This window comes from Zingiber officinale, chromosome 9A (assembly GCF_018446385.1).
Source record: "Zingiber officinale cultivar Zhangliang chromosome 9A, Zo_v1.1, whole genome shotgun sequence".
Lineage (NCBI taxonomy): Eukaryota > Viridiplantae > Streptophyta > Magnoliopsida > Zingiberales > Zingiberaceae > Zingiber > Zingiber officinale.
Window position 1 is genome coordinate 136,745,160 of NC_056002.1, and position 72,089 is coordinate 136,817,248.

The 72,089-nt window shown below is 40.9% G+C and overlaps 3 protein-coding genes across 5 annotated transcripts; 2 read left to right on the forward strand and 1 right to left on the reverse strand.

Moving 5' to 3' along the window:
- Positions 1-11,619: 11,619 nt before the first annotated feature.
- LOC122021255 (NAC domain-containing protein 76-like) lies at positions 11,620-13,586 on the reverse strand. The gene is made up of 4 exons (XM_042579351.1): positions 13,464-13,586; positions 13,224-13,404; positions 12,869-13,155; positions 11,620-12,265 (listed from the first exon to the last, which is right to left on the reverse strand). The coding sequence occupies exons 2-4, from the start codon at positions 13,393-13,395 to the stop codon at positions 11,744-11,746; spliced, it is 981 nt and encodes a 326-aa protein (XP_042435285.1). The 5' UTR covers positions 13,396-13,404; positions 13,464-13,586; the 3' UTR covers positions 11,620-11,743.
- Positions 13,587-33,991: 20,405 nt separating this feature from the next.
- LOC122021499 (transcription factor bHLH30-like) lies at positions 33,992-35,430 on the forward strand. 2 transcript variants are annotated; one of them, XM_042579621.1, is made up of 3 exons: positions 33,992-34,376; positions 34,534-34,789; positions 34,902-35,430. In XM_042579621.1, the coding sequence occupies exons 2-3, from the start codon at positions 34,697-34,699 to the stop codon at positions 35,355-35,357; spliced, it is 549 nt and encodes a 182-aa protein (XP_042435555.1). In that variant the 5' UTR covers positions 33,992-34,376; positions 34,534-34,696; the 3' UTR covers positions 35,358-35,430. The 2 variants fall into 2 exon arrangements, with proteins under 2 accessions (XP_042435555.1, XP_042435554.1); XM_042579620.1 differs by having other exon boundaries at positions 33,992-34,789.
- A 25,668-nt stretch (positions 35,431-61,098) lies between these two features.
- LOC122020409 lies at positions 61,099-69,497 on the forward strand. 2 transcript variants are annotated; one of them, XR_006122221.1, is made up of 4 exons: positions 61,099-61,547; positions 68,645-68,877; positions 68,977-69,024; positions 69,332-69,497. XR_006122221.1 is itself a non-coding variant. In XM_042578332.1 (2 exons), exons 1-2 carry the CDS (start codon positions 61,228-61,230, stop codon positions 68,703-68,705), a joined length of 381 nt encoding a protein of 126 aa, XP_042434266.1. In that variant the 5' UTR covers positions 61,101-61,227; the 3' UTR covers positions 68,706-68,939. The 2 variants fall into 2 exon arrangements, 1 of the variants encoding a protein (XP_042434266.1); XM_042578332.1 differs by lacking the exons at positions 68,977-69,024; positions 69,332-69,497 and having other exon boundaries at positions 61,101-61,547; positions 68,645-68,939.
- The last annotated feature ends 2,592 nt before the right edge of the window (positions 69,498-72,089 follow it).

Below are 72,089 nucleotides of genomic sequence, written 5' to 3' on the forward strand. Positions count from 1 at the left end.
TGCTTTATATCAGTAAAATAAGAAAAATGCAGTTGATTTTTTTTTCATAGTCGTATTCTTTATTTTTCTCTTTTACCAGAAATGATAACAAATTTTTTAGTAATTGTTTGATGGGTGATAAATCACAAGTGCATGATTTTATTATCAAATAATAAAATATTAATTTACAGGCATGGTTCACCTTTTTCTCTTTGTAAAATATTCTAGTGGTAGGAGGTGGTTCAGCTGAGCATACATTCCGAGAGCTCGATTGTTACAGTGGATGTTAGGGTCTTGGGGTCTTGTTATGTAGAAATAGAGGCTTTGGTAGTAATAAGAGTGCCCGACCTCGAAGTCTCCAACTATCTATTACTTCACACTCTAAGGGTTGCATAATAATATCATCGTCCAAATCTGACATGGTAGCAACTTCACCAAAAGTTCCACATGCAATATCATCCACAAAATTATCGAGATCAATATCTACCCCATCTATATTTTTATTAGCATCCAAGTGTGTATTATGAAAAATATTATCAAGAGCTGCAACAAGAACATCAACAAGGTGGTTGGGAATGCATCAATAGTCCATTCAATGTCTGAAATTTCATCAACTATATTATCGTTATGAAAAACAATAGATCAGAGCCCTATAGAATTATAGAATCAGAGATCAAATCATTATTGGCTTCACAATCCATCCCCTCTAGCATATGATCTAACTATATCTATAAATTAGGACTTGATGTCTCAATTTTCTATTAGGACTGGAGAAACCTGATCACTCATTGCACCATGAGCTCTTCTAATTCTTATAATGTGGTCTTCATGTGACTAAGAACAGAAGTTTCTAAGTCTTGGAATTCTCCCAAGTCAGTTTGCTCAACATGTTGAGCTTGAAGTGGTCCATTTACCATTGAATTATCTTGAAATTCTGATGGACTTTGATATGCTTGAAAAGATTATTCAACACATTGCTCGCTTCTATAATCAAAATGTTGACAACCCATCCAATCTTGATTGTATCGCTGAGGTGGGTTAGGAATATATTGTTGTGTATTTTAATACTCGAACCTTGAATGATCCATCCAACCATAATTAGATGCATTTGAAAATATTTTGTGCATAACTTGTCATTGTCCAAATTTCTCATTCGCTTTAGATTGGACTTGTAAAATACCGGAAAAATGACGAATATTAATAAGGGAATTTTTCGAAATTTTTGGACATTTTTCAAGAATTTTTCGGAGCTCGTACGGACGAGTTAACGGGGATAAAAATGGGATCCGGGAAAGCCTGTTTAGGCTATCCAATTTTAATAAGGAAAAGTTTTATTTTTCTTTTCCTTTTCCCTTTTCTTTTTCCTTATATTTTTTTTCTCTCCTCGTTACTGTGCCGAGCCCGAGCCCTCATCCACTCCACTCTTCTTCTCTCGCGCCCGACGCCGGCCCTAACCGCTGGCCGGCGGTTTCTTCCTTCCGAGCCGCACACCCGAAGACCTTTTCTTCATCTTCTTCTCCACCCGAGCCGAAGCTTTCCCCTGCCCTAAAATCGCCGAAAGCTTGCTCTATGCCCACTGGTGCCGACGCCGAGCACTGCCGCTCTTCCTCAGCCCTAGCCGGCGCACGGGACATTGCCGGCCACCAGGACCGACCCAGGCCGCTGTCGCCGTGGGGATCCCAGCGTCGCCGACGCCCTTCTCCCGTTTCTCTCTGCCCTAGTTTTGCACAGTGTCACCGCTACCACAACCGGCAACCGGCTGTCCTCCCTCTGCCGACGCCGACTCCTCCACTGTGCAGTGCCTAGCCGACTCCTTCCTTTGTCCTAGGTTCCCTCTTGTTGCTGGATCCGAACCCTAACTCCTCTGGGTTGGGTTGTGGTCAGCCTACCCGACTGGTAATTTTTGCTACTGCGCCACCAGCTGCCTTCTTCCTGCTTCGCCACCAGCTGCCGGCAGAGAGAAAAACAAGGGCTATCGAGTTGGGTAAGGCAAATAAAGAGGTATTTCAATTGTTGATTTGGGATCTTATGTTGGATTTGTTGGCTGATAACAGTGGTATTTGTCACTGATTTCTCACAGCAGCTTCTCCGGATCTTGGCAGTAAGTTCTATAGGATTTGAGCAGTGTTGAGGCATCAGGGAATTTGGGTAAGGTTGGTGTTAAGTTAATTACTGTTGAGGTGAGTATGGGAAGATGAACTTGATGATTTCGATGGTTTGAGCTATTGGTATTACTTTTGTTATGTAAGCATAGGGTTAATTATATTAAATCCTGTGTAGACCTTATATGGTGATTTCCTTTGCAGACATTGTTGGAGAAAGCCCTAATCGCTGTGATCTTCCTTTTGTGTGATCCAGAGGTAAGGCTTAATGAATACAATCAAATATGTTGGTTGATTTTTGGTGTAATTAGGGTTAATAAAACTAACCTTAGATGGTCGATGGATTAGAAATTTATTTAGCTATTTGTTTATACTTAGCTAAATTATACTATTTATCACAGGACCTTGACGCGAGACAAGTTTCTTAACGTCCGGATTTGGACTGATTGGATCTTTCCTATTGGAGGCGGGTACCTCTTGACTTATCTTTTATGATAATGTCTTTGGATATGCATAGTATTTTATAACTACATGCAATGAACATGTTTGTCGTTGGTATGTCACTGTTTGATATCCTTAGCATGTTAGGTTTGTCACCTGTGATGTATCCGTGCTTATATCTCGTGATTTGTTGCCATGATTATCTTGTTACCATGAGTATCTTTGTTTCTAGAGTGACATACCATACTTACTGAGGTTAGGACTAGGATTTGGATTGTTGTTTCTGGCCTATATATCTAGATTATCTGATACTTAGGTTTTTGTGTCATTACAGATTTGTGTACCTCTATTTGTATATCATATATGATTCGGGTGTTTAGACCCTGATTCTTTGATCTGTGTATATTGTTGGTACATATGCTATAGAAGAGGGATACGATTTGGGTCTAGGTTGTTATACCTTAGAGGATTTGTATACCCTAGATCCGTGGATTTGGCTTACTGATACTGTGGTACCCATATTATGTATATATGGATTTTTCTATGATCGGGATATTCCATACTTATTATGTTCGGGACATAGATTTTTATTCTATCGACCTGTGTACTTTAGATTTTGGTATGTGACCATCACTTTTACAGTACCCATTTTGTATATATGGATATGGTTATGTTGATCGGTTTTTGCTATGCATAGTGACATGCATCATGATTGCATGTCGATTATCGGCTCCACTATGGTTGAGCCCATCGCCAGTTTGTATCTGCACACACCTCCACTCATGGTTTAGTGGTATTATGACAGGTGTGTGGCGGTTCTGCTTTGGCTCCGTTGGTCCGAGGACTCGGCGTGGTAGCCGTGATGGCCTGCTTTGGCTCACCGGCATTTAGTGTAGCGTATAGCTGCAAGCGGTGGACCTGTTTACCGTTGGTATGTGACTGTTTGATATCCTAGCATGAGATTTCTCGCCTATGTTGTATCCGAGCTTAGATCTCGTGATTTGTTGCCATGAGTATCTCATTGTCCACGTGGAGTAGTGACGACAGAGTGCACGGTTGTCACAGCCCTACCCACTCGGTCTCACCATTTGTGTGTGAGATGACTGACTGGCGTCAGGGGTGACCAGGACGCATCATTAGCATCATATGCATTGATGCATTTATATTTTTATGATTGTGTTTGCTGCATTTGGTTGCTGCATTTTGGTTGGATACATACTTTTGACCTGCATACAGGATTATTGACACTTTCGGTTTGACGACCCTTTTGTCTGGATAGGAGTTCCTGGTGAGTACATCTTCCTCAGTTATCTTTTAGTTTTGCGTATTCCCTATTTATGATTAGGAAGCTGTATTCCATGTTAGTTGCTGTTAGATATATCTTACTACTCATGTCCATTGGTATTCGCTGAGTTGTTGAACTTACCCCCGTTGATACTATCTTTTTCAGGTACCAGGTTGGTTTTGGTGTCGCTTGGAATATCCTGTCTGCTGGTCCTCACGTCACATCAGAAGACTTATCGGTTCACGTATGTTTTGTTTGTTTTATGTATCAGTTTGTTTAGCTCTGTACTCTGGTTTTATTTTTGGAGAGTTGATATTGTTATGTGGTGTTTTGTATTTGTTATTGGTTGTGTAAGCCTAGCCGGCTAGCAGTTTTGTGTTTTGGTTTTGGTACAGCCGAGTGGGCTGCTTTGATATTAACTGCGTGGTGTTTGTTTTCTTTTATTGTTATTATTCCAGCCGCATGTGGCTGAGGTATATAGTGCTTGTAGAAAAGTTTCAGATTGTCCGCCGTACAGGGGAGATGCTGCCGAAATTTCTTCGGACAGAGACTCCCTCGGGGCGTGACAGGACTGCTATAAATTGCTCCGTCATCTTCTTCAAATTAGACTTTTATAGTTGTTGAGGTGGTGAATACTGGAGTTCCATAGGTACAATGTTAACTTGTTGAAAGATGTGGTGCAAACAAGACAGATGAGATGAGTTGCCACAAACTCTACATGCGTACTCACTTGATTAATTCTAGAATTATAAGTTTCATTGAAACCTCCAAATTATCGAGAATACAGATCCATGGTTGAACAGAAATAAATTTCCTGGTCTCACTTGAAGCAATAGCAACAAAATCACAAGACATAGGGAGTAATTATGGCAAAACACACGGATATAGAAGATACAAATCAATCAGGACACCCAACAATTTTTGGATTAAATTTTCTCCTAAAAATAAAGGAGTGCTATAAAAAGAAAAACAAAGAAAAAACTGGAAAAGAAAAAAGTCAAGAGTAACTAAATTGCGAATTAACTAATGTTAATTAAAAATAGTCCCTGAAAACGACATCAAAAACTTGATGTGTGATAAATCACAAGCGCACGATTTCTTCATCGTAATAAAATATCGATCCATAGGGATTGTTGATTGAGCACTAGCTGAGTTCGCAAAGCAAGTCATCTAGACGATCAAGATTGTGTGTGGTCACGAGAACAAGAGAGAGAGAGAGAGAGAGAGAGAGAGATCACTGAGAGAGCAAGAAGGAAAGGTTTGAGAGAAGCCTAAAGTACAAGTGGTCAAGGGAAGATAAGTGGACGAAGGTAGATGTCAGAATTGGAGAGAACGATTCTGGGATTTATATTTCATCACAATGATTGTAAATACCTAATCTATGTTTAGTTTCCTATTCTCAATGGTTATTTATGTAGGTAGACTATCCTATGTATCCGGTATGAACTTTTGGAACTATACCGGTGTATTTGTTCTAATTCGTCGTTTACTTTCATAGCGACAAAGCTTAGGGATTGGTTTCTTAAAAAGATATCTGTCAGATGATCTCACAATCCTTGAGTTGCCTTCTCTTATTGTGTGGCGATGAATTGGAACTAGTCAATTAAGATCTATGATAAGCTATTGCTCCTCGTGACATACCGATCTACTTTCGTAGTTAATTCTCCACGTTTCGAGTTTCTATAAGTCGAAGGATTGGGTTCTCCTTTCAATTCATCCCCAAATCCTCATGAGATACGAATCTTATACTTATTGACATCGAGATCGTGTGTACATAGTAGGCACAGACCATAAACATACATTTCATTGAACAAGAAACATGCAAACTCAATAGATTAAATAAAATAGTATTTACATATCAAAGGGCTAATCCATAATCCTATTATTTAGAAATCTACTCCATGGAGAAGGAAATACAACCAAGAGATAAAGAAAATAACAATCTACAACTCAATACACAATATAAAGAGAAAAGAATGTTTATCAATGCGTTGTCAGTATTCTTGGATGAGATCCTTGCTTCGAAGGTGGACGGATCGTCGAAATATAGGAAGATAGTTGTTTTAGGGCTTCCCCTAAAGGAAAAAAAATCTCTCCCAACAAAGGGGACAGGGCCCCCTAGTTGGAGATGATCCAAAGAAGGGGTTCCTTGAGCCTTTTATATCCTCCCTAAATTGTCCTTAGCGGCTAGATTTATATGATTTTAGAAAAATGAGTTTTTTGCCCCTTAGCCCTAGTTTTTTTAGGTTCGACCAACTTGTAGATCTTGAGATCATCTACATTTTGATAGATCGCTCAACCCATAACTCCAATCGAATTGAAAGTTTTGAATGTTTGAAGTTTAGTTTGCAATTTGGGCTAGAAGCTGGCACAGGCGCCCACGTTACGCTCGAGAAAATGGCTAAAATTGACACTGACTGTGCATGTCGACACGACCAGGTTGTGATGGAAGTTGTTGGCTCAATTTTAGCACTATTTTATGCTCGATTTCTTCTGTACGAACACGCTCGTGTCATGCGACATGGCCAGAGTGTGTTCCTTGAGTAAAACTTCATTTTGAAAGTCTTTTTCTTTATGTATGCTTCGTGTGTTCAGCTCGATGATGAAGTTCGATGATAAGACATGTTTGTCCCGTGTTGAGTCTTTTTTTTACTCCATTTTTCATCTTTCTTGATCATAAGAGTACACCCGTGTCATGAGATAGGACTAGAGAGTGCTCCTTGCTCCAATTTCATATTTCAAGAGATTTATGCTCCATTTATTACTCTAAAAACACTTCTTATCAATCAAAACAAGTAAATAGTAGTTTTCAGTGTAACGACCCGCCTTCTACTAACTAAGCTGTAAGGCTTATCGTCACATTATGCTGTGCTAAACTATTCCCTGACCATCACTAAAACTAGACGCGGAAGCTGTACTAATTAAAATTTTACTAAGCTGTTAACATTTCTTGGTGCTACATGTACTAAGGAGTGTAATCTAAGTATACTTAACATATACTACATCCCCTATGGTCAAGGAACTGAAATATATGTTTCCCAGCTGTTATCAGACCTCCCAATCGATCCACGGATCGATTGGAATAGTCGGATCGATCCAGGGATCGATCCAGACGGCTACTGTATGCGGGACATAAGTTGGATCGATCCAGTGATCGATCAGCACGCTACTGTGCTCGGGGCAATAATTTGGATCGATCGGCTGATCGATCCAGGCTGGCCAATCGATCCAGTGATCGATCCCAGAGCTCTCTGTTCGCGACGGAAATGGCTGGATCGATCGGCTGATCGATCCAGAGGCCTACTGTTCGCAGAACAGATTGCCCAATCGATCAGCTGATCGATTGGGAACCCTCGAATCGATCAGCTGATCGATTCGAGTTACTGATTTCGTGCCAAATGTCTGATTTCAGCACTGTTTCGTGCCTCAACCACATTTCCAGTTCTAAGATGGCTAGAAAACACTCTAACGATGACAATTAACATTCTAACATCATGTATTTAACATTCTAAGCACAATCTAAAGCATGGTTCGTTAGCTCATGGCGTTTAACATACTAAAACAAAGAATAATAGAAATACTAAAGTTCATATGCTTAATTGAAATTGCTGGATCCCTAGGATCTTTATTCCATGTTCCATCCACACACATCCTCATCAGTGCATTGACCTCCAGCCTCTGCTAGTCCATCTTTCCTTTACCTTTATCTGCAGTATAAGGAAAATAGAATCTATAAGCTTAAAGCTTAGTAAGAAACCATCTACCTCACAAAAACATGCATACGATGCATTCATGCTTTTAAAACATGCTGTTTGAAAGGATATGCTAAGTATACTGAATGAACTAAACATGGCATGACATATAAGCATACAATCATGACATATCTAAAGCTGAACATGATATCAATGAAGAACTAAGCTGATACTAAGAACTGAGTTAAGCTAATACTGAGCTACTGCTAGGACTGTACTAAATTCACGAACTAATTTGTGAAAGGTTGAAAACCATATACATATAGTAAGTGAAAATACTAAACATGCTGCTGATGGGCCCTGGCAACTGTACTTGCTGTGCGCGCATCCCTGACTAGACCCGGGATTGCAAGTTCCGAATCTAGTAGGGTTTACTAGGTTAGCTAAACCTAGGGACGACTATGGGAGCCCAACCCAATGGATATCTAATCCAGTACAGCGCCACTGAAAAGTAAAATACTGAAATAGCTAATACTATTTTGCTGAATCTAGGTTATTTGAACCTAGAACTAGGTTGTCTGAACCTAGAGGCGACTGTGGGAGCCCACCCATTTGGACATCTAGTCTCATAAAAGCTGAAATAAAAACTGATTATGCTAATTAACATGTTTTATGGCATTTAACTAAATGCCCACTGTATCATAAAGCTGTGCTAGGAATTTTGTCGAGCATTTGGCGCTCTCTAACTCTCCTCTCGATCGGGGAGACCACCTCTAGACACCCAGCAGCGTCTAAACCCCTATCTACAGAGGATACACGTGCTCGGCCCATCTAGAGATGCTCACTAATCCCTAAATCTGTGAGAAGAGTTAAAACACACACTATATGCTGACAAAATTCAATAAAACTAATCTAATGTATGAAAGAAAACACGCGAGAGCTACTTATACTGCAGGTGAGGGGTTCCTTACCTTGTGTGCTAGATTTCTTACAAATCTAATCGCTAGAAATTCCGGTGGAAACGACCTCTCGACGATTCGCTCGCGTCCACGTGTTCTACTCTCGGAGGGGAACGTCCTGGTGCTGAAATCGTCGCCGGAAAGTGCTCCTATGGCCCTAGGGATGAAACCCTAGGCTTGCTTGGGTGTTGGCGCCGAGAGAAAGAGAGGAAGAAGGAGTTGGCGTCGGTGAGGGTTTGGAGAGGGAGAAGTTTCCGAACCAAACTAAAAATAACCCGAACCAACTTAAGTTCTTAATTTATCTTAAGTGGGTAACTAGGCCCAACTCAAATATAAATATAAATGTTTCCCTTCTCTTTCAGCACGGCCCTGCTGGGTTCACTGGTTACTAAGGCTAACTAAAGGTTTAGCGGACCCGAGAGGTCCCGGGTTCGATTCCCGCTTAAACCATTTTACTTTTCTATTTATTTTTGCTACTTCCGATACTCCAAAAATTCCAGAAAAATATCTAATAATTCCAGAAAAAAAAAATCATAGAATATTCCTAAAATAATTTTGAGAATTTTCGGGTGTTACATTCAGAATTAAAAAAATAAAAATAACAAAATCATATATGGAAATAAATGAGATAATGTAAAACATGTTCATGAAATATAAATAAATATAAGACAATCAATACTAATACCTAAAAACATGCATAATCTAAAATTAGTATTCTATACAAGAATTCATTTATAATTGATCAAATTAATAGCATGTTTTATAGCTTCCCCCAGTAGAAAGCACAATATGCATGCCACCTATGCCTACATCTCTGTAGGGTTGATACTGTTATTTTAATAAACAGAAAGTATAAATATATTATTTGTTTTTTTAAATAGAAAGTATAAATATATAAATGATGCAAAATGCATAATTATTCATGTCTTACAAAATATATATCATATTCTAAGAATCATCTCTATATTAATACAAACACTTTGAAAGTCTGAACATCCGATAATAGATAGATATCTCCTGATTTATGTGTAGTCAGTTCTTCTTGATCCTCTATAGCTCTCCCACCTATTGACATTTGAAGAACGAGTGCTTTTATGTCTCCTGTTCCAAATATAAATCATTTTAGATAGTTTCATCCAGCTTTTATGTGCCCCACTGGTAGGTGTAACTTCAAATATCTTATTGGAGTCCCAAGGACGTAGCACAGACGATGAGTGCATGACATTTTTGACATAATTATAATAGTTAGGGATCGATTCTCAGGAATTGACGATCTGATATTTATCCCACTATGCACCTAACGCATGTGTACTTGCATGTACTTTCCTCCATATCCGTGGGACTGACACTAGGGAGACCGTTAATATAACATATCTACATTTTTTTTTAAAAATATCTTATTGGAGAACAAAACTAAAAATATATGATTTATTTGAATGGCAAAAAATAAAAGTTCATCGAACTAAATAGCTTTGTTTTGGTAATTAAAATCTTAATGATATTTTCAATACATGCTTAAAAAATCCATATTAAATTTTACACTTTTAATTAGTCCGCAAAAATTAATTGACAACTTATATATATACTTTTTAAATTAAAAAATGTCATATTAATCAATTATAAAAAATAAATCTGAAAATTTAATATGAGCAAGTACATACTTAATTATTTTTTTTACATTTAAATTGTCATTTGAAAATGATGTTGCTAATAATGTGACACTTACAGAATATGTGAATGTCATATTATGTTGTTAATGTAGAGTTTTAAATTTTATTTTCAGTGGACATTAACAATAAAATGATACTAGAAAATGACATTGGATATTGACCTTTATAAAGATGATATTTATAATTATTACTTTCAAATGAAGTTTATTAAAATACCATCATTAATAATATTGATATTGCATGAGATTATTTTATCACTTTATTGACGTAGTAAAATATAATTTTTGATACCTAAAGCTCTTTGTTGCGTGGATTCTGTAAATGCACAAATTGACCAAAATGAATAATATTTGTTTGAATTCATATTGATCCTGTCCGAGTTCTGAGTTGATGGATGCTGGGGATGTGGTGTTCTCCGTTGTCCTTTGGTGTTGACGTAGATCTCAGGTGAACCTGCAAAGAAGCCGAGCCGGGAGGGGTTTCCCCTCTGACGCTCAAGTCAGACAACGAAGAAGAGAAGCAGAGTAATGCTACTGTGGCTACAGTGATCAGGATTGCATACCTCCGTCGAAGTTTGGGGGTCCTTATATAGGATCCTGGGGAGACGCGGGCACACTTCTCAATGCGTGCACGCTTCCCTAAACATACATCCATAGGATTGTGTCATAGAAGTATGTCTGACGCCATTCCGCAATCGTCCAAACATATCCCGGATGTGACGGTGGAAGCTTCCACCGTACGATATTCTATCCGCTCCGACCGTCGACCATGCTGTTTGTCGGCGGCAGATATCTCGAGGACGAAATTACCAGTTGTCCTTTTTGTCTCCTAGCGTTCTTATCTGTTCCCGAGCCGATCGGACCAGCCGCTCGGCACTCATGGCCTCCGGGAAGCCCTGTTCACGTGCTCGGCTGAGATTACACCTTATTATCCTGTGGCTCGGCCGAGCGGCCTATCCGCCCGGCCCATAGACCTTTTTACCTTGAGCATCGGAAACCCGACCCCTGGTCGAGCTGTCTTTCGTCCGGTCTGGAGACCCTTGGCTAGATGTCCGATCAGTCGGATGCTTAGTCGACCCCGTCACTCTACTCGGCACGACCTCTGGCTTGACCCTCTTGACCATTGACTTCCACGTGTCGTTGACCTCCCGCCAACAAATGATCCCCGTCCTTACTACCGGATCACATATCATAAAGGATAAAGGAAAACGAAAAAACTCATAGATAATTAAATGTGATAAACCCTAAATATCTGGACGACTACTAAGTCTATATACACTCCTCACCGGGTGTCTAATTTGTTAGCGGATGATAGCTTTATTATAATAGGATAAGAATCAATTTTCAACTAGCATGTGTTCTTGGGAAAAAATTCCTCTCATCCCTTAGTCATTTGACGATCGATTATAAGCTGACCCCATTATTTATCTCCTTTCGCATAATCTTGGGCAGACTATGAAGAGTATTTGGGATGAATGCAATTATCTTTCACTCCAATATACTAAGTGTATGTACCCAGCTAATTAAAAGCATCGTTAAGCTTCAGATTCAGGCACAAGCACAAAGAAATTAATGAATTCATCTCCATAAGTTTGTGGTTAGCTAAGCTAGCTAGCTCAGTTTGAGTAGTATTTCATGAGAGCAGCAGCATCACCTCCGAGATGCTGCAGTGGGCTCCTATGAACTGTGGAACCCGCCATGTCGATTAGCTGAGAAGCAGAATTGCTGCACTGGAAGATCTGGTTCAGGTTTCTGTGAGAAGCCAGAAGCTTGTCCAGGATGGACCAGTCCCCGGCCGCGAACCGATCGAAGCAGCTGCGCGAGCAGCCGGGGTCGAGGGCGGGAGGAGGAAGGACGAGAGGAGGATTAATGTGACTGGATTCGGCCACCGACTCGGTGCTCAGGAGCTGAGGGAGGTGAATGGAGGAAGCATTAATGAATGGGGAGCGATGAGTAGTAGTGCGATCTGGGACTTGTTGGAACATTGAAATATTGTTGTTGTTTTGGGAGTCACTTATCATCATCACCGAGTTGAAGTTGCGACGATGATCATCTTGGTGTTTTTCAGGGAGATTAGCTTCAGGTGCTGGGATTAAGTTCCTCTTCTTGAATACCCTGCACACCACCCATCCATCTTCCTGAAAATTACACAATTAAGTACATGATGGAATTAATAATTAAGTTAAACTTGCATGATTCATGCATGCACTTCTATACAACAGATGGGAAAGGTTTGGATGGTTTCTTAAAATATATAGGCTTTAAGATTTAGGTCTAATATATCATCAGATAAACATCAAAGATCATAAAATAGCTAGGGAAAACAAACTTGATCGAAAATATGACGTCGAATAGAATAACAATTATTACGTAGGCTAGTTTAATAGAGATTTTTGAAAGAAGACATAAGAAATTGACAAACACATAGAATTATTTGTCTCTAGATTTAATTTAATAATATTAACTCCAAAAATAATACCCAATAGTTTCAAAATTTTAATGATGTAAAAGATGAAAATAATCTTAATAAAAAGACAATTTATTTGAAACCTTCAAATAAAAAAACTTTAAACGATATTTTTAGGTCTAAGATTAAGTCATTATGTGTTATACTCAGTAATAAATATAGATCTTTGAACACGCTTTTGATCTGATATATATATATATATGTCCCGTGAACAAGTTTCGATCTGATATATATAATCTTTTAAAACTTAATTAATTGATCCCTATATAAATACCTGAACATGATTGTTCATTAAGGTAGTTTCATCGTCAAGACGATACTCATGCATGATCCAATCAGTCTTTTGGCCTTGAGGGGCTCTACCGGTGTAGAACACTAGGGTTTTCCTCATTCCTATCCTCTTGGAGCAGTTACTGAGGTGGATGGTCTTGTCCCTCCCGGTGGCCTTCCAAAACCCGACTGCGGTCGCTCGGTTCGTCCGCGTGCCGGTCGGATACTTCTTGTCCTTGTGGCTGAAGAAGTACCACTCAGTCTGAGGCCCAGACCCAACCCTACACTTATCTGCAATACTCATGCCATTCATCAGTAAATTAAATAATTAATGAAGGAATTAATGAAAGATTAGTTACCTTTAAGATCCCATGGCTCGAGTTTGTTGATGTCCACCTCTCTTATAACATCGAGATCAATGGCTTCATAGGCCAGCTTCTTTCTCAGGTAATAATGGAGCAACTCTTCATCGGTGGGGTGAAACCGGAATCCCGGCGGCACCGTCACCTGCCCACTGCCTTGCTGCATCATTCTAGCTAGCTAAAGCAAACAATTTGAGTTAGAAAGAAACACTGAATAGCAAAATTGAACGCACGCACAACTGAGCTTGATTTCCTCACAAGAGCTTCATGGGCAGCAAAGGACAAGAGGAAAAGCCAAGATATAGATGAGGAAGAGGGTAAAGAACGCTGAAGGAGATGAGCTCTAATCTAGGAATTGAAGAAGAGAGAGCATATTGAGCTGTGGTCGCAACCAGCCATGCATGAATTAAGTAAGCTAAATAAAAAAATGGCAAGTAGCGCAGTAGTAAATTAACAGCATATATAGGGAGATAGCTAGCTGGCTAGGTAGGGTGACAGTCAAAGGCCATGGGTTTGGGGTTGTTTTGGAGGGGTGTGATGAGAAGAAGGGGGGTTGTCTGTTGAACAGGAGACCTCCCCTGAAAATCGCCTCATTAGATGTGATTGTGTATTTGTGTGAAGATTTAGAATTTAGTGGAGTACTAATGATCGATCTAGTGATCAGTAGTCAAAGGGAATGAGGGGATGGCAACCTGCCTCCTCTCATGCCATATTCTTCTTCTTATTCTTGTATTCTGCATTATATTGATTGATAATTAACCTTCCATTCTATTAATGCACCATAGTTTTAGTGTTATATAAACTTATTCCTGGGTCCAAGGGAGCAATATAATAGGTTCTCATGCCAAATTTTCCCTTATGCTTAATTCTTATGCACTAATCAACCAATTACTTAGTGATTGTAATTGATCCGGTCTAAAATCAGGGAAAATGAGCAATAGGTAGGTGGCTATGGTACTGACCGTGCGAAGACTCTGAGCTAGAAAAAGATGACATCGAGCGATTCTTTCTACACACATCACAAAAAAAGCAAACAAGAACGTTAGAGCGAAAACCAGGGAGGAGGACTTTGGTGCAGATACTTCAATGCTCAAGTTAGAATCGTGGAGATATGGAAAAGAAGATGAACAGTAGAATAGTAATATAGATACGTGGGTAGCCTAGAGTAGTTGGCCAAAAGAGAGGACTCCTTTTATACCAACCCTCATAATCTCTGTAATAATATGGTGTTAAAGAATGTCTGATGTCAGAATGTGTCGAGAAAAGGAGGAGGTTTGACCACCCTCAAAGGAAGATTCCATTGTGTGTATATGTCAAGGTAGTGTAATATTTCATGACGAGTAATCGTTATTATCTGACAAGTTGTTATGATTCTCTAAGACCGTTGTTTCCTAGAGGAAATCCAACCGGCTCTGGGGCTGACCAACTATATGCCAGGAGACATGCACATGGGAAGTGGGGAGCTGAGTCACATAGGTCTGACCGGCTCTGGGGCTGACCAACTATATGCTAAAAGACTTACATATGAAAAGTGGGGAGTTGAGGCATATAGATTCGATCGACTGTAGGGCCGACAGGCTCTAGTGTTGTTGGCTCTGAAAGGGTTTATTATCAAAGAAGAAGGAAACAGGTACAAGGAAAAAGAGGTTGATGACTTGAAAGGAGTTATCCCAAGAGGAGGCAGTTAACTGAAAGTTCTATGAAAGGTCAAATCCGCCCAAGAGTTTCCCAGTACCGTATTTATTTTAATTTCCAATATTAAAGAAAAAAAATTGAATTATTACTTTTTGTCCGCTTAATTATATGAAAGGAGTATTGCTTGGGTTAGTTGTTTTTAGGTTAGTTATTCAGTTTTTTGAAGGATCATCAATTTAGTTTCATGAATATTTTCTATTAATCATCTGTATAAATCTAAAAGTACTGAAGAAAACCATCTAGAATATAAGTCCAGAGAAAAAAATCTCTTATAATATACTATAATTAAAATTTAAATCTTAAATCTCTTTATTATATATGGGAGATCTAACCATTGCATAATTCTTTTGCGAAAAGAAAGGCATGCACGTGCGAGGGGTGGTGGAGGATCCCGCAGCAGCACTCCACCGCCACCCTCACTTCGAGGTCGAGGCCGAGGCCGCCTCGAATCTAACGATCGATCGACGATAATCCCTTAATTTATTTTCTCAGTACTGTTGATTTCTGATCATTAATTATGGTAATCTTAATTCATTCCGAGACGTACGCACACAACTGCGTAGATTCTTACGCTATCTATCTTTCATCCACGCAGGTGCAGCTTCGATCCAATTAACAAACTGCGTGCCATTAATTGCTTTCTTACTTGCTCGACGAGCAGTGTTCGACCTGTTTACAAACTAAACGAAACTAAAATTAAGGTTTCATGGATTGCTTGCGTGTGTTTCGGTCTGAGAGAACGCGAGATAGTCAATTCTTTGACAATTGGATTCTGATTGACTTCGGAATAAATCATCAACAGCTTTCCCGTCAGATCAGTAATCAGTTTTTACCTAGCTAGTCGGATTTTTAATGGATTATATCGATCATCGGCGGGAAGTCGGTCGCTAGGAAGTTGACAAATAATATTTTTGAGTAACAAGAATCAGATCATGTTCGAAGGGAGCTTGTTTCCTCTAAGAAGAATCAGACATCAAGATGTGTCTTGGTGTGATTAGAGTTGTCAGGCGGATCAATCCGTGACGGGATGAGTTGACCCATGGCGAGTTGATCATTTGGTAGATTGGAGTGGACCAACCCGTCATCTTGACAAATTAGAAAATCTTTAACTCAACTCAAGGCGGATTACAGATTAGGCAGGTCAATCGATGGATTCACCCAAAAAATAAACTAAAATAAAATAATCAGCGATGGCTTTGATGGGCTCGCAGGTTGCTTATTCAGTTAAAAGAAAATGTTCATGAAGCAAAACGAATTTAACACTTATTACTTAAAAAACACAAGTTAAGAAAATTTACCATAAAAGATGATTATCAACTAATCTAGTAACTCTAATTGCATCAATGCAGTGTAAAAGAGTAGCAAGTGTGCTCTTAGTTCCGATGAACATGAGAAAAAAGCAAAGGGACCTCAACGACTGTTCAAGATGCATAAGCGATCGCTTCAGCATTTCCTCAATCAGCTGGGCAACCCAAGTTTGTCGCAAGTCAATCCGCACAAGTTGAGGGCCCAAGTGGATTGACTCACCTTAATTTACTTTTAAATGGGTTGATAAAATTTCAATCCAACTCGTTTAAATTATTTGCCGGGATAAGTCAATTTGACATAATCCCTCCACTCAAGTGAGAGTTGAAGTAATTGGCAGAGAAATGGAGAAACAGTGCTTGCTTAATTGATAACGAACTGTCGTACTATCTCTATTTCCAACTGCTATTTCTTCTTGCATTTATAACCAGCCCTCCCTTTCCTAACACTTCATATTTGTTTTTAGTAATATCTCGGGCTATAGTGTAATAGTAAAATATTTAAGTTGTCATATAAATATCTATAATTTAATCTCCAACTATAATAAATTTATAGAAAATTTTCTTTTAAATAAGACGTGCAATAAAAAAAGAGTTAAATTTCTTGACCGCCCATCACAATCGTTTCCTGATTTATCATAGTCACTAGTAGAAAATTTGATTGAATAGATTTATTATATTTATTTTTAAAAATAAACTACGCCATTCCCAGTTCATATAAAACAAATCCGACTTGTTGTGGTGTTTTCCCAAATAAAGCCGACTTTTTTATTTTCCAAATTTACAAAATGCCACATATGATTTTTTTTACTAATTCAAGGAATATCCACGAATCAATATTGACCGAGTCAATATCTCTAAACCTCCGTGTGAAAGGTAGTTACTTACTCTGTGGTTCATTATTTGTTCTTGTAAATATTTCTTTCTTTTTCAAATTAAAAATTTTCGAAAAGAGGATATTAGTTAATTGTCCATTCGAAAACGATTAAAAGATTATGGGTCTTGAAATAAGAGTCACTGGACTATAAACTAAGTAACCGTCCGAGTCCTTCTCTCATATTTGTTTTTCCATTGCTTATCCGTTTTGTTTTTAAAAAGAAAAGAAGAATTTTCCATGAGTGATATTCACACACCCTTATCACACGATCGAGTCCTACACAATGCTCTCCTCTTTAAAAGATATTTCCTTGAGTTTAGCATTCCCATTATCTTCAATAAACTTGTCATTTCCCGTCTCGAAAATGATCTACTTGAAGGGACATAAAACTTAAAGCTCTTGCAAATAAGAAAGTAACATCTTACCCCTTACCATATTCTTTAGGGACTAGTTTGTATGCCTAGCTATACTAATCTGATGATGAGTGTCAGACATGATGTACGAAGCTACTATTCAACACTCAAAAAGGTAATTTGAAAAAGATCTTAGATGTTGCTCACTTGATCCATCATATCGACTATAATATTCACTTCCACAGTCGGATCTGATAGCTTTAATCTTCTTATTTAGTTGATTTTCAACTTTAGCTTTAAATATCTTGAACACTTCCAAAGATTATGACTTCTCATGCAAAAGGTGCAAATAAACATATCATGAGTAGTCAATGAAACTGATAAAGCATGTATGATAATTGTAAGTGCAAAAATTGACGAGAAAAAAAGTAAGCATCTTGATAAATCCAAAAAGTGTTTGAGAAATAAAGAGTACAAAGCTTTATATATCTAGATTAAAAAAAATCCTAAACCCTAAATTGAAAAGTAAAAGACTAAATTATTCTAAAGACTATAAACAAATAATTCTAATAAATATATATAATCTAACACTAAGATGTTGTAGGGAATAACCTGCATATATCCCCATATGGATCAGTTCTAAGACGCTACTATATCAATTTGCACCTTTATTCTTATTGTTAATAGTCTTTCCTTTGACACATACATTCTATGCGGACATCAAAGTCTGAAATGTTAAGGGAATTTGAATATATGTCCTAAACATGTATACTATAACATTGATGAATTCTCATCGTATTTTGTACCTATACTATGTCTTATGAAATTTTTTGCAAGAGCTATGGTGTTTAACTTGTACAACTTTTCAATCAAAGTTGAATTTTGAAAAAACACTAAATGTTCTATTTCCAAATGAACAAAAGTACCCGAACTTATCCAAACAAGAAATGGAAATTAAATTCTGTCTAAATAATGATACTATTAAATATATTTTCTAAATCCAAAAATACATTGATTCCTAGACAAAGTCAAAAAAACCTTATAGTTGTTACTTTAGTCATGTATCTTTCACCATTACTTGGCAATCGACTACTTATACAACTTTGCATAGTGACATTTATATGAGTAGTTGTTATAGTATCTATCCACCAAATGTCATCGAGTGTAATAGTTAAATTAACTTCAGAACTAACAAAGTTGAATGAGATTACAATTGTATCACTTTTACTCATATTCTTAGTCATTTTATATGTGGTATGTCTAGTGTCTAAACAAACTAGGATGTTATTATCATCGGCATCAAACTTTAGATTAAATTGTAACTTGTTAACGACACTCTTTAACCCAAGCTCAAGACAACTATAGTCAGTCACAAAATGCATCTTCCTATGGGCCAAAACATTATGCGCATGATTTATAAATGTTACCGAATATGAGCTAGGTTTAGTTATTTGAATTATAACCGCAGCTCACTATTCCTTTAATAAGCCACATAATATGTCTTCCTTTGAGCCGATATATTATGCGCATGATTCACATAATAATATCATGTGTTTATAGTGAGCTACATTAAACATATATCTGGTCTAAGAAAGATTTTCTTTTAGGCCAATAACTCTTAGTATAGATATACGCCTATCGACACAAAATACAATAAATATATCTAAAGTGTCTTCCTTTAGGCTCACATTAGTTCATTTTAATAATATGTGTAGATAAAATTAAGAAAACACAAGTAGATTTGATCAAATAGAAATTAATCCTCCGCAACTAGTGGTTTCCGAGTACTCTCAAGTGGAAAACCAAATAGCGGAGCAATAACAGGGTTTCCAAGACATAACATGGGTTGACCATGTTGTCTAACATTTTATGCTCGTCCAGACTGTAACACAGTTTGGTCGTGTGCTACCGCACAATCGTCGCTATAATGCATCCATAGTGTGCGCTGAACACGATCGTGTTCGACTGACACAACATGCCTGCAACTTATCCATGTTGTCCAACACGACAGTGGCCACTATCATCCCACATTGCCGAACATGGCCATGGCCAGCACGGTGGGTTGGACGAAACCCACTCAGCACACAACACGACCTAACTAATGGGTTCTACATATATAAGTTCACATCCAATATCATAAACCTGTGATTCAACACACAAATTAGATCACTTTAATAAGTTCATCTACCATGACAATCTGTGAGTCATTAATTAACATGTTAGCACATCCTATGTATGAAGACTAAATCCAACACTTTTAACTAATTAATTATTTTAAAAGTTTATAAGATTTTCAATCTTTTAAAAATTTACAACTCTTATAAAAATATTTTTCAAAATAAATTTTATAACTCTTACAACTAATACACTTTCAGTATTAAAATTTAAATTTAATTACTTTTAATTTGATTAATCAAATTGAGCTATTAGTTTTATAGTTATTATCTTTTAAATCTAATTGAATAAATTAATACTTAATTTATTCTAATTAAATTATCTATTAATAAGAATAATTAATTAATTAAGATAACGAACTATTAGTTATGTATTAACCTCCTTCAAGCTATATGCATCACATGCCAAGAGAATGAATCTTATGCATATGACTTAGTAGGCTCTCAAACATAGTGCTACTTAAGTGATCAAACCTTTTAATCCTCGTGAAGAGCTCTCTTCATTGGTTTAGGTATATGAGTCTTGATTAACTTCTAGCATGATGTCAAGGTTATCTAGTAATCTAAAAGTGGTTGTTTTCACAAAAGTTCTTCCACAGTGCGGTTAACATGCATATAGTTTCTTTATCATCATATCACATTGTCGTTCTTGCATAACTTGAATTTGATTAGTGCATGTCTAAGTATTTATTTGATATGGCCATGGCTCACTAAAAGGAACACCAACTTGAAAATTCCTTCTCAACTAGTTTTCTTGATACATAGATTTAATTTAAGTGAACATCAATTATATCTTTTACTGAGAGTGATAAGTCCACTATCAATTACCATTCACCTTCATAAGGCTAGCAACATGTCAAAAAATAGGAGCGTATACAACATTTACAATGGTCTAACACATAAGTACTAAAGAATGTTGATTCTCTTATCAAATAATTCTAGTAATCTCTATTGGTGTGATTGACCTTTTGATTATATCAAAGGTTTTGATATTTGAACAAATAGTTTAAGTCATAATGTATGATCAATTTAGGATGACCTAATCTTTCGGTAGATATTACTTTTGACTCGAGACTCAAAATCAAGCTCTGCCAGTGATCACATGTACAAAATTTAAAAATCTGCATTTGTTATTTGGAAACTCATAACTATCAATTTTCGAACCCAAATTCCTCCATTTAAATCCTTTTTAGCCTTTTACTATTTTTAGTAATTTCTATTTTATTGTATATAAAGTATTTTTGGTATTTAGGGGTTATGTATTATATATATCAACATTCTATTTTACTAATTTTTATCTATTACAAATTTTCTTTTCTAGTAAGGTTTCTTTCTTTTATTTACCAGATTAAAATTGAGGTCTAAAATTTAGGATTTCTTTTCTTTTTAAGTCTTAGAATCCAAGGTTCCATGGTCTATATCATACATATTAGATGTATGAGAAATCATGCTACAGTATTAACAAAGTTTTTTGTGGTACCGTGTGAGTTTTCTCTTTGTTTTCTTTAGGTTCTCTTCTTGCCATCTCCAATCTCCCTTTTCATTAGCCCGCAGGATAATCATTACCTTATCTAATGTCACCTGTATATTTGATGTGTATTTGAGTCATGTAAGACTTAAAGAAATGCACATGGAGACGACTGACATGATCAAGGTCGGGGGATACAAATGGCTGAAGGTATGTGGAGATTGAAAACAAATGACATGGTACATCAAAAGAACAATAGGATAGGAGCAATAGAGTGCAATGGTTCTTGGGAGGTAAATTACAGAGGAGAAGCATGAAAGATGATACATGGAGTGAGCCAAGGGCTTGGATGCATCCGTAGGATGAGAAACTTGATTGGAGACGACAACATAACAAGGAAGCTACATAGTGCCCTATACCCAGGAGGAGAGGATATAGCTCAATATAGGCAGATATGATCTTAAAATTTATCGTAATTAAGAATTTAGTTGCTGGTATTGGATTCGATCAACTAGTGGATGAAAATCCTAATTCCTTAAAGTTTATTTGAGGTGGTGAGGTTTATGATTTTATTGTGTTTATTTGTAAAGTATACTTAACCCTTTTGATTATCAGGATTGTTCATAGATTTTAAATGTTTGGACAAATAATTTAAGTTAGGGTTACTTCTACGTTTGATGCATATTTGAATCATGCAAGACTTCAGTAAATACATATAAAGATGACTTGACATGGTTAAGGTCAATGGATACTGATGGCTCAAGATCTATGGAGATCAAAGAAGGATGGCGTGAGACATTAGAAGGAAATAGGATGGGAGTCTTGGAATGAAGTTGTTCTTGGGAGGCAAATTACATAGGAGATGCATGAAAGACAGACACATGGAGCCAGCCAAGAGATTTGATGCATCTATGGGACCAGAAGCCTGATTGGAGATAGTCGCAAAATAAAAAAGTTATATAATGACTTGTGTTGGTACAATCGATTTCCAATTTAGGATTTTGATATTTGATCAATATGTTTGATTATAGAAGTATGAGAGGGAGATTTGAGATACAATCGATCTCTAATAAAGATTAATCAAAAATTAATCCAAGCCAAGTTAAAGGTGACATGATTCTTGACAATTGATAGAAATCCTGACAGATGGTAGGAAATTGAATGTTAGGCAAGAGTGGAAACATAAGTGGAAATTCTAGAGGACTGAATTTTAAATAGTTGTAATGTTTAAGTATGTCAAAGGGGATCGGACGTTGAATCCGGATGGAATAACAATTCTTCTGTGAGTTATATTAATTCCGTTGTTTCTACTGTGAATGCCATAAATAATCTTATAAAATTTGTTGATTTGAAAGAATACTAAGAAATAGGAAAATAAACTTCATTGCCGAAAAATATTATTAATCCAAAAATTTCACCCTAAACATTAACTAACAAGATACTTATATAGATCTAAAATTTTAACTTGTAAAGAAAGGAAAGAAATCTTAATAAAAAGGAAATTTTTTAACAGACTTACAATCCAAAAATCCCTAACGAACTCAAAATTCAAAAATATAAAAGATAAAAATGATCAAAAATACCCTAAATATCAAAAATACCTTAAATACAAAAAAGCTTAAAAATTACTAAAAATATTATGACAGATATTTGGATCCTCCTTCATCAGTCGTCTTGGGTTGAAAAAAAACTCATCCTCAAGTTTAGAGTAGTGCTTCTACCAAGAGTTCCTTGAGAATCAATAAGTTTTCCTCGAAGATCAATAAATTTTTCAGTAACAAATGTTGGTGGATAATCATGAAACTTTGAGTACTCGTCTAGTATCTAAATTGTTATCTGTGAATTAGTCCTCATATTAGGTGTTGGAACATCTGTGTGAATGTCAATTAGATCATGTATCTCTTGAATAAAAACTCTAGTTAGTCTCTCAAGTTCATATTTACTAAGTTCTTCAATATAGTAATCAAATATAATAGGATCATCTTGTTTGTCTAAATAATCAATTCTCATGGAGTATACATAATCAAAACCAAGCTCGGCTTCCAGCAAGTTAGCAGGTACAGCAGAATGACCAAAAAGATTTACTTGCCAGCTAACATTAGGAACCTTCGTAAACTATTTTTTGATCACATGAAGGCCTAGAGTTGTTTGGTTAATTGTATTAATGTAACACACTGTGGCTTGATCATGCATATAACAACCACCATCTATAAACTCTAACGGTCTAAAATCTACGCGGGTCGGGTGAGAAAAATCCCCTGATTTGTACTTAGGAAATAGCAGTCTCTTGTGAACGGCTAAAATCTCAGGGCCAACATCATAAAGTAGCTCATCATATACTGTCTCATTAGTTGACTCAGTCTCATCTTCATCGTAAATTGGATCACTAATTATTTCAATCTCATCGTCTATATTTTTCTCAAGAAAATTTTATCCAAATTAAAATAAAAGAACTTACAACCTTTAAGATCTCGAGCACTATGATTACAAAGTGAGGCTTCCTTATCCAGAACAGGCTTGTCACGACCTCAATCATTTGCCTCATGATTTTCAAGATCTTGCGCAGCTAGACACTGGGATAACTCTGTGACTTGTCTTTATAGGTCTTCAAGTATCTTGTCTTGGGTGCTACGATCAATGTGTGAGGCTTTCTTAGCCAGAACTTGCCTGTCATGACCATGATCATGACAACCATCCATGGGATCTAGAGCTCTGATACCAACTGATGCTGAGCGAGATAGTGATTATCTTGTAGGTTATATTGATTCTGTTGATTGACTGAGAACACCAGAAATAATCTTCTAAAACCTGTTCATTTGGAAGAATACCAAGAAATAGGAAAATAAACGGTACTACTGAAAAATATTATTAATCCAAAAACTTCACCCTAAACCTTGACTAACAAGACGTTTATATAGACCGAAAATTCTAGCTTGTAAAGAAAACAAAGAAATCCTAGCAAACTCATAATCTAAAATATCTAAACGGACTCAAAATTCAAAAATATAAAAGATAAAAATTACCAAAAATATTAAAAAATTCTAAAATTATTAAAAATAGTATGAAAGATATTCGGATCCTCCTGCATCGAATGTTAGGTAAGTGGGAAGTTCATATATGTCGTAGAAAATCAAATGTTAGGTAAAAGTGAAAACTCTAGAGAAGTGAACTCTAGGTAGGTAAAAATTCTAAGTAGATAAAAGGGGATCGAACATTTGGCAAGTGATGAGAAATCCTAGCAAGTTGTAAGCAACTGAATGTTAAGTAACCGTCAAAATTTTAGAGGAGTGAATTCTAGATAGATATAAAATTCAGATAAGTTAAAGGGGATGGAGTGAATTTTAGATATGTGTTTTAAGAGAAAAACTCATTGGCAGAGAGAGAGATACACTTCAAAACTATTTTAATTTCTAAAAGCAATAAGATATTTCTTTTTAGGCCCAATTGTGAAGTCCATGATATATACCTTATCATCTTCTAAGGCTCATGGAGAAATTTCGGGTGAAATTGCAGTGTCACAAGACTTCTGCCACTTATTCTTTTAGCTCAACAAAAACATTGCCACTAGTACTGTATTTAATCATTTGTTTTCATAACGTCATTGCTCCTTCATATTAATTTATACTTATCTGTTAGTTGATTCGCTTCAATCCTTGACTTCCTTGGCATCTAAACTTGCACATACAGGTGAACCATATTTGACTTCTTCATATCCCTCTCAGGTACCAAACAAAATGAGCATCTTGTGAGGACAGATTTCCATTAAATAAGAGAACTAACAAAAGGAAGATGTGATTATCTACTAGAACTGGCATGGCATGAAAGGGACCTCTCGCCTAATCACATGAAGCCAGGCACTTCTAAAGCCATTGGATTCTACTTCTTATAGTAAAGGACTACGATTAAATTAATTAAGTCTTTACATTCTAATTGTTTTTTTTTTCCTGCTCTATTCGTCACTCTGCTCTGCAGTTTGGTTGGACAAAGTAGATAGCATATATATTTAACAAAAGAGCTGATGCTTATCAAGAAGGAACAAATAAGAGGACAAGGAGTGTTGATAATTAATTATAGGAACGAGTGCTTATTGACATAATGTTTGTCTGCTTATATAAGTTGGGAGAGCTTCTCTCTTCCACCTTTCGCTTGTATTTTACAAGAGAATTACTTTTCTTAATGAAACATGAACGGGTTATATATGTTGGGTTCCTTATCTTTGATCGTCACTCTTGAACCAAACGCTAACTAGCCATTGATTCATTTGCATATAAGAGTGTTAATTCCAGTAGATCGGTCAGGTTGAATTTTTTTTTTTTAACCTAATCTGAATCCGAATTCAACTCGAAACCTCTAAATCCGAACTTGAACCCGACCAATCTGACCAATTTGAGATGATGTAAAAACATACGAGGATAGAATCTTAACTTTAATAAATTAATTGATAAGGTTGATATAAGAACGCTGGACTGATGGATCACTCATTGTGATTGCTTTCGGATTTATTGCAGTGGTTGGTGAAAATTTTTTGTATGCCTGAATCGGTCATCCTCAAAATTAATCAACTTAAATTGAATATATGATACCAACTTAAAAATAATATGAAAGCATGATTTATTCTTAAGTACCTTGGATTTGACCAGATAGAACTATTGGAGCCAAGGTATAGAACTAATGAATATGCATTGTGAAGATCACACTATACCTATAGTACAAATAATCAACTATTTATTGAGTATACAAAACACGTTGAATTTGATTGCATTTCATTCGTTATCTAAAATGATCAGCATGTTGCCTGGGCTACGGTGCAGTAGCTAGGGTACTTATGCAGTCTCTTAAGTATCCACGATTTAATTTCTAAGTACAATGTATTGCATGGTATTTTATTCTAATAGAATAAAAAATCTAGGATGTTGGGTTGTTGGGCCGTCTGTCACTTATATTTTCGGATTTACTTTGATGACCGATTAACAAAAAGGAGGATCAACGTTAATCAACTTATGATATCTTCTCATGTGAGCATAAGCAACCACCTTGCGTGCCACGGGCGGCTAGTAGCGTCGTCACAATGATGCAAGCTCAACAAAGGAGGGTCAAATTTTTCGAAATACATAACTTTGACTCGGGACTCAAAATTAAGATCCGTCAGCCCCCACACGTATAGAATTCAAAAATCTATATTTGTTATTAGATAACTAATAACTGTCAATTTTCGAGCCTAAATTTCACAGTTTAGATATATTCGGAGCTTTTTTACTATTTTAGTAATTTTTTTTATAATATTTAATTTTTTTTTTTTTTGATATTTTTGGTATTTAGGAGTTAGAGATTATCTATATAATCATTTTGCTTTGTTATTTTTTTTTGTCTATTATGAAAATTTCTTTTTATATAAGATTTATTTTCTTTCTTTACAAAATTGAAATTTAAAATTTAAAATTTCTTTCATTTTTGACTAAGGACAGTCGAACGATGCTAGGGGCCTCTAGAGTGGGCAAGGGCACCCAAAAGGTGGCATGATTATCATCGCAAAGCGGCCAAGATCGGCCACCTTCACTAAGCAACTAGGGGCATCCACGTCATGTGGACACGACTGCCAACACTAAGGGGCCAGGGTTAGCTGTCGCACGCATGCAGCAAGGGTTGGCTACCTCTTGCAGCCATGACTGCTTAGGGCATCCACAGTGGTTAGAGCCCATTGAGAGCTCTTTCGTTGTCACATCTATGCCACATCAAAAGTTAAAACCTCACACCCCTCTCCACTATCAAAAAACTTCTCAACAATTTCTTCATGGGTCCACACTTTTCATTATATATATTTCATTAATCTCTCCTTCGTATTTACATTTTATATAATTAAATTTTAATAAAATATAAATTCATAAATTACTAACATAAAATAACTTTGATAGTTAAAAAAATTACATAAATATCACAATACATATATCATAATTAATAAATTATTTTTTCACTGATTACAATTATAGTGTGCCCAAATATACTTAACTAAGTCGGCTCGAAGTTGATGATGTAGTTGATTATCACGTAGCTCGTAATTTCTGCAGATGTATGCTTGGAATTCTTGAGTGGAATCTTGAAATATTTGTGATTGAGGATCTCCTTCATCATCCGACCAATTGACTACTGCATTTCCTTCATTCTCAATAATCATGTTGTGCAAAATAATACAGGTATACATGATGCCCTTCAAATTATCCTTATACTAAAATCGTCCTGGACCTCTTATCATTGGCCATCGTGATTGGAGCATCCCAAATGCTCTCTTGACATCCTTTCTCGCGGCCTTCAAATATCGTTCCTTAAATATTTTTCTCTTGGGATGCTGGAGACATGGAAAGCTCTTGACGAAAGTAGTCATTCTGGATAGATCCCATCGTCCAGATAGTATCCTTTTGTATATTGTGTATTATTAATCGTAAAATTAACCTCGGGTGCATTCCCTTGTAAGACGTCGTTAAATAATGGTGATTCGTTAAGCACATTGATATCATTACGTGACCCTGCAATCCCAAAAAAGGCATGTCATATCCACAAGTCCGAAGATGTAACGACTTCGAGCACAATTGTTTGGACGCCATGATCTCCTCGAGTAAACTAGCCTTTCCAAGCGACGGGGCAAATTTTCCATTGCCAATGCATACAATCAAGACTACCCAACATGCCAGGGAAACTATGTCTCTGCTCATGCATTTAAAGCAAGTGTTGGATATCAGCAGCATTAGGTCTTCTTAAATATTGGGCCCGAACATTTCAATTACACATTGACAAAAGTTGAATAAACATTGGATGACAGTTGTTTTAGCAATCCGTAGATACTCATTATAATGATCAGCAGGAACTCCATATGTCAATTGACGAATAGCCGCTGTGCATTTATGAAGTGGTGACAAACCTTTTTTCCCCGCTGCATCGACCTTCCATTGAAAATATTCGGAATGATTTTTCATAGCATGAATTATATGAAGGAATATCTCTTTTTGCATTCGAAATCGACGTCGAAATATGTCATCAGGATATACCGGATCATCAGAGAAGTAATCATTGAAAAGATGAGCATGTCCAACTTCACGATCCCGATTCAAATACCTTCTCCTCTGTGTTCTACCGGAAGAACTTTGAGCTATTTGACGCACCGTTTGTCGCTGCTCATATAGTTGGAGCATTCTTCGCTCATCTATATCCTCCGCATCTTCCGTCAATTCATTTCTCCAAAATTCATAGAGCATAGATCAATCTGAATTTTGAGTCATTTGAAATAAATCAAGATATTTTTATGATTGAAAAATATAGAGTTGAGGAAAGAAGTCAAAAATGAAGATAACAATTAGATGAATGAAAAAAAAATAAAATTGATCATGTATTTATATAAAAAAAAAAATAGATTAAAAAAATAAATTTAACCATTAATGAATAATGGCTAAAATAGATGTTGTTCAATGATATAACACATACAACAGCTTTTTAGCCTTTGTTTTTTTTACAATTATTAAAAAAGATAATATATAAAAAAACAAAATGTTGAAGAAGCGGCTCCGTACTTCGATTAAAGAGAAAAATTTCCTTTCATTATGGAGGGAGTTTTTTTCCTTATTGTCAATTTACAGTAAAAGTTCTAAAGGATGCTCTAGAAGAACTTCCACTATGAATTCTTAGTGCGATGTGACCCAGGGAGACCGCCTTGTGTAGGCACGGTTGCTCGCACGATGCACTCACTGTTGGCCACCTCTCACAGCCACGGTCAACTCGTACATTAGCTAGGGCCGTCAGCCATGCCGATCTCTCAACCATTGTGAAACACGTAGAAAAGTAAAGATAAAAAATAAAGCGTCGCTATTTTGTCGGTCTTATAACTATCGGTCACAAAAAAATCAATTGATTTTAAAAATCAATCGCTAATGATAAAAATCCGTCATTAATTTACAATAATTTTTTTTTATCGATCTGCATTCTTGAGGAGCACCAGTGCCATGAGGGACACTCATCATTTGCCTTTTGCAAATAAAACAACATATATGTCTCCTTTGTCATCTAGTCGAATTAAATCATAGGGACCTAATCATGACTTATAAATAGCCAACCACAATGTGTCTTCGCAACTTATATGAGATATATATCTATAGAATTATCCTAATGTTCATGCATGTGAGTTGTGACCAATTAATTATAACTTAATTAGTACTGTTCGATGGTATCATCATCTGACTCTATTACTATCTAAATTTCATCCAAAATATTAGTGAAAATAATATATGTTTTGTTGTTTATCATGCCTCCACATTAATGAAAGTGTTTTATGGCACATTCTTATTTCTTTGTAATTTGGTATATTAGGTCGATTCATTCAAACTAGTTGGTGGAATTGATAAGGCACTTGGGATGACAGGTGCATTTGGACTTCTAGCTAGGTGAGCAAGAGTTGTTTACCAGTTTAAATTCTCAATATTTAATATCATTGTCATCCATGTTTGTTGATTAGATCCATTGCTTCTAATTATCTATCATAGCGGTTTAATTAAATTAGTCATTCTCGATTAAAAACATGGCGACAACTCTTCAATTAATTGATCCATCTACCATCATAGGCCGCCTCCTCTAATAGTAATGAAGCCTCAGATCTAGTTTTTGAAGTTATTTAATTGTAAAAAAATGATATACTTAAGGAAAGAAAAGAAATATTCAAGGATAGACACATAAAATGATAAAACTCATAAAAAGTAAAATGATGGATCATGAATCTATCTGTTTATACAAAGATGAATTAAGCAAGTTCAATTTCTATGCAGTATATATATACATAACAATCAAACTACTAGTGAAGTTAGGGTATTATGTCAAGAGCACTGTATGAGGCTGAATTGTTTATCCCCGGATTAATCAGATTATAAGATTTAAATATTTGGTATTAAAAAAAAATTGAAGCAGACTTTCAATCAATGTATAATTGGTAGGATATGTGAAAATAAATGGATTTTGGATGTAATATTAAATGTTGTCTGGGAGTCAACTCATAGAGATATAATTTTAGCATTGACTTTTTTTTTTTAATTCATTGCCAATGGAGGTCAACGGATTGTTGTTGTTATCAATATCTAACCGATGCATGACAAGAAAATATATATTTTACAAGAGTTAAAATAATTTTTATTTATTTATTTGGTATATAATTAAGAATAATTAATTTTTAAATTTATTTGCAAATTAAATTTAATCTAAACTAAATGGAATCATCTTTCCTTCCTCTCGTGTTAAATCTGATGAGTAACACCGAGCAAATTAGAAAACGCTACGATAGACAACTTATCTAGTTCAGTATTTTTAAGTCAATTGTCCATTAAAAAAATTATTTATTAATTCGTCAAAAACTTACTCTTTAGATGTCTAAAAAACTAAAAAGATAGTCGATCGGTGCACCATTACCCGACAAATAGGCAGCAATACCAACAATACGTTGTTTTATTAATTCGTCAATCTGTTGCTAATCCGACCAAGACCAACAATACGCTGTTTTTGATCTCCCCTTGATCAACAACAATATGTTTCTAATCTTTCCATACTAGCAACACACTATACAATACCTATTAGAACTATTGCTGATCCAAGCCAGACCAGCAACACGTTGTTGTTGAACTCCCCTAGAAGAGCAACAATGTGTTACTGGTCTTTTCATGCCACCAACACACTACACCATACCTATTACAATACTCTTCTGTTAATCCTAACAAGATCAACAACACATTGTTGCTAATTCCACCTAAAATATATGATGCATGTTTTTTTGTATATCCATACCAACAACACGCTACAATACCTATTAGAACATTTTCTTGCTGGTCCTATCAAAATCATAAATAGGCAGTTGCTTATGTTTAGGAATGTGCTTGGAGATACCATCAAAGTAGGATTGTAATTTTTTTGACTTGCATGAGACAGAATAAGTGTGAGGGATTTTGATAGTTGATTCATGGGGCAAATTATCTTATTGAATTTCGAATGATTTTTGGAGAATTGTTGTGTTTTGTTGTGTTGATTTGTGATATGATTGTACAATGTAAGATTTGATTTAAGCTAACCACATTTATTACCCTTAATCTATGAATTTCTTGTTTGGTGTTGTAGGTGATTCATGGAATTACAAGCAAGGGTACAAGCTGAATTGACTCAACCCAACCAGTGAACCAGACACTGTTCAACTTGGTCCAAATCATTGAACCCGGTTCAAAGTTGAATTCAAAAACTTGGTTCCGGCATGGTGAACAGTGGCTTGTGCTTCGTCCACTTCTAGATTGGCGATCGAGACCCATCATCGACGGCGAGATTTTGAGCAACCGGCGATCATCATCCGAGGAACAAATCGCGACAGAGGGAGGTTCTCTTGTCCGTGATTCCTACTCTTCGCACACCACAGACGAGCTCCGATCGAGGGAGTTTCCCTGATCTGAGAGCTCTACCAATCAACAGAAGGTTCGGAGGAGTTTTCCTAGAGTTTCTGCTTCCAATCCATCTTCCAATCTGCTCGCGACTTCGTAATCGATCTGATCAATCGATTGGCTATCGCGATCCAGTTCTTCTTCCTCTGTTCTTCGAGTGACGAGCTTCCAATGTGATCGTGAGCTTGTAGGGAGGTTTCCACGAGTTGTGTGTATCTAATTTTCTAGCTAAGAGTTTGGATTTACCTGACAATTGCTTGAAGGGAGTTTCCAAGAGCTTCTTTGCGCCTTGACAGAGAGAAGGGTTTTTGAACACTGATTTGAGTTTGTGGATGTTTTACATTAAGCATTTAGACTCAATTGATAGATCCTAGTTTTAGTTTTGGTTTCTTAATCATAAGAACACTTCCCGAGTTGAATTGTTACCGTTTAGAATGCTGTAATTAGGATTTCCCTTTTGATCTTATGGTAGACTAACAACCCAATTGGCGAGTAGTTTTAATTCTGCAATTAGGCTTATATTCCTGATCTAGTTGGTTGAGTAGAACACACATCAGTTTGGATTCATTAGTAGACTTCTGAGATAAGTTGCTATCTTTCCATTGGTAATTAGCATTAGTTAAGTTTCAAGTAGAAATAATCTCATTCATCTTAAAATCTTTCTTGGTGACTGATTTCCTTTCATATATAGTTGCATTTCATTTTATACTCTAGAACTTTGATTTTAACTCAGGAATTTTCATTCTTTATTAATAAATAACCCAAAAGTAATTTAGCATCTAAATCATAAACACACTAGCTAGTTCACCTGGAAAAATACGACTTGGGACCTATGCTACATTTCTTTTCTTGAGTTTAATTGAGTTTTCAATCTTTATTAATTTGAAGTGTTTAGTGACATGCAAAATGGGCCACGTCAACAAGCCTATCCTAGTTTTTCTCTTACATGATTTTTGACGATAAAAAATTATATTATACTAAGAAAACTTGATCTAGCATACATACAACAAATTGACAAAGAATTTAAACTTTATTGTCAATAACAAAGACGAAACAGAACAACTCGGCTTTGATACTAATTGATGGTTCTTGTAAAATCTAAGTCATATGGATTCTAATAATCGTATAAGAATTCGTATATTAGAAATACAAGAACAAATGAGCATGAATATTTATTTCATCGAGGACATAACATAATAACATAAAGAATAAATAAATATGACAATGAACCTAATTGAAGAGTCATCCTTTTTAGTGTCGTTTAGAAATAATTCTTGTAGAAGAAGATGTACCGGAAAGAAAAAGGAAGATCTTCCAAGAGGCTTAGGGCTGACAGCGCTGAAAAGCTTTAGGTCAATGAGGAATCAAAAGTTTTGTTAAGATTAAACCCTAAACCCTTGGGACCAGCCCTATATATAGTAGACATCTATTATCAACCCATGGATGATAATAGATGTGGGATTATAGATTCTACACATATAATGTCTACATCCAATAACCAAAACCCAATAAGGCTAAGTTAGATCACTTTAATTGGTTCAGTTTGTACTCATATGCACAACTTATAATTAAACCCACCAGTTGGAGATAATAACCAACACCAATCACTTAGAACCCAATTTTGGGTAGTCTGAAATCATGATTCAAGTCAACTACGATCGAGTTTGCTTACGTTAGCTTCTACCCTCGTCCGGAGTACAATTAACTCAACTAAGCTCACTAACTTATCTTGTACTGACATCCTCTCGAGTTCTTGTCCCTTAGATACGCCGAGTCTTTCCAGCTCAATTCGTTCTTGTCATTCTATCGATGTACTCTTCTGTTAAACTCCCTGTATCATAAATGTACCAAGTTCATCGACTGCTTTCTTTCTCACTTGTGTCCGTCTTCTGCTCCAAGTCTAACTTTGATACTCCCTGCCTTTTCCTATCTCTCAGATGTCATATACGACCATTCATCGTAATCTATTAGATCAGGAGTCCTTAGATATCTATATGTTCTCCTAAATTTGTACATTTAAAATTGTAAAACATACCATTTGAGATTCATTGGAGGTATTAATAGGCATTACATTACTTGATCCACTCCGTGCCCCCTATAACCTCGATTACTCAGTCTGTGCAAGTTCTCCTACACTAGTTACGTCAGGGATTGCGTTAATAGCATCCAGCGACGAGTAGTCATCCACAATTTTGAAGTCAATTAATTCCCCCGAATACTCCTTAATTTGCTTTGCTTTATTTAATCTAGACTTGAGAAGCTTTTTTCGAGGGTAAAAATCATTATTTTGCAGTGTTTTTAAATAATTTACCCGACTTGCGAAAGCAAAATTGTCCAGCGTCACTCCACATGCATTTAAAAAGAAAAAAATCTTTAAAAAAAAACATGAGTAAAAAACTAAGGACCGACTGTTGTAATATTTTATAACAACTAGTGCTATATGAAATCTCCACTCCTCGCTTCGTCTGTGCCACCACGAAAAGTCCCACCTTTTCCCTCTTCTCCTTCCTTCTTCTTCTCTTCTTGCAATACCCTGTTTTTGGCGAAGTCGCTGCTTTCTGGTTTCAAACACTACTCCCAGTAGTTGAATTGAGAAATGATTGAGTTCAGCAAAAGATCGAAGATGAAACCCTCCTCTTAGGATTTCCTGCCTCCGACTCCCTCGCGTTTTTGTTTCTCGTGATGGAAGCGATCGATTGGATTATTAGAAGCAGAGCGACGCATGGATCCAGCGAAGAGCACCAAATAAGAAAGCTGCGGCGGGTGAAGCTCCCCTTCTGGTCCTATCCTCCAAACCGTCCTCCTGGTTCCTGATTTGCCCGGACCACAAAGTTTGGACCTTAATTTAGTTGTCGTTCTCCTCGTTTTTTTTTCCTTCTTCTTCTTCGTGTTCTTGTTCTTCTTCTTAAATTCGTCCTGTTCTTCAAGTTCTTGCCTTTGAACACGGCTGATGAGTTCTGTTCCTCTTGGGGATTTGGGGTTCTTTAGGGGGGTTCCTAATGTCCTGGGATTCGGGTTTGGCCCGGATTTACCGCCGTCTTCTTCCATCGTGTTGGCCGGAGAAGGCAGCGATCTCTCCAGCGCGCCTTCTCGGCCGGCCGGACACAAGGATGGCGATGGAGGGGTTCCCAACCCCAAGACGGCCATCGCTATGAAGAACCACAGCGAGGCCGAGCGGCGACGCAGGGAGAGGATCAACAGCCACCTCGCCATTCTCCGCCGCATGGTCCCCGGCGCCGACAAGGTCCCTCCTCGCTCTTCCTCTTCCTCTGTTTGACCAAATCCTGCTTACTTTTCAAAAATATATATTTTTTTTTCCAAAAATTGTTGCCGACAGTTGACTTTAACAATCGCAGTTGGACAAAGCCGCCTTGCTTGCGGCAGTGATCAACCACGTAAAGAAACTGAAGGAAACCGCAGCAGAAAGCAGCAGAGGCCACACCATTCCTTCCGACGCCGACGAAGTGCGAGTCGAAGTCGAAGGAAGCGCAGCCAGCTGCAGCACTGGCATTGTCACAGTCAAGGCGTCTCTATGTTGCGAGGACCGACCGGAGACCCTCGTAGACCTCAAGCAAGCTCTCCAAACTCTCCGTCTGAAAACCATCGGCGCTGAGATCTCAACCTTAAATGGCCGTGTAAAGAATGTCCTTGTGATGGCAGCTGAAGGGAATTCTGGCACCGTTGACAGGCATCTTTTTGTGGCCTCCGTCCACCAGGCCCTCAAGTCCATACTTGATAAAGTGAACTCGCAAGTCGACCTTCTGCCGAGGGCCTCGTTTTCTAACAAGAGACGCAGAATCTCACCATTCTGACTGACTCCTCGAAGCTTATGATCTCCCTTTGTACTGAAGCTACTTCAATTTGCTATGCTTTTGTTTTACATTACTACAAGGATCCACACTTTAGGATGCTTGTTAGGAAGCCTTGGTGCATTTCGACCACCATGGCTAGTGTCACAGGGGTAAATTTTCACCTTTGAAACTCCTGCGCGGCAGTCAAGTTCCGCACTTGATTCAGCCTTCGAGTTGCACCACCAACGTGCTAGAGAATGCACAAGCCACGCACAAAGAAGACAAGCCAAACGTACAGGAAACTCCCAACCTTTTGTATTCACAAACAAAGGATTACAATGGCTCTCTTGGCAGAATGCTCATACAAAACTCTCTTGTCTTGCCTTTGCCACCCCCTTGCCTATTTATAATGCATAGGCAGGGTTGGTTTGGCAGTTTACAAGCAGTTGCATGGCAGTTGGCCCAACTGCCATGCCACATGTCCCAAACCGCCAGCCACCTCGTCGCTGCCTTGGCGCCATGTCAAAGCCAGCCTGCACCCTTGTGCTGTCCATGGTTCTGCTCCATGGGCTTGGGCCGAAACAGCCCATTTTGCTGCATCCTTCCGTATGCTGCATTGCATGCACCCGCTGCATGCCATGGCTCATGATTTCTCCGAGCCATGCTTGGCCAAATGCTCCGATTCCGCGCGTCCGCTTCTTCGCATCTGTTTGCCACCGCCAAGTCGACCTCCCGCTCGACTTGTGCTCGGACAGTGCCCGTGCACTGCCACTTGTCCACCCGCTGCTTGGCATGTCTTGCGCACATGCCCACTTTGCTGGATCCAAGGAGCAACGAGCCAATCCTTGCGCCCAGCCATGCCGTCGAGTCTAAGGGGCTAACAAACCACCCCCACCAGAAGAAGTCGACGCCCTCGTCGATTGCTTCTGTAAGTATGCTTGGATTTGCTTCTCGAATTGCCACAAAGTAATATCTCTTTCCCATGTAGCCTCTGACTTAGGTTTTCCTTTCCACAGCACCAAGAATTCTGTCCTTCTATTCTTTTTGCTCATGCCAAATGTTCTATGGTTCAGGATCTCCGCAACATCATCACTGAATTGCATCCGTACAATAGGCGGAGCTCTCTTGGCACAGCTTCTTGAGGGATCCATGTCATCTGCATGATATTTCTTCAAGAAACTTACATGAAATGTGGGATGTACCTTGAGCCTTTCAGGTAAGTTCAACCTGTAAGCCACATTCCCAACCTTCTCCACAACTTGGAAAGGTCCGTCATACTTGGCAATTAGCCCCCGGTGCGCATTCTTGCTGCTTATTCTCTTCCAAATTTGAGGTGTGAGTTTCAGTAATACCTCGTCCCCAACAGAGAATTCCAAAGGCCTTCGTTTCTTATCAGCATACTTTTTCATCCTTCTAGCCGCTTTCCTCAAACTGTCTTGGGCTTCCTCAAGCAACTCCTGCTTTTCCCTTGCATATCTGTAAGCTGCAGGGCATTTTCCTCCAGACTTTTGCTTTGCTATTTCCATAGGAGTTGTAGGTTGCTCACCCAGCACTATTTCGAATGGACTCTTTTCTGTTGCTGAGGACTTGTGCAGATTGTAGCAAAATTGCGCACTGTCCAGCAGCCCCAACCAGTTCTTCTGACTTGCTGTCACATAGTGCCGCAAGTATTCTTCAAGGACATGGTTTATTCTCTCAGTTTGCCCGTCCGTCTGCGGATGATTTGCTGTTGAAAACTTTAGGTCGGTCCCCATCATATTGAACAAGGCCGTCCAAAATCTCCCAGTGAATCGAGTGTCCCTGTCACTCACAATGTCATTAGGCAAGCCAAAGAACTTTACCACATGACGGTAGAATAATTCCGCAGCGACATCCGAGGGGCAAGCCGAAGGAGCCGCAATGAAGATGGCATATTTTGAGAATCTGTCCACCACCACCATGATGGAAGACATGCCGTCCACCTTCGGAAAGCCACTAATGAAGTCCATCGAAACAGAAACCCAAGGTTTCTCCGGAATGGGCAGCGGCTGAAGTAGTCCTGCCTCCTTTTTCCTTTCTGTCTTGTCTTGTTGGCACACAAGACAAGTTTTGACGTAGGCTTCTACGTCATTCTCCATCTTTGGCCAAATGTAAGAACGCCCCAACAAAGCCAGCATCCGCTCAACACCCGGATGTCCAGCCCATAGTGGATCGTGAGTCTCCTTCAGCAACTCTTTCCGCAGACCACCCGCTGCAGGCACAAAGACTCTTCCTCCTTTGTAGACTAGGAGGTCGTCCTCAATCCAGTACCGCCGAATGACTCCGTCTCTTACTTGCTGCACCAACTTCCCATAAGCTGTGTCACTTGCAGCAACAGCCTTTATCCTTTCCATCATATCAGATTCTACTCTAGAGATAGAGTAGAAAGTAGCAAAAACTTCCTTCCGACTCAATGCATCAGCCACTTGATTGTGCTTTCCAGGTTTGTGCTCCCAAGCAAAGTCGTACTCAGCCAAGAATTCCTGCCAACGGGCCTGCTTAGGAGACAACTTCTTTTGGGTTGCAAAGAAAGTGTTAGCAACGTTGTCTGTTCGAACAAGAAATTTTGTTCCCAGCAAATATACCCGCCAAACCTGTAGGCAATGTACTACTGCCACCATCTCTTTTTCATGGGCAGAGTACTTCTGTTCTGCCGCATTGAGTTTTCTGCTTTCAAAGGCAACGGGATGGCCTTCCTGCACCAACACGCCGCCAATGGCTCTATCAGAAGCATCCGTATGAACTTCGAAGGGCAATTCGAAGTCCGGTAGTCGCAGTATAGGTTCAGATGCTATTGCCGTCTTTAATTTTCCAAATGCTTCCTTACATGCATCTGACCATTCCCACCGCATGTTCTTCTTTAGGAGGTCTGTCAATGGGGCAACGTTCTTTGAATATCCAGCAATAAACTTGCGGTAGTAGTTCGCCAAGCCCAAGAATGACCGTAGTTCTGGAATAGTTGAAGGGGTCTGCCACTCAACAATGACAAGCACCTTCTTTGGATCCATCCCCACCTTGCACTTGTTGACCAAATGTCCCAAGAACATGACTTCTTGGCTTGCAAATTCGCACTTCTCTTTCTTCACAAAGAGTTGATGCTTCCTTAGCCGCTCGAGCACCATCCCCAAGTGCTCCAAGTGCTCCTCCAAGGACTTGCTGTAGATAACAATATCGTCCAAGTAAACAACAACAAAGTTATCCAAGAAGTCGTACAACACCTCGTTCATTAAGTTGCAGAAAGTGGCAGGGCATTGGTCAAGCCAAAAGGCATGACCAGAAACTCGTATGAACCATAACGAGTTACACATGTTGTCTTTGCCTCGTCTCCTTCCGCAATTCTGACTTGCCAATATCCCGATCGCAAGTCAAGTTTCGAAAACCATGATGCCTTGCTTAGTCTGTCCAACAGATCTTGTACTAGTGGAACAGGGTACTTGTTTTTCACCGTCACCTTGTTCAGGGCCCTGTAGTCCACGCACATCCTCAAGTCACCATCCTTCTTCTTTTGGAACAGCACCGGTGCACCAAAAGGAGCCTTTGATGGTCGCACATGTCCTGCTTCCAGCAACTCGTTCAATTGCTTCCGTAATTCCGCAAGTTCCAGGGGAGACATGCGGTATGGCGAACTTGCAGGAGGGACAGCACCAGGGACGAGTTCGATTTTGTGGTCGATATTCCTCCTTGGTGGTAAGCATCTCGGCAACTCCGAAGGCATCACATCTTCAAATTTCGACAGAATGTCTTGAACACCAACTGGCAGTTCGACATTCTGGTCAGGTTTTGCATCGATCAAGGCCGCCAAGTAAGTTATTTCGCCTCGCCTCAAGCCTTTCTCCAAGGATATGGCTGATATGATGTTGGTTTTCCCCTTGTTCTGGCCCTTTCCGTAAGGATGCACAGCCGATACGAAGCACGGGTTGGACTCTTGCATTACCATCACTCCATCCAAGTGAGGCATCGGCACCGTCTTCGTCTTTCGTAAGAAATCCATACCAAGTATGATTTGGAAATCTTCAAGTGGAATCACCATCATGTTCGCTTTCCCCACCTGAGTGCCAACAGTTAAAGGTACGTTGTAAGCCATACCCACAACTGCTTGCGCCTTGGCATTCACCGACTTGATGTATTTCGGGCATTTGCTTACTGACAGCCCAAATTCTTGCACCAGTTTGGCAGATACGAAGGTATGAGTAGCCCCTGTATCCACCATTGCATATGCACTTTTCCCGTTCAGCATCACAGAAACGTGCAAAAGTTGAGAATGAGCCCGCACCATGTCCTCTGACATATTGGTTAGTAATTCAAGGGGCTCATAGGCAACAATTGTGTTGAGCAATTTTAAAGGATTGACAAGTGTAGCAACTTCCTGTTCGTAGTCATCCTCTTGGTCACCCAACAAGAGAGCGTTTAACTTCTCGCGTTTCGGACAGTCCTTGGCAAAATGAGGGCCGTTGCATAGAAAACAGCCCTGATTCTTCGAGTTATCTTTCCCTCGAACCGTCGAATGTTCTGCTTTCCCTTTGCCATGGTTGTTCCCCGGATCCTTCTTTTTAGCATCCTTCTTGCCTTCCTTCTTCCAATCTCCTTTCTTGTCCTTGCGAACAAAATTGGACTTGGAAGATGAAGACACGTTCAAATTTTCCTTGCTCATGCGAAGGTCCACCAAGGCGTCGGCAGCAGCAATTGCACTAGGCAAATCCCTCACATTTTGCCTACGAAGTTCAACCTGCGCCCAAGGTTGTAAGCCATACAGGAAATTATACAATTTGTCCTCCTCGGACATGTTCTGAATGTCCAGCATCAAAGAACTAAATTCTTTGACATAGTCTCGCACAGAACCGCTCTGTTTGAGACGCTTCAAGCCGTCACGCGCAATCCAGGAAGTATTGCCAGGAAGGAATTGGTCCTTCATTTCCTTCTTCAACCGATCCCATGTATCAATCTTCTGTCGGCCCGCATTTGCATCATCCACCATGCGAGTCCGCCACCAGAGTTTCGCATCGCCAATAAGGTACATGCTAGAGATTGTTACCTTCTCGGTTTCAGGCACTTTGGCAGCAACAAAGTACTGCTCCATGTCCCACAGAAAGTTCTCGAGTTCCTTGGCACTCCGCGTGCCTCCGAAAGACTTTGGTTCAGGAACTCTCACCAATGGACGTTGAGGAACCGCTTCGGGACTAGAAGCCATTGCTCTTCGCAGAACAATGATTTCGTAGCGAAGATCCTCGTTGTTCTTCCGTATTTGCGCCATCTCTTCCATAAGAGATTCTTGGATATGCAATAGACTTCCCTCCAAGTTGAGGACCCTTGCCACCAGATCGCAAATGTCCTCTCCATCCGGCACCGCACCGAGCAAGGCTTCCACAACAGAAAGCCTTTCCCTTAGTTCGTGGCTACCACCAGCCATGAATTTGCGCTCTGATACCAGTTGTCACAGGGGTAAATTTTCACCTTTGAAACTCCTGCGCGGCAGTCAAGTTCCGCACTTGATTCAGCCTTCGAGTTGCACCACCAACGTGCTAGAGAATGCACAAGCCACGCACAAAGAAGACAAGCCAAACGTACAGGAAACTCCCAACCTTTTGTATTCACAAACAAAGGATTACAATGGCTCTCTTGGCAGAATGCTCATACAAAACTCTCTTGTCTTGCCTTTGCCACCCCCTTGCCTATTTATAATGCATAGGCAGGGTTGGTTTGGCAGTTTACAAGCAGTTGCATGGCAGTTGGCCCAACTGCCATGCCACATGTCCCAAACCGCCAGCCACCTCGTCGCTGCCTTGGCGCCATGTCAAAGCCAGCCTGCACCCTTGTGCTGTCCATGGTTCTGCTCCATGGGCTTGGGCCGAAACAGCCCATTTTGCTGCATCCTTCCGTATGCTGCATTGCATGCACCCGCTGCATGCCATGGCTCATGATTTCTCCGAGCCATGCTTGGCCAAATGCTCCGATTCCGCGCGTCCGCTTCTTCGCATCTGTTTGCCACCGCCAAGTCGACCTCCCGCTCGACTTGTGCTCGGACAGTGCCCGTGCACTGCCACTTGTCCACCCGCTGCTTGGCATGTCTTGCGCACATGCCCACTTTGCTGGATCCAAGGAGCAACGAGCCAATCCTTGCGCCCAGCCATGCCGTCGAGTCTAAGGGGCTAACAGCTAGCTAGCTGCAGCAGGTTTTTGTCCATATGCTGCTTTGGATATGGCTGGATCTTCTTTGAATGTGCTTGTTGAAATAAAGTTGTGGGCATGCATGTTTGTGTGATGCTTTCCGATGTATATGAACATCGTATGAACGAATGAGTATTATCATACGAATGAGTGTTGATCCTGTTCGAAAGTCGAAGAGACGGAATGTTAGGTACGTGGCTGATCCGGTGGTAAGAATCTGGAACCCCATAACGAGGGGTCAACACCACGGGGAGGTTAAAGGGCCCGGTGGCCCGCCGGAGAAGGACGAGCCGACCGGATTTAGAAGAAAGGGACATCTGGTAGTAAAAGGCACCCTGGTAGGGACCAGGGTTCCGACGCTCAATGAAACAGTACATAATGACCGAGCGGAGGGACGGGCCGCCCGGCCGACGCAGGGAATTAAGGCCGTCCGGACGACGTTCTTCGCCCGGTCGGCCGGACGGACGTCCCGGCCGGGCGGTGGGTAAAGGAAGGGAACACCCTCTGACAGTCGTCAAGTCGTATGGCTACGCCATACCCCTAGTCTGGCGACGGGGTGTCCTGTTGTCCCATCGAAGACATGCTCGGACTGTAGCAGTATGGTGTCAGGTAAGCTCTCTGACAAGTACATACCGAGGTATGGGTTGCTGACACGTCTGCACCTCGGTGAACGTGCATTAGTTCTCTCCTCGCTCTATATATATAGAGCCTCTTACTTCGCCGCAGGTACGTGAAAAATCATCTTTGGAGCCACCTTTTGCATTATTTGCTTGCCTGACTTGAGCGTCGGAGGGTCGACGCCGGGAACCCTTCCCGGCCCGACTTCTGCGCAGGTTTGCCGGAGATTCGTGCGACCAGACGGAGGCCTACATCCTCGACTAGGAGCGCGCCACGTGCCCAGCGTCCTTTGGTTCGGTGATTCGGACAGGATCAATTTGGCGCCGTCTGTGGGAACGCTCCTGCATCCGATCGGGAACAATGGACGAAGCTGGACGACAACACATGGTGACGCTTTCGAATGAGGAACTCGACGCTCTGATCGAGACAAGGGCCGCTAAGCTCGTGGAGCAAAAACAGAAAGCCGCATCCGAGCGGCCGGAGCAGCAAGCAACATCAGCATCTGGTGGTCGAACGGAAGCACCACCTGCCACCGTCACATTTCATCGGGCTCTGTTCCGAACCCCTGAAGCCTTACCAACTCACAGAGATAAGGGGTCTTCTTCGGAGGAAATGCCTCGACGAGACGACAGGAAGGGGAAAGCCCCCCGAGCGGACGCGTCGCCCGAGCGGATCAATCGCCAATTTTCAGAGGCCATTCTACGAGACCCTCTGCCCAAGCACTATACGCCCCCGACGATCGGCGAGTATAATGGGACAACCGACCCGGATGATCACCTGGGTAAGTTTGATAACACGGCAACCCTCCATCAATACACAGATGGAGTAAAGTGCCAAGTTTTTCTCACCACTCTCTCGGGATCGGCTCAACGGTGGTTCCGGAGGCTGCCGGACGAATCCATCACAAGCTTCAAGGACTTCCGAACGACCTTCCTCCACCACTTAGCCAGCAGTCGGCGTTATCAAAAAACAAGCGTAAGTCTGTTCGCCATCAAGCAAGAGGCCCGGGAATCACTTCGAGCTTACATCCAGCGATTCAACCAAGTGGCGATGGACATTCCAACGGCCACTTCGGAAACCATGATGAATGCCTTCACCCAAGGCCTAGTGGATGGAGATTTCTTCCGATCGCTCATCCGAAAGCCGCCCCGGGATTACGATCACATGCTACATCGGGCTAACGAGTACATTAACGTGGAAGAAGCACGCGGCGGAAAAAACTCACGAGCGGCCTCCTCCAATGGCGGAAGCAAAGACGCCATCACCGCCTAGAGCACCAAGGGTGAAGCAATCCGATCTTCCCATGTCCGGTCCCATGTGCAGGAGGTAGCCGCCAAAGAAGAGGTGGACCCCGATGTTCCGCTCCTTCCACCGGACGGATACGCACAATACAAGGGATTGTCGAGTCTTTCCTTCGTGGCTCATCCTGCGCCACGGAATGTCGGACGATGATCTCCCTCAGTCAGGCGACAGAGAATTCAGGAAGCCGATCGGACGCGAGTTGATAGGCCACGACAACAGACTCCCGATCGGCATCGCTCTCCCAGGCGAGAGAATCGCCGAGCGTCCAGAGAACGGTCCCGACCATCCGCTCGGGAAGAGGAAAATAAAAGCAACACTTCCCGAGGCGAGATCAATGTCATCGCTGGCGGGCCGACCGGAGGAGACTCCAATCGAGCTAGAAAGGCGAACGTGCGGCAGCTCCAAATCCATGCCGTCGGTTGCAGCAGAGAGAGAGCAAGCGGACCTGAAATCAGTTTCGGGCCCGGGGACTTGGAAGGAGTTGAAGTGCCTCACGACGACGCTCTGCTCATCAATGCAGTAATAGCCAACTACACTATTCACCACGTATTTGTTGACACAGGGAGCTCAGTCAACATCATATTCAAGAGGGCGTTCGATCAGCTGCAAATTGATCGAGCCGAGCTGCTACCTATGACGACTCCGCTCTACGGGTTCACGGGTAACGAAGTTCAGCCGGTCGGCCAGATCCGGTTGGCTACCTCGCTGGGAGAAGAGCCACTCAGGAGGACGAGAACAACAAACTTCGTAGTGGTTGACTCTCCATCGTCCTACAACGTCATTTTGGGACGACCGGCACTCAGCGAATTCCGGGCGGTCGTCTCAACTTTTCATCAGAAGATCAAATTCCCCGTGGAGGACCATGTGGGAGAAGTACGAGGAGACCAGCTAGCAGCTCGGCGATGTTACATCGAGATGGTCCGAGAAGAGGCCAATTCTGCTCGGAAAACGCCCTGGATCGAGGTAAACGCCATCATCGAAAGGCCACCCACTTTAATTTATGAGGAAAAAGAAGAAGTGCAGATTCATCCAACCCGATCGGAGGCCACAACCTTTATTGCGTCCGATCTGGAGGAGAAGCAGAAAGAGGAGCTGATCCAGTGCCTCAGGAGAAATCATGATGTCTTCGTCTGGTCGACACATGAGTTGCCCGGAATTTCGCCAAACATAGCGCAGCATGAGTTGCATGTCCGACCGGATGCTCGGCCGGTAAAACAAAGAAAAAGAGATTTCAGCGCCGAGCAGAACGCCATCATCCGGACGGAGGTAGAGAAACTTCTGGAAGCCGGCCATATACGTGAGGTGCAGTTCCCGAGCTGGCTTGCAAATGTAGTATTAGTCTCCAAGCCGGGAAATTGATCCTGTACGAATCACCGAACCAAAAGACGCTGGGCACGTGGCGCGCTCCTAGTCGAGGACGTAGGCCTCCGTCTGGTCGCAGGAATCTCCGGCGAACCTGCGCAGAAGTCGGGCCGGGAAGGGTTCCCGGCGTCGACCCTCCGACGCTCAAGTCAGGCAAGCAAATAATGCAAAAGGTGGTTCCAGAGATGATTTTTCGCGTACCTGCGGCGAAGTAAGAGGCTCTATATATATAGAGCGAGGAGAGAACTAATGCACGTTCACCGAGGTGCAGACGTGTCAGCAACCCATACCTCGGTATGTACTTGTCAGAGAGTTTACCTGACACCATACTGCTACAGTCCGAGCATGTCTTCGATGGGACAACAGGACACCTCGTCGCCAGACTAGGGGTATGGCGTAGCCATACGACTTGACGGCTGTCAGAGGGTGTTCCCTTCCTTTACCCACCACCCGGCCGGGACGTCCGTCCGGCCGACCGGGCGAAGAACGTCGTCCGGACGGCCTTAATTCCCTGCGTCGGTCGGGCGGCCCGTCCCTCCGCTCGGTCATTATAAATAACCGCGCCGTCGAGCACCGACGATAAATATCAAGAGACGAGCCGGCGGCCGAGCGGCTCTCATCCAGCGAAAACCCCTTTGAGGTAAGGCGCGGAGCAAAGGATGGTTAATCAGAATTAAAGAGGCAAACAAGTTTGCGCGCTGAGCGGCTGATCAGGCGTGTAATGAGACATTAAAGATAATTTGCTTGTCTGGCATAGCGAGGTGCCGAGCGGAATGGTTATAAAGAATACTTAGTAAGTTCTTGCGACAATAAAAGGTGAAAGGAACAGAAGATCATCTATTACGCAAGCTAAAAAAGTCATTACAGAGATAGTCTGGGCCGAACAGTGGGAATACAAAAAAGTTTATAAAAACGCTCCTCACACATCAAAATCAAAAAGAGCGTCGGGGATGGTGTCCATCACGCTCGCTAGATCCTCGGGGGGGATGGTCAGCTCGGCAGGCAGGTGACCTTTGGTCTTTAGATATCCCACCGCCGCCTTGATCGCCTCCTCGAACGTGAGGGATATCTTGTCGGTGAACTTCTCTCCGAAGCCCTCCGAGCAAAGGAACGCTTTCCTCACTTCGTCAAAGCGGGCCGACTCCCCCTCTTGGTATTCCTTGAGCGCGGCGTGGGCGGCATCGCTGGCGGCTTGGAGCTCTGCCAAATCTCCGTCGAATCTTTAGAGATCCGCCGAGCGGCCCTCCTTCTCGGTGGCCAGCAGGGCGTCCAAGTCTTTGATGCGTTGTTCCAACCCCCTGATCTCCACCTTCATACGGTCCATATCATTGATGACCTGTTGCTTCCGAGTGGTCGCCGTTTTGAGCTCCTTCTCTCGTTGCTTGATCATCGCTTCAAGCCGAACGACTTTGCTCGCCAAATCGTTAGCCTTTTTCCGTTCGGCATCCAGCGATTTTTTGGCCTTCTCCAGAGCGGCAGTCGATTGCCCGTTACCCCCCGCGATTTTTTGTTTTTTCAACTCGTCCTCCAGCTCGGCCAATCGATCGCTAATAGCGATCTGCTCCACCCAGTTCTACCAACAAATGTCCACAGGTTAAAAACATAATTCGAATATGTAAACAAAGAAAAGGAGAGCATACCCCGGTGGCCTGTTGAAGGTTGCTATCGCCGAGCTGCCCGGGAGTCATCTTGGCTATGCGACGCCGAGCATCTATCCAAGCTTGGGCAAGAGGGCCCGTCAGAGTAATCTGTTGCTCGGGGACCATTGGCCGATCAGCAGCAGCCATGTACGCCTCTGAGGGGAGGCACAGAACGGTCTTTATCAAATTCTGGCCGCTCGGCTCGCTCTGAGAAGCAGCGGCCTTATCGGACGGCCCACCGGCAGAAGAGGAGGGAAGCTCACCCATACGCCTGATACGGCGCAAAGTTCTGGAAGGGCTGGACGGCGGCACCTCAGAGCTGGCCCTCGGAGAGCCCTGAGGGGTTGGGGTACTCTCGAGGGAAACCGTCCCGGACAGCACCGGTGCGCCCGCGCTCCGCTCGGGCAGTGGCTCATCAAGTTTAGAGGCAGGGGCAGATTCTGGTCGTCGGCGCTTCCGAGTGCGTAGCGGCACATCATCGGCCGAACGACCCTCTACCTCAGCCTCGGTAGGAGGTTCCAGGTCGCCCGCGGCCTCATTGTGAAAGGCAGGGACATCTGAGGCTTCGGGGACAGTTGGTGCCCCCTCACCTTCTCCGCCGGCCGGATCAGATGGAGCAAGGCCCCGCTCGGCGGCCTCCTTGTTCGTCACCTCCTCGATCTGAGCAGCCTTCAGTTTGAGCTTCTCGGCAGCCCTGGCATGCCACATGACTTCAGCTGCAGAAGCAAAAAATAAATCAGTTAGAACAAAACAAATGGGAAGATAAGGAAACTTACTCATGCTGTAGGGCAGATCGACCGGGATAGAAGACAAGCCGAATATATGCATTACTCCCGGAAGGAGCATCTCGTCAATATGATAGCGCTGACCGACTAGCCGTTCGGCTGCATGGAGATAGTCCGCGTCGCCTCTAAACTTGCCGAGCTCCGGTTGCGCGGGCATAGCCGTCTGCCACTTGGTGCGGAAAGTCGGCCGCTCGGGAAAACGTATATAGAAAAAATGCTCCTTCCAATGTTTGTTGGAGCTCGGCATATGATCAAAAAGCACGAAGCCTATCCTAGACTGGAAAACAAAGGTACCCCACTCGGCTTGCTTGGGATAGTAAAAGTAGTGGAATATTTTTGGGTCCAAGGGGATGTTGTTCAGCTTGAACAAAACTATCACTCCGCCCAGCAGCCTAATAGAGTTGGGAACTACCTGGCCGAGCGGAATGCGGAAATAGTTGCAGACTTCTAAGAAAAATTTGTGAGGTGGAAAACGCAGTCCGGCCAGAAATTGGTCTCGGAAGAAAAGCACTGTGCCGGATGGCGGTTCATGAGGCTGATCGGCCGGTGTGGCTAACACTATTTGGTGGTCGGTCGGCAGGTCATAAGTCCAGACGAGACGCAATGCGTCTTCCTCATCAAAACGGCTCTCCATGGTCGTGTACCATAGACCTGGAGCACCGCCGGTCGACTGTGAAGTGCTAGTCATGGTCAAGGGACGAGAATATAGGATTCCGAGGGAAGGGGTGAGCAAAGAATGGAGAAAAGCCGATTGAAGGAAACGGGTAACAAAAAGAATAAAGCGCTGGGAACAAGAAAAAAGGCCTTACAAACAAAGAAGATGATCGACGAAGGGCTGAGGTTTGCCGAAGAGTGGAGGGGCGAGGTCACCGGAAGAGAAAACGAGTAGAGAAGTGCCGGAGGAGAATGAAGCAATGAGGCGGCGGCGGAAGCGGAGCCGCAAGCTTTATATTGCCGCCCGGAAGCAACCTCCACCGTCTGATCCAGGTCGTTGATAACGAGGTCATCATCCAGCCGTTCATTTCAAACGGCGGCTGTCCCATCGGAAGTGACGCCACCGCCATGCGCTGACAAGCGCACGATCGCCACGCGTCAGCGAGATACTGGCCGCATTTAATGAGCTCCCCTTACCGTGCGCAGTGCACGTGATAAACAGGGGGGGAGCATTGGGCATGGATTCCGAGAGAAGCACAAGGCACGGACAAGATACTGCCGAACGGATGAGCATCCTTATGCCTGGCCGAGCGGATTAATGCAAGGATCATTGCTCAGTCAGATCGGTAGTCCAGTCAGTCGGACTTCGCCTCCTTCGACTAGACTCGAGGGGGAGGCAAGTGATCTGGTGGTAAGAATCCGGAACCCCATAACGAGGGGTCAACACCACGGGGAGGTTAAAGGGCCCAGTGGCCCGCCGGAGAAGGACGAGCCGACCAGATTTAGAAGAAAGGGACATCTGGTAGTAAAAGGCACCCTGGTAGGGACCAGGGTTCCGACGCTCAATGAAACAGTACATAATGACCGAGCGGAGGGACGGGCCGCCCGGCCGACGCAGGGAATTAAGGCCGTCCGGACGACGTTCTTCGCCCGGTCGGCCGGACGGACGTCCCGGCCGGGCGGTGGGTAAAGGAAGGGAACACCCTCTGACAGCCGTCAAGTCGTATGGCTACACCATACCCCTAGTCTGGCGACGGGGTGTCCTGTTGTCCCATCGAAGACATGCTCGGACTGTAGCAGTATAGTGTCAGGTAAGCTCTCTGACAAGTACATACCGAGGTATGGGTTGCTGACACGTCTACACCTCGATGAACGTGCATTAGTTCTCTCCTCGCTCTATATATATAGAGTCTCTTACTTCGCCGCAGGTACGCGAAAAATCATCTCTGGAGCCACCTTTTGCATTATTTGCTTGCCTGAATTGAGCGTCGGAGGGTCGACGCCGGGAACCCTTCCCGGCCCGACTTCTGCGCAGGTTCACCGGAGATTCGTGCGACCAGATGGAGGCCTACGCCCTCGACTAGGAGCGCGCCACGTGCCCAGCGTCCTTTGGTTCGGTGATTCGGACAGGATCAGTGGCGTTTCTATTGATTGACTATGAACCCCGCTCCGCCCTATAACATAAATCACGTCAGTGCCGAGTCAGGGAAGGGGTCCCCGGCGTTGGCCCTCCGACGCTCAAGTTTGTCACCGACGATGTAGAAAAACGGAGCAACAGAAACAAAGTGAACAGTAGCAATAACAGTGTATTGCGCATATCTCCGTCGATGCTTGGACCCCCTTTATATAGAGCTCCTGTAGCGCGCGTGCATGGTTCTCAAAGCTTTCCTTGAAAAGACTTATTGGTAAAGTGTCCCTGACATAGTACCTTAACAGGCCAAGTATATCTCTGAAGTGACAGTGGAAGCTTCTGCCGTACGATCTTCTGTCTGACAATACCGCCTGTCAATGACACTAATTCCCAAAAGAATGTCGAAAGATGGCTTGATGAGTTTGCTGCCGGGTCGAGCGGGATAGCCCCTTGGCCAGAGCTCCACTGCTGCTCGGCCAGAACTCTGCTGTTTCTGTATGTAGTCCGCTCGGCCATAATATTATTGTTCCTGTAGTCAGTCCGCTCGGTCATATCTCCGCTGTTCTGTTCCGAGTACTATTGTAAGGTCGAGTGGGGTAGCCGCTCGATCCGAATTCTGCATATTCCCTTTGGCGTCGTCCCTTTTGAGCATCGGGTGCTCGACACATTGTCCGAGCCAGAGGTGATGTCGGCTCGGCCACCCTTTCTCTCGGTCGGGCGACCCATAAGCCGGCCGACCTATGATATTGGAGCGTTGACCACCTTGACTTTGACCTCCATCGTGACAACGGTCCTCCGTAGGATGACCCCCTCCTGATCACTGCATCAAGTATGTACGTATGGTTTGTTGGAATATATGCACTGTGGAAGAGAAAGAAGGGAACTAAGGGAAACTAAGGGAAATTATTCATAATGTGCTAAAAATAAGAAAATTATATAAGTCTCATATATTAGATAAAAGTTTAACCTAATTTTTATTAACAACGATATTATTAGTTGAGCTTAATAAGAAGCTTGAGTTTGGTTCGAGCTCGATAAAATTTTTAATAATAAGATTGACCACACTCAGTGAGGTAGAACACAACAAGCTTAGCTTGGCCTGACGTGTTTACACACCTATGAAGAATATCAAACTCTACTAAGCTAGCACAATACAAGATGGGTTGGAAACATCGTTTGGATTTTACTTAGAATTCATAAATTCTAGTAACTCTCATTTCTTCCTTATAAAGTAGTTTCTTCCTAGCAAATGTGATGCCAACGTTACATTTTTTTTTTTTTTAACATTTATGCATTCCAATGGGGAACTATCAATATCCTTATCGCCAATAAAGGTTATAAAATCCTCAACAATGCAATTAACATAAGAATGTTAATCTCATTATATTGGTGTAGGTTGCACCAGAGTTAAATCTAAGTTTTGATATTATCAAAGGTTCAAGTTAAGTCTTATTGTGATATAATAAGTTGACCGAGTGTGCAGACTGTTTACTCAACCAAGAAAGTCCTAGTTGGAGGTTAGGCAGGAAAGACTTAACAGATCGTGGAAACCAGGAGGAAAGACCAAGTGGGTCGAGAGGATTCGACACTTGGCAGAGAAGATTAATAGGTTTAGAAGACCGTAGATCAAGGGAAAGTCCTGGGTGGCCGATTCAATGCTAAGCGTTAAAGTCCAAACATGTCTGGAAGACCATGTTTGGCAGGTAGGTTGAGGTAAGCAACTAGAGGAGAGACAGTGAGGTCGTGTTCCTGATAGGAACAAACCCTAGGTCGCTGGTCCAACTGAAAAAATTGAGAAGGTTTCCAAGTTGAGATCAAGACAGTTCTATTGTCTAATATTACTCATGCATTATATATATTACAGTGATAACCTTTGTGTTGCAGGAATATTCTGTTTAACTCTGTGTTGCAGGTTCGACCTGATCGGTTGACCGAACATAGGTCTCGGTCGACCGAACAAGCTTAACTCAGATCAGAGACAAGTTCAAACCAAAACATAGCAACATCCAATCAAGGCCTGATCAGTCGACCAAACCAAAGGATCGGTCGACCGAACACTGATGATGTGGCAAAGATAAGTTCGATCAGAAGCAAACATGGGAAGCCAACCTGATCGGTCAACCGAACATAGGGATTGGTCGACCGAATAATCATCACATTAAAGGCGCATTAAATGCGAATCTCGGCGAACAGGGAAGTTTACTGTTCGCTCGACCGAACAAAGGGATCGGTCGTCTGAACCATTAAATGTAATTAATGTCCGAAGATCGAATCAGCATCAGATCTCAGTGAAGAAGGAAGGGAGTGAGTTTGGTCAACTGAATTCAAGGATCGGTCGACCGAACGATGAAGATTCTTATAAAAGTGAAGCTCGGGGTCCAAGGCTGTACATTATTCTATGTTCATCGCTGTGCAAAGCTCCTGTTCGTACAACACGTTTGTTATTCATCACCAAACAAGCTGTTGCTCAACTCAAGACGTACCGACCAAGTTTCATCCTACATCTAGTATCGGTATACTTTTAATTAGCTTGTTTTGTATTCTATTTCAAGTAAGATAGTAGGTTGTTACTATCTTATACATTTCATTATACGATCTGCTTCTCTCCGAGGTTTTCGGAAAGAAGGGCTTTAGTGGATTGCCCAATCGTGCGATCAAGGATCGCGGACCTTGGAGTAGAAGTCGACGTAGACTCCGAACCAAGTAACCGAAACTGTTCTTTACTATCCGCTGCACGACTTTGATTTAAACGTTGAAAAAGAAAAGAGTTTCCCCTCCCTCTTCTATCGCATTCTTTCGATCCTACACATTATATAATAGACGAGATTTGTGGGATCTCTTTGTACATCTTTGAAAATACATTTGATATAGACAAACTCTAACCCATAAAGGAAAGAAATCCTACTAGGAAAAGAAATTTCTTAACATAATGGAATTATCAAAACAAGACACTAATATAGACAAACTCTAACCCATAAATATCAAAAACATCAAAAATATAAAAAATTCTCTGAATACCATAAAAATAAAAATTAGTAAAAATAGATGAACCCTTCGGGTTGCTCCATATAAATTTCTTCTTCCAACTCACCATTTAAGAATGCAGTCTTAACATCCATTTGATGTATTTCAAGGTCATACAGTGCTGCAATGACTATTAGCACTCGTATGGACGTAATCCTTGTCACCGGTGAGTATGTATCGAAGTAATTAAGGCCTTCCTCTTGCTTGTACCCGTTGGCTACAAGTCTGGCCTTATACTTGTCAATTGATCCATCAGCTTTATACTTACGTTTTAGTATCCACTTACAACCTAATGGTTTATTACCAGAAGGAAGGTCTACTAATTCCCAAGTATGATTATTCATGATAGACTCAATTTCACTATTGACAGCTTCTTTCCACATTGGAGCATCGGGTCTAAAGAGAGCTTCACTTAATATTCTTGGTTCCATTTCTGACATGAAAGTCATGAAATCTGGCCCGAATGATTTCTCAACTCTAGCCCGTTTGCTACGACGTGGCTCTTCACTTTGATCGTCAATAGTCCTTTTATAACAGCTAAGTTCGGTAACGTCATTTTTGTTTGAACTTCCGTTGTTATCACTTTCAACGTTTCCCTTTTTATTTGGGAATACGTTTTCAAAGAATATCGCATTCCGAGATTCTATGGTTGTTCCCACATGTATATCAGGAATGTCTGATTTGTGAACTAGGAAACGATATGCACTACTATTATGGCCATATCCGACAAATATCGCATCGAACGTTTTAGGTCCGATCTTTACTTGCTTTGGTTTAGGTACTTCGACCTTTGCCAAGCACCCCCACACTTTCAGGTATTTGTATGATGGCTTGCGGCCTTTCCATAGTTCATATGGAGTTTTATCATTTTTCTTATGAGGGATTCTGTTGAGAATGTGATTTGCCGATAATATTGCTTCCCCACACAAGTTTTGAGGTAAGCCTGAATTTATCAACAAGGCATTCATCATTTCTTTTAGTGTCCGATTTTTACGTTTGGCAACACCGTTTGATTGAGGTGAGTAAGGCGCCGTTGTTTGATGGATAATGTCAGATTCTGTACAAAATTCATCAAACGGTGCACCATATTCTCCACCTCTATCGCTTCGAATTATTTTAATTCGTTTGTCAAGTTGGTTTTCAACTTCTCTAGGGCTTCGTCTTTACTTCTTAAAAGAAAGACATAACAGAACTTTGTGCAGTCATCGATAAAAGTAATAAAATATTTTTTACCTCCTCTAGTTTGCACAAATTTCAAGTCACATAGATCACTATGTATTAACTCTAGAGGAGTTGTCGTCCTTTCCACCGAATGAAAAGGTAGTTTCGTCATTTTCGCTTCCACGCACACTTCACATTTGAGTGTTCCGTCAACATTGACGTTTGGAAATAAATTTAATTTGACGAGACGTTTGAGAGTATTATTATTCACATGTCCGAGTCGATCATGCCATAAATTAAAACACTCAACAACATAGCTGGAAGCATTTATTTTATTACCATCAAAATTTCGGAGTACAGGCATTACAACCATTTTGAATAGACCCTTTTCTAGGTACCCCTTTCCTACGAAGACACCATTCTTCGTAAGTACAAAGTTGTCTGACTGGAACACTAGCCTAAATCCGGCCTTTACCAATGCCGCTCCAGAAACTAGGTTCTTACTGATGTCGGGAACATGGAGTACATCAATGAGTGTTAGCTTCTTTCCGGACGTCATCTTCAGAACAACTTTCCCGAGTCCAACAATTGGCGACGTCGTGGAATTACCCATATAGAGCTTCCTGCCATTTATCGGAGTATACTTGGAGAACATCGCTTTATCGGAACAGATATGACGAATTGCTCCAGTATCAATGAACCACTGCTTCGGGTTGGTATCCACCAAGTTGGCTTCAAATACAACCGCAGTGAGATCCAAGTCCTCAAGAGAGGTTGCGACATGATTCGCAACATCCTTTGGCCCCTTGGTTGGCTTCTTTGGGCATCTGCAGTCTTTGGATAGGTGTCCTGCCTTTCCACAGTTGTAGCAGGAGCCTTTGAACTTCTTTGCTTGAGCCTTCCTTTTGAACTGCTTCGGCTTTTTGGCGTTCGGCTCGACCAGGTTGGACATTTCGTCTATAGTACGCTTGGTTCCTCTGGAGTCGGATAGCTTTCGATTATCCTCTTCTATTCGTAGCCTCAGGATCAGGTCTTGCAGCCCTATTTCCTTTTGCTTGCGCTTTAGGTAATTCTTGAAATCCTTCCATGACGGAGGGAGCTTCTCAATTACCGCAGCAACTGCGAATGTCTCGTTCAGCTTCATGCCTTCGGCGTCCAGATCATGCAGTATTAATTGCATATCTTGGACTTGAGATGAGACGCTTTTTGAGTCCACTATCTTGAAATCCAGAAATCGACCGACGATGAATTTCTTCAATCCAGCATTTTCGGTCTTGTATTTCTTCTCAAGGGATTCCCACAAAGATTTTGCCGTCTCCAGAGAACAATATACGTTATATAACGTGTTGTCCAAGGCGTTGAGTATATAATTGCGGCACAGAAAATCTCCATGAGACCACGCATCGCTAGCAGCCTTACTTCCTTCCGTAGCGGCTGGCGTGTCTTCGTGCAAAAACCGTACAAGGTTTAGCGTTGTTAGATAAAACAACATCTTCTGTCGGTTCCGGTGAATTTCTCCGGCTTTTCTCCGTGCGGAATGGTTGTCGGAATGGCGGTCGGAACGACGGTCGGAACGGCCGTCGGAATGTCGTTGGTAGCCATATCAGTTTGCAGGAAATATCGTTTACGACTGTTGTCTCCGGGTAGCTTCTGGAGTATGCAAACTGATCGTCGAGGCTAGTGTTCGACACTATCTCCGTAAACGATATTGCTCCGCTACGGTGCTTAACGGATTGTTGCAATTCGTTCCCAAGATACAACGACGACGAACGTCTCGGAATCGTAGCACTCCGACTTCCGAGACCAGCGAACCTTTAGTAGACTTCTTGGACTCTTGAATGCACAAGATGTGATGAATGCTTGAGGAAGAGAAGAGAAGATTGAGTGAGTATTCCATCATCTGGAGGGTTCTATTTATACTGAACGAAGAGGTTGAGTGTCCTTTGGGTGAGTGGATGTGTTCCTTGGGATGGATCGATACATTCGAAGTGTAATCCCTACAAACGCCCATTCTCACATCGGATCTGAGGAGTTGTGACCCTCAGATCCCGCCTATTGTCATCAGCTATCGGATCTGGATCCATTGATTCGATGCTTCAGATCAAGCCTCATCCCAGGCCGTCAGATCGTTACTCTTTGCGATCCAACGCTCTAGATCGCATCACAAGCGATCCATCATATCTATTTGATCAACGTTGATCAACGGTAGCCATCCATTCCCTAAGTCAACTGTCCAGTCATCTCCCTTTGCCCACGAGGATGCCGCATAGGCGCTGCCACGTCAAGTAAGAGCCTGACACGTCACCCGAGTGCCACGCAGGCACTGCAATGTCACCTGGAGCATAAATTTAAGCTCCTCAATGCTCCTCGCGACGATGCGTACGTGCAAAGCGCAAAGCGCAAAGCGCAAAGCGCCCATTGCGCACGTGGCGGGTGGCGGGTGGCGGGCTCACAGGTGCGAGCACCTGCTCGCCCTTAGGTAAGGGGTTACCTGTCCTTTTATTTTTTTGTGTTAACTCCATTAACACATCTTCATTAATAAGTAGAGAATACACATCGAAAATTTCCGATGTGGGACTATTCTCCTATGCACTTTATTAATGAATAACAAATGTTATTTTGGGTTGACTTTAAACATTAATTTCTCATTCACCCTTAATCGGTTTTAAGCAAATTAATAGTCTAAATCTATCTACGCGAATCGTAGATTTCAATTTTGAAGTCAATTACGACTTTCAACAATTGATGGCTTCCTTCCTCTAAATCGTTTTGGTCCATTTAAGGCCCCAATATCCAACATCCTCTTGTCAGAGTATGACTAAGCCGACTACCCTCTCAGCTACTGACAAAAGTACACCTAGAGCTTCTCTCCTGCTACTAGCTTAGAAAGGAGCAGTAGGTGCATCATGTACTTTTTGAGTTCAATGAAGGCTCTATCACAACTTTCATCCCATTCGAACTTGGAAGCCTTGTGGAACACTTTAAAGAAGGGTAGATTGTAGTCGGCCAATCAAAACATGAACCGAGAAAGAGTCATGATTTGGCCGATCAACCTCTTTGTTTCTCTAAGATTGCGAGGAGGGACATATTCTAGAGTGACTAGATCTTATCTGGATTAGATTCTATGCTCCGTTTGGTCACTATTTAGCTAAAAAAATCGACCACTCTTGACTCTGAATATACACTTATTGGGATTCAGTTTACGCCCATATTGTTTAGATGTATTATTGCAGGTTTCTTCAACATCTGAGATTCAATTCTCAGCTTGGGTGGTCTTGATTAGGATGTCATCCACATATACTTCAATGTTCCTCTTGACTTGATGTTTGAAAACTTGATCCATGAGTCATTGGTAAGTTATCCCTACATTCTTTAGTTTGAACGATATAACATTATAGCAAAATGTCCCATCCTAGGTGATGAAACTGACACTTTCCTATTCTTCAGAAGCTAGAGGAATTTGGTAGTAGCCCTAGTAAGCATTCAACATACAAATAAATTTGCACCTAAAAGTTGAGTCCATTAGTTAATCAATGCGGAGAAGACAATAGCAATCTTTTGAACAAGCTTTGTTGAAATCTCAGAAATCCACACAGACCCTCCACTTGATTTTAAGCTTGAAAACCAAAACCATATTTATCGGCCAAGTCGGGAATTGAACCTCTTGAACATGCCCTGCTTCTAATAATTTGGTGATCTCTATTCGGATTATCTTGTTTTGCTCGGACCCAAAGTTTCTTTTCTTCTGTCTAACTTTGTAATCATCTCGGAGTGTGTTAAGTTGGTGCTTCATCACTGTCAGTGATATACTAGTGATCTCCTAAGCTGACCAAGCAAAGACATCATAATTATGCTAGAGACATGCAATCAGATCTTGCTTGAGCTCTAGTGAAGATCCACATCTACTTGAGTAGTTATGTAGGCCTGCACGGGATGCATTTGTATCTCTTCTTGTTCTTCAGTCGGTTGAGGCATGGGTATGTCTTATACCACCTATACTTCAACCCCTTGAGTTCTTCAGGTTTTTCATTTGTCTAACTATCTCCACATAACATTTTCTAGCTGCCCCTTGTCTCCTTTGACTTTGCTAACTTGATCTTACATGGGGAACTTAACTTTTTGATGGAAGGTGGGGACCACGGTTTGGAAGACATTCAAAATGGGTCACCCCAACATGACATTATAAGTTGAGGGTGTAGGTCCCATATGGGGTACCAACAGAGGGCACATCTACAGCTGTTAAACGGGCTGACTTGTAGCGGAGTGAACCTGCTGCTCATAGCGGGCTAACTATTGGGCGGGGCGGGGCAAGATGACCCGTTATCTTGATGGGTTGGAAAATCCCTAACCCAACTCAACCCAAGGAGGATTGCAGGCTAAGCGAGCCAACCCATGAGCCCACTAAAATTTTTAAAAATAATAATATTATAATTTTTAAATTTGGGTTACGGATTAAGTGGATCAACCCATAAGCCTATTGAATTTTCCACTTTAATTTTAAATTTTGGCAGAAAATTTTATTTTTTTCTCAACCCGTGGTCCAACCCAAACCCACGGGTCATAAGCCAAAGAGGGTGGCCCACTTGGATCCGCCTTTAAATAAGTTGATAAATTACAATTAAATTCACTTAAATTGTTTAACGAGGCAGGCCAATCCGAGTAGATATTGCCAAGCTAGTCTGACTATGATTAAGACACATCCACTATGATGAAGGAGGTGTGTCAAGTTCATCACCGCTGTTCTGGTCCCATAGATATTGCCAAGTTGATCTGATTGAGTAGTTGCACTTTATGTCCGGTGAATTTGAATAGGGAGGTAGCCATGGGATGAAGTTTCTTTAGATATCTATCTGCAATTGATTGAAGGATTTTTTTAAGATTATGACAAAACTGTCGATGTCGATGAAAACTCGAGCAACATTATAGTTAGCAATGGTGGCCCAAATGACTAGGGTGTTTTCTTGAGGAGCTTCTACTTCCTCTAAGTCTCCATGACCAAAGCCTATTTGAGGGCCTTCTTCTTGACCCCTTCTCATGTTGACTCAGCTTTCAAGCCGCCAACCATGAGATTTTCTTTCTTGATTTGAATCTCCATCTATTGGGCCTTCTGAGATCATATGGGCATCCCCTTGAGTAGTATTATCTTTGTTCTCTTTTCAACGGGATTCTTGGCGAGATTGAGATGACTCTCGGGCTTTGTTAGACGGAGAGCTAGCTCAAAGCTTCGACTATTGGGGTGCTTCATCTCATTGAGAGGTTTGGTAAGGAGAGTGATGAGAAGACCCGGAGTGAACAATCACTAGGGCTTTGAGCGGCTCAGTGAGAGGGCTTTCAGTTCATCGAACGTTGATTAGCGACTCGACGAAGCTCTTGGGCATACTGATGACATTCCTAGTAGAATGCCCCTTAGATTGATGACAAGCTCAAAAATTGGGGACCCATCGACCTGGTTCTGCAATCGGCATTGGGGCGACTCCAACAGTCTGCATTACTCTTTCTCCCCCTCGAGCCACCGTTTGCTAATGACTCGAGCATGACTCTATTTTGTAAGGGTGGCGGAGGAGATTTGGCTCCAACTAAATGACTATAGGAGTCAGGGTTTAACGTCTTTTCTGTTGGTGAATTGAACTTTCTCCACATTGACATATTGGATCACTCAACCCATCAAGTTGTCAAAATCAGTCGGGGGTTTCTTCACCAAGGACCGAAGGAAGTCCTCTTCCACCAATCCATAGGTGAAAGCGTTCACTAGCACTTTTGAAAGTGGCCGAGGGAACGTCTTGAGCGACTTGATTAAATTGTTGAATATATTCCTTCAAGATTTCCTTTGGCTTCCGCTTGAGGGAGACATATTGATAGAAGTTTATGATACCTTTTACTGCTGGCAAAATGATATAGCAAGTTACTTCGAAAGATCAGATGGAAGAGGGCGGGAGTCGGTTGAACTATTACTGAGCCGAGCCAGCCGGTGTTGTTAGGAAGGCTTGACATTTAATGTCATCGATATACTGATGTAATAAGGCCACATTTTCAAATCAACACAAATGATCTTCTGGGTCGAATGCTCCTATGTACTCCCCGATTTGTAATGGTCAAAAAATGGAGTAGCTTGTGTTTAATGATATCATGAGAGAAAGGAGTACTAGGGGAGTCCTTTACGCTGCTAGTAGAAGGACCTTTACCCTGAAGGTGGTCTAATGCCGAAGACTCAAGAGATTGCTCTTGTCTAATAGAGGTTCCAACTGGAGTCACGATTGAAGCTTAAGGTGTTTCAGTCGATTGCGGTGGCCTCCGATGAGAAATTTGAGGTATCCCGACAGACATAGAAGCAGGGGCGTAGTCAGGATTTTCAATTAGAAGGGGCAATTTTCAAAAATTCATGAAACGAGAAAGGAATAACTTACAACTCTTGGAAGATCATTGTTTTTGAGAAAAATAGAGAAGATAAAAAATTGAGAGGAAGAAGTAAAAAAAGGAGAACTTTACTTTCTTCGTTAGCAACCTTAACTAGTTTCAGTGAGCTCGGCAATAATACAAAGAGAGCAAGGTAAGACAAAACATGACTATTTTGCCGTGTCAATAAAATCCTAAAAAATACTAGAAGAGGAAGAAGATAGGGGGGTTAATGGCTGCTTGATCTTGTTTCTAGAAGAGGGCAGCAACTGCTGTTACATTTCTGGCTTACTGGAAAAGAGAAAGGAGAAGAAAAAAGCTCTTGTGGTTTAGAAGAGGAGAGGAAAAAATTGTAGGTTTACTAACGTTAGAGAAGATAAGGATAAGAAGCAAATGAGAAAGAAGAGGAAAAAAAATAAAAGAGAGGAATGAGCTAAGGGGTGGCATATAGTACGGTTGGGATGTAACATGCACAAGGAGAGGAGGGAGAAGAGGGAGAGAGAAAAATGAAAGATTTCGTCAAAAATATCCTAATTCTTTTTAAATCGTTCCAACTTGTTTAAACATTAAACTTGGTTATATATATATAATTTTTTAATAAAATGTGAGAGGGGGCGGTCGCACCCCCTCTCCTTAAGGTGGCTACGCACCTGCATAGAAGCAATTTTGATGGTGGAGGATTTGTTGCTAGCTATGCAGGCTGTGCTTGTTAAACAACCCGCACAGTAGCCGCAACAAACTTGTTGAAGTCCTTCGTCGCTATGGTGATAATGATAGGTCTTCCGATGTCATCCATCTTAATATCTCAATTCAGGACCTTAGTGTTTCTACAGTCGATGTTAAATTTATTCCTATTTAAGATTACCAATGGATGAACCACTAGCAAACTGCATTATGCATTGATTGAGTCGCCGGACTACAAGAAAGAGCCGGAAAGAGGAGCCAAGTCGATCGTCCCACTTCGACTTCCATCTCCATCCTTTGCCGCGTATAAGCTTTTTTTATTTATCTACAAATTAGCATGACTAATGACAAAGATTACACATTTAAATTTCTTCCTTTAAAAGATTTCATTAACGAATCTGTATACTTTAATTTTGTATGAAATAAGATCTCATTTCTGACAGTCTGAATAAATAAATAGAAAATGCAATCTCCACACGTTGCTGCCACCTCATCAACACTAGTAAACATAAAATTTGCCTTTTTCTTTATCCCCGAATGGCGCTTACGATAAACTTCCACTTCACCAACCCTATCCGTTCCTTCCCTTTTCCCTCGACTCATCCTTCCTCTTCCTCCCACGCCATCGATTTAGTTCTCCTCCCTCTCTTTCCCCTCTTTCGTTGGACTTCAACATGCTCCGCCTTCACGACGATCAGCAGAACCGATCCCGGCCGCCATCCCTCGACCTCTCCGCTCTCTTCCTTGCGGCCTTCCACTCCTCCCATCTCCTCCCTCGCCTCTCACCCGCAGGCCTCGCCTCGTTCCTCCTCGGCGCCTCGCTCACCATGATGCTCGGCGGCTCCATGACGTTCTTGCTCGGCTTTCTTATGTTCCCTTGGGTGATCGGCCTCCTCATGATGCTATATCTGGTCGGCCTCGTCTCCATTTTGTCCGGATTGGGCAGGGCGATCCTTTGTCGATTTTCCCCTCTCGAACCCCAACCCTATGCCAGGTACCGAGTAGACTCACTCCAACTACGCTGATCTTTGATTGGACTTTCGTCTTCATTACATTGTCACATAGGATTTTAGATCCTGAATTTCTTCTTCGGAAAGAAATAGAATTATTCTGTGCGAGAGAGAAAAAGATCCCCTTTGTCCTTTAAAAAATGGGGTTATGTTGGAAAGGACCTTATTTTACTAGCAATTGATCACGCTTATTAGGATCCCAGAAAGTTGGATCAAGCACAAAATCAGAAAACATGGGCATTGCATGGATCGGTAGCATTGCAGTTGCGCTGCCAACTTATCTGATTCTCATTTAATTCAATTCGGAAGAATGATTTTTGGCACGTAGTTTTTGTTGGCTATTATTTTTAGTATTTTTGGTTTCGGTACAAACTTCTTGGCGGAATGCTAGGCAATTGGTTGAAACAAAAAAAAAAAAAATTGGTTGGTTTAGTCAAGTAAAATGTGACTAGTTTCTGTAAGTAAAATATGAGATGATGGTAAAGGTGTAGGTAATTGTATTCCAGACTTATAGTTCGGTACTAGATGGGGTTAGGATATTTTGAGCCTGTAGTAGATTTATAGAGATGTATAAAATTGTGGATTGTTGCTTATAGCTATAAATAAAATTTTTAAGCATTCAATATCTGGGAAATGACAACCAAAGATGGTTGAATAGTCAATACTCAATAGACAGTTTCTGTCGGAACTCTGATTCCTAATTCTTCATTGTCTATTTCATGCACTGTCATTCTATAACTATAATTTACTTGATCTAATTGCATTTGAACATATCAAACATGAAATGGGCCAACTTGCTTTAAATATTTATTCTGCATTGTCTAGTTCATCTGAAACTACTCAGGCCCATTTTTAGTTTATAGATCGCATGCAATGATTCAAGGCTGTGTCTTACATAGATAGGTTCTCTTCTCTGAAATTGAGTTTTCATTAATATACTGTTAAAAATAAAGAGATCAAAAAGATGGTCAGACCACAAGTTAAGGTGCTATCATTTTACCAATTCCTTTATATTGATATGTATGGATATCATTTCCTTCATATCTAGTGTTGCCTTCTCTGAAAAAGCTTCTAAAATCTAAATTCAGGTGTTATCTTACTATTTTCTGATATTGCACATAGTTCAGCTTGAAACAATTTGGTTTGGATCTTCAATAATGTTGTTGATTTGTTGCATATTCTACCAGGGTGTTGTTTAGTTTTATACCATTTTGTATGAAACTTGGTTATTTGGATGGAAAACTAGGAGACAGATTATAAATTTGATGGATTTTTTAAAAACTTTCCATCCTTGCTATTGTTTCCTTTGGAAAGAATATTTAGGAAGGATGAAAAATTGCAATGTACAAGAGATCTCTTTGATTGACCATTTTGGTTCTACCCAAGTTGGCTGGAAACTATATCCCTCATCCTTTCTAGATTATGTTTATCCTCACCTCCTTGCAAACTAATACCCATCCATGACACTTGAAATAACAACTAGTGTATCTGAAATGCTACTTGACCTAACCAATGCCGCACTCACAAGCACTAGACCTCATCGTTATGCCACTATATTGAAGTTGAGTGCTAACCTCACTTGATCAATTTGATTGGCTAACGCAGGATGAGCAATCCATAAGACCTAAACTAGCCAGATTAAGTGGTCAATTCTATTAGTTCGAGTGGGCTCGATTGATTATTAGCTAGATCGTTCAGTCATTGTTGGTTGGGTTGAACATGCTGGGTTGGCTTAATAGGCAGGATAGATTGGATGAGCCACACAGAGGTTAATCGGATCTGTTGGTGCAGCGGAGACCGGCAAGAGGGGGTGAATTGCTGTAAATAAAAAGTAAAACTACCCTCCTCGGATTTCAACTCAGAATAAATGCAGTAGTAAAATAATAAAGACAGAAAGTAAAAACAGAAACAGAAATTTAACCTGGTTACAACCAAGAGGGTTGTTAATCCAGGACAGTGAAAAGCGCACTAAGAAAATTCTCCTTCTCTGATGGCGAAGAAGCCTTTTACACTCTAATTGCTCAGAACTACTGCTAGAAATTGCTTGAGTTGTTATTGAATTCCTAGCTCCAGGGGCCTTTTTATAGCTCCTGGAAAATCTATCCCGAGGGTCCAAGGCGCCTCCAACAAGGTTTAAGGCGCCTCCAGCTAGGTCAGCGGATAAAACTTTATCCGCAGCGCAAACGGTCAAAACAGACCCTTGAAGGCGCCTTCAAGGGCGCCTTCAAGCTTGTTTAAGGCGCCTTAAAGCTACAGTAACTTCAGTTACAGTAACTTCCTGCTACAGTAATTTCCAGCCTCTTTTGACTCCTTTTCTTCTTCGCTTTGGCTTCCGAAGCTCCGTTCTTTTGGGTGATTGCGGCCAACCGGAATAGGGCTCACCCGAACCCAATTCCCGGCCTTCTCCTCGAGCAGCCTTCCGTCCCGTCTTAACGTCCCTCGAACGCCGCACACGCTCTTCACGCCCACCAGGATTACTCTTCCGCAGCTCTCTCGTCCTTCGGACGCACCGAGCCCGTCGGCTCCCTTCCCGTGCCGTCCTTCTCGCTAGCTGCGTCTTCTGCTCGACTTCCTGTGTTCCTAAGCTCCTGCACACTCAGACACAGGGATCAAACACAGCAGGACCTAACCAACTTGGTTGATCACATCAAAACTACCACGGGGTCCAACAATCTCCTCCTTTTTGATGTGTATCAACCCAAGTTCAAGTTAGGGTTAACAATAAACATGAACAGTAATTTTAAAGAAAAAATTACTAAACTAACAAGTTAAGTATAATTTTTGCAATTAGAAAAAATTGCAACAATTTATATAAAAATAATAGCAGAAGTTTTAAATTTTTCTAACTCCCCCTAAACAAAAAATAATAGCAGAAATTTTAAATTTTCTAACTCCTCCTAAAATGATTTTTTTTTTTTAAAATTGCCAAGTTAAAACCAATTTTCCAAAAAAATTTAAGTAAAAAAAAATCCTAAGTAAATGTTCCCAAAAAAATTCCTAGGTCAAGTGAATGATCTTTTAGAATTTTCCAGAAGAAAATTTCTAACCAAAAAAAATTAAGTTAGAATTTTTAAAAAATTTCTAAGGAATTTTTGTTTATTTTAACAAATATTTGATAAACTTTCAAAGCATTATTTAATTCTTTTTTTTAATGCTTTTTCAGAAAGTTAATTAAACATTTTCTTTCAATATTTTAGCTTCCAGGTCGTGGCGAGGCACTAGGCCTTCTTGGTTATTGGAGCAACAACCACTTCCTTAGAAAAGCTTCCATAAAGAATTTCAATGTTTAATTTTTTCACTGTAAGCTTTTAATTTTTTGAAAAATTAATTAAGCACAGATTTTGGAACCCAATAGAGGTTCCTACCTATAGGATTATTCAGATACTTAGGGGGTACATAATTTTTGGGTATTCTTCTAAGTTGACCCTGATGGTTTCTAATGTACCAGTTCAATTTTTCATAAAGTCTTAATTTTGAATTTGGAAATTGATTTAAGCATGCAACAGATTTCAGTTTTTCAATTTCTAATTTTAATTTATCATTTTCTGATTTTACACTATCATACATTTCAAGTGGACATGCTTTTGCTAATTTCATTTTTAATTCTTTATTTTCTTTTTCTACTTCGAATAAGTCTTTAGAAAGCGATTTAATAAATCGAAAAGACTGAGAAGGGGTTAGATTGCGTACCTTACTTACCTGATCTGGTGACGCTCCCCCTTCACTGCTGCTTTCTTCTTCTGATGTTCCTCCCCCTTCATCGATGCTCATCTCTGAGCTTGAGTCTTCTTCCGGTTGATGGTTCGCCAATAGCGCTAACCCCGAGAATTCTTCGATGTCCGACTCAGAGGTTGACGAATCTGACCAAGTAGCCTTCAGATTCTTGTGCTTGGAGGGTTCTGGTTTCTTGTATTTTGGCTTTTCCTTTTCTTTCTCCTTTCTTTTCAATTTTAGGCAGTCCTCCTTGATGTGCCCTTCTTCATTGCAGTTGTAGCAACGAACCGTCCTCTTCTTTCGATGATGCCTCTGCGATTTAAATTTATTAATGCTGAAAAACTTATTGAAGCGTCTTACCAGTAGTGCCGCTTCGGATTCGTCGACTGAGGCTTCGGAGTCAGAACCGTTTACTTTTGCCTTTAGAGCTATATTCTGACCGGTCTTCTCTACTCCATTTGGCTCTGAAACTCGAGATTCGTGAAGTTCAAAAGTCGAAAATAACTGTTCTAACGTACTTACCTCGAGATCCTTAGAGATGTAGTATGCATCTACTAAGGAGGCCCACTCTGGAGTTCTCGGGAAGGCATTGAGCGCGTATCGAATGGAATCCCGGTTGGTTACCTCTTCTCCAAGGTTCGTTAGTTGCGTTATCAGCTCCTTGATTCTAGCTTGGAGTTGCGCTACCTTCTCGCCTTAGTTCATCCGGAGGTTCGTTAACTGGTTCCGGAGGATGTCGCGCTTCGCTAGCTTCGCTTCGGAAGTACCTTCGTGAAGCTCCAGGAATTTTTCCCAGAGATCTTTCGCTGAGTCGTAGCTTCCGATCCGATTTACCTCCTGCGGCGGTAGAACGCTGAGAAGGTGGAACTCAGCTTTTCCGTTGGCGACGAAATCTGCTTGCTCCTTTTTCGTCCAGGTATTTTCCTCCTTGTCTTTTGGTACTGCATAGCCATATTTTATTATTAAAAGAATGTCAAATTCGGTTTTAAAAAATACCTCCATTTTGTGCTTCCATGTGGCGAAGTCTCCGTCGAACTTCGGGGATAGATGTTCGCTCCGGCCATCGTCTTGATCGTAGTGCTTCAGTTAGCGGTTAGTCCTTCTGAGGCGATCAGGCTCTGATACCACTTGTTGGTGCAGCGGAGATCGGCAAGAGGGGGTGAATTGCTGTAAATAAAAAGTAAAACTACCCTCCTCGGATTTCAACTCAGAATAAATGCAGTAGTAAAATAATAAAGACAGCAAGTAAAAACAGAAACAGAAATTTAACTTGGTTACAACCAAGAGGGTTGTTAATCCAGGGCAGTGAAAAACGCACTAAGAAAATTCTCCTTCTCTGAAGGCGGAGAAGCCTTTTACACTCTAATTGCTCAGAACTACTGCTAGGAATTGCTTACAGATTGATTGCTTGAGTTGTTATTGAATTCCTAGCTCCAGGGGCCTTTTTATAGCTCCTGGAAAGTCTATCCCGAGGGTCCAAGGCGCTTCCAACAAGGTTTAAGGCGCCTCCAGCTCGGTCAACGGATAAAACTTTATTCGCAGCGCAAACGGTCAAAACAGACTGATGAAGGCGCCTTCAACAGGCTTGATAAAGGCGCCTTCAAGCTTGTTTAAGGCGCCTTAAAGGTACAGTAACTTCTGCTACAGTAACTTCCTGCTACAGTAATTTTCAGCCTCTTTTAACTCCTTTTCTTTTTCGCTTTGGCTTCCGAAGCTCCGTTCTTTTGTGTGATTGCGGCCAACCGGAATAGGGCTCACCCGAACCCAATTCCCAGCCTTCTCCTTGAGCAGCCTTCCATCCCGGCTTAACGTCCCTCGAACGCCGCACACGCTCTTCACGCCCACCGGGAGTACTCTTCCGCAGCTCTCTCGTCCTTCGGACGCACCGAGCCCGTCGGCTCCCTTCCCGTGCCGTCCTTCTCGCTAGCTGCGTCTTCTGCTCGACTTCCTGTGTTCCTAAGCTCCTGCACACTCAGACACAGGGATTAAACACAGCAGGACCTAACCAACTTGGTTGATCACATCAAAACTACCACGGGGTCCAACAGGATCAAGCAGTTCGGATGAGCAAGTCAACTTGGACGGGCTAGATGAATTGGATGGGCTGGGTGTGCTAGACAAGTTAAGGAGTCTGAATGTTCAAGCCATTAATTGCTTCAAATTTTTAATCCCTCGAGGTTAATCAGATAAAGTTGTTCGGATGAGCAAGTTATCTTGGATGGGCTATATGAACTGGATGGACTGAGCGTGCTAGACAAGTTAAGGAGGCTCGATTCGATGTTCAAGTCATTAGTTGCTTTAAATTTTTTATCCCTCTATTATTTTCATTTGTTGGATGATCAAACAATATTCATCCACCTAGACTAATCCATCCCTTCATTTTTTTTCCCCTCCAAATAAACTTGCACTTAGTGTTCTTGTTTCTCAATTTCTAATTAATTTGTAATGGTATCCTAATTGTTGCATGGACCAATAATTTTGTTTAACTTGTTGGTTGTCAAAAGGTCACTTGTTGGGCTATCTCTGTCTAGTAGTTACATATCCGGCTGAGACGATACCTAATGGGGACTGCCCAAACCCCCATAAGGTGTGGTGCAGTGGTAAAACACTTAAGGAAACAAATAAGAGGATCAAGTTTCAAATCTTGATAGGGACGAATATTCTAGAGGTCGATCTTTAAGTGTGCATAAGTTTTACTTTGGATTTATCCGATAGGCAAACTGGAGAGAAGGTCATCTAACTCCCGGATTAGTTGGGCAAAGTCCAGACACCAAGATTATCAAAAAAAGAAAAAAAAAATAATGGGGATTGCCCAAGCATTTAAAATTGAGAACTTTTAAAGCCACGCCACTTAAACAAATGAAATGCTCATTCTCACTATCTATGCTTAGTTCTTTGGTACCTAATCCAAATAACACCTGTTTTCTAAGGCAGTGTTTTTTGAACACATTTAATGTGGTAATCTCTATAGAAAGCCTTTCACACGAGGCGTGGTAGTAGCATTCCTTTTGATTAGAGCATAGATATATATTTCACTGAAGATTAAGTCAATATGAGTAGTAATTGTTCTAATAACGTGCTTGCATTGGTTTAATAGTTTATTTACACTGCTGTCATTTTATACATGAAAGTTTGAATTGGTGAAGAAAATAAAAAGGTTCAATTCGCAAGATTATGGGTGTATTTGCATGGCTAAATTTTAATTTTTGGATTGGCCATTTCCTACACGAAAGATCGTTATTTTTGAGTTTCTGGGAGCGAACTGTTTCTGATGCAGAATTGAAGTGATACTAGTATTTGCCCTGTGGTAGCGAAATCCAAGCTCTTTTTATAACAGTAATGCATTTGAAACTATCTTCTTGGGCAGATCAACTATTTTCCAAACTTCCAACTTTTCGGATGTGAAAGGGAGTTTTACCATTCAATAGTCTCCCATTGCTACGGCCAGAAGCAGGAGTTTTTGTCTGCCATGGATGCGCTTGTCCGTGCCAGCTTATTTCTATCATACAGGCTTCTCTGGCGAATTTCCTTTCCTCAATATTCTTCAATGCAATGCATCAAAGATCTTGGTCCTCCTGTTGGCCAGTACCACCATTACTAGTATAACAATAATTAGCCTTTGTAAATAACTCATTTATAGTATTAGTCTTGAAGAAACTCAATAATTCATGCGTTTTCCTGATTTTGTCATTCTCACAGGTGGAAAGATCATTCGACCATTTCTTTCGCCATATTTTAATTAATATGGTACATTAAGTTTGTTCATAGATATTATTTATGAATAATTTATAACTTTTATTTATGAGCACGTTTAAATTTAATAAATTAACGATCTAAATATATTTAAATTTATTTATTTATTTAATTTAATGAATTGCTCAAATTTATTTAAATATTCTTTCCACTCTAATAATTTAACAATAGATTATAAATTAATTATGTAATTTATCTTCTTTTCTTGGGATGTGCTATGGGAGACGTCTGAGATGAATAAAATTATTAAAATAGTATAATTTTTTTATTCATGAATATTTAATTCCTCTCATAAGCTTAGGGACCTATTGGGGTTTGGACATATCACGAGCCAACTTTTAATCTTGAATGTGTACTTTAATGTCCTTATATGTTGGCCTAGTTGGTAGTTGTATGATTGTATTTATAATAGGATTTGAGATTGATTTTTAATAGGTGTAAAATTATCATTTTGGGTGTCTAATCTCCCTATTTAAAGATTATTGTGTTGAGATAAAATATTCTTTATAATTTATTTTCTTTCAAAATGTGTGAGATCGTCGTTAAGGTGACAATTTCACCATTTGTGCGATTAAATGAAAGTTAGTTGCCTCAATGAATAAATACTCATTCCTTCACATTTAGATCGCCCAATATTCAACAAATTTGTCATTACCCACTAAATGTGATCATGTTATGAAGAAGTTGGCGTCCCCGGGGCCATGATGCCGTGGTAGGACATCTAAGTTGTCTCCCAGGTACCCGTGGTTCGAACTCCAGCTACGGTATACTTGTAGGAATTTTTCCTCCAAATGGGGGGCGTAATCAAAGGATGCTGGGCTTCTGGGCTGATATGCTTCCTGATATGATAACTTTTATGGGACCAGACCGATCACCCTAAAAAATAGTCAATGAGATTTATTGGGATTATCAAATTTTTTTTTTTTTACGAAGAAGTTGGCGATGTCTTTACGTTAAGGTTTCTCCACGTTGAATTTAACAAATTTTATTATATCATAATTTTAGAGGATGTATCACATTTAACATTATGGATTTAAAAAGATTTAGGATATTTTTATTGATATAAGATTTTTTTGGATAGAACCTAAAAAATAAAGCAGTATAATATCATACCATTATGGAGATATGTGGATATCCTTTAATACAACAATTGGTATCAGAGCTACAGATTTTGACAGATTTCTTCAACATGTCGGGGACGACTTCTACGAAGTTTGATATGTGAAGTTTGACGGAATCTAAAATTTTGGATTATGGCAAAGAAGGGTCAAGGACTTGTTGGTGCAACAATGCATGGTGAAGGAACTAGAGAAAGGAAATTGGAAAACATTGAGAGATCAAATTGGGAAGAACTTCAGGTGAAGACAATGACAACAATCAGACTTTGTCTTACGGATGATGTGATGTACCATGTCATAGACAAGGAGTCACCGGTGACAGTTTGGCAAAAGCTAGAAATCTGGTACATGTCAAAGTTATTGACAAACAAGCTGTATCTTAAGCAGAAATTATTTGAGCTAAAGATGACAAAAGAAACCGATCTGAGCCATCACATCAATGTATTCAACCAAATTGTGAGTGATATGAAGCGAGTTGATGTGAAGATCGAAGATGAAGATAAGGCGTTGATGTTGTTGAATTCTCTACCTTCATCTCTTATGTATGAAAATTTGGTTACTACTTTGATGTGAGATAAGGAAACTCTTAAATTGGAAGATATCACAGATGTATTGCTAGATTTTCATCAAAGAAATAAAACAAGCGATGAAGTTTCTTAGGAAGAAGAACTTATGGTAAATAGCAGCCAAAAGCGTGGTAGGAGCAAATCTCGACATGGATCTAGTAATGACAACAAAGCTCATTCTAAGTCGAGAAGAAAGAAGGTGATCACGTGCTACAATTATGGAGGCAAAGATCATATGAAGAGAGATTGTCTAGAGATAAAGAAATATGTTGCAGAGAACAAAGGTAGTTTGGCAAAGTCTGCAAACATAGTTGAAGAGGAAAATTCAAAGAGCGGTGATGGAGATATGCTATTAGTTATGTCGTGTTCGGAGCAGCTGACGGATGCATGGATTTTAGACCTACATGTTCATATCACATGACTCCAAGCAAGGATGGTTTGACACTTTTAGGGTAGTGAATTCACTGTTGATAGGAAACGGTGTGTCATGTAAAGTTATCGGCATAGGGAACGTCAGAATCAAGATGTTTGATGGTGTGATCAGAACTTTATGTGATGTCAGGCACATACCATATCTAAAGAAGAATTTGATCTCACTAGGTACATTGGATGATATTGGTTGCAATTACAAATCAGTGAGCGGGGTGATAAAAGTCAGCAAGGGAGCTCTGACGGTAATGAAAGGACTACAGTTGTAGGTGGAGTCACCTCGGTGGAGTCTGAATCAGACAGTATAGTCTTGTGGCATATGTGGCTAGGGCATATGGGTAAACATGGGATGCTAGAACTTCACAAGAGAGATTTGTTGAAGGGTATCAAGATGTGCAAGCTTGAATTCTGTAAATTCTGTGTTCTTAAGAAACAAAGAAAAGTGCAATTCAAAATAGCAACAAACAAGTCGGAGGAGATTATAAACTTGCTGAGCCACGTCAGCATGGTCTAGGCGCCCGAAATGGGCCTATATAAAAGCCTTCAACCAATAGCTTCATATCATCATCTTCTACGACTTTCATTCCTGTGCGCTGCTCCGAAAAAGCTCCTATAATGCTGTAAAGTTCCTCCGACAACTGGCAATCAAGATTTATTTATTTTCTCTGTTGTCAGTAACATTTTCTTATAGTTCTTGTACTTAAATCTTGTAATTATTTGAACTATTAGTGGATTTCCCAATGAAAGTACTCGATGAGTGTGAGTCTTGGAGTATGAGTCGTTGAAGGCTCTGAACCAAGTAAAAAATTGCTTGTGTTAGCGCTTGGTTTTTGCTTTCTCCTTTCCTTCTCCTTATTCTGTATTCCGCTGTGTAACCTTGATTTTAACTCTCGATTTTTGAAAAATACTATTTACCCCCTATTGTATTTACAGTCCTACAAATTGT

Coding starts and splice junctions, on each gene's coding strand:
- LOC122021255 (XM_042579351.1), bottom strand. CDS start 13,395: ATGATGCAGCAAGGCAGTGGGCAGGTGACGGTGCCGCCGGGATTCCGG. Junction 13,156..13,223: donor CGAGCCATGGGATCTTAAAG/GTAACTAATCTT, acceptor TGAGTATTGCAG/ATAAGTGTAGGGTTGGGTCT. Junction 12,266..12,868: donor TAATGAACAATCATGTTCAG/GTATTTATATAG, acceptor TGTAATTTTCAG/GAAGATGGATGGGTGGTGTG.
- LOC122020409 (XM_042578332.1), top strand. CDS start 61,228: ATGCTCCGCCTTCACGACGATCAGCAGAACCGATCCCGGCCGCCATCC. Junction 61,548..68,644: donor GAACCCCAACCCTATGCCAG/GTACCGAGTAGA, acceptor CTTCTTGGGCAG/ATCAACTATTTTCCAAACTT.
- LOC122021499 (XM_042579620.1), top strand. CDS start 34,496: ATGAGTTCTGTTCCTCTTGGGGATTTGGGGTTCTTTAGGGGGGTTCCT. Junction 34,790..34,901: donor TGGTCCCCGGCGCCGACAAG/GTCCCTCCTCGC, acceptor TAACAATCGCAG/TTGGACAAAGCCGCCTTGCT.